Here is a 72,089-nt window from a genome sequence, read left to right as displayed (position 1 = left end):
GTTTTATGGAAATTAAGATTGCATCTAATCTAATTACTAATATCATATTGTCCCACATATCCAACATCCTTACCCCACAATAGACTATGTCCTCACCATTGTGTCATTTGAAGGTAGATGAAAGCTTGCTCGCTGATCAGGTTGTAACACACTAACCTGTCAGTATCTTCATATATTTATAGATTGAGATAAACCCTCTGATGATCAGTGGTAGTAATGACTGTGATTCACAGGGCTAAGATTGAAGATTGCCATATACTATAGTGACCTTTTTCTAAAAGCACAATTCCATCATTGCCCTTAAATTTCATGACTCATATAAAGAAAATGTTCTGGCAAATATGTGTTCTTCCCTTTCAACATCTGGCATCCCCATGGTAGGGTGCAACAATTTAAATTTTTTTAAAAAACTTTTAGAAAACCAAAGGATACAATTTCCATTCATGCAGTTCTCTGTGCGCACTGGAAATATCCTTAAGTGCATAAATGACAAAGAATTTCACATCCAATGCTTAATATAGCTGCAATCATCTGAAATAGGGAAAAAATAGTAGGAAAATGGAACCATGAATGACAGAACAGGTGAAGTAGCTAGTCAAGAGGAAGAAGGAAGCATACATTAGATTTAGAATCAGGAAACAGGAAAGGGTAATGAGAATTATATGGTAGCCAGGAAGGTACTTAAAAAAAGAGAGCTCAAAGGGGGCATGAGAAGTGGAATTAAGGAGAACCCCGAGGCGTATGTAAAGAACCAAAGGATAATGAGAATGAAGGGGCTGTTTAAGGATAAAGGAGGCAACATGTGCCTGGAAGCAGAGTAGGTTGAGGAGGTCCTAAATGAATACCTTGCTTCAGTATTCACAGAGAAAAGGACCTTGATCAGGGTGAGGTCATAATAGAACAGACCTGTGTGCTGGATGATGTTGAGATTAAGGAAGGGGAAGTGTTGGATCTTAAAACCATTAAGACTTATAAGTCCCCGAGGCTGAACACGATATACCCTAGGTTGCTGTGGGATGGAAGGAAAGAGATAGCTGGGGCATTGGTGAGTCCTCCTTGGCCACAGGGGAGGTGCCATTGGATGGAAGAATTGAAAATGTGGTCCCTTTATTTAAAAAGGAGTAATAGGGAGAATCCTGGGAATTCCAGTGAGTCTTACATCAGTCGTGTGCAACCTATAAGAGAAGATTTGTGAACATTTAGAGAAGTACAGTCTACTCAAGAATAGTCAGCATGGTCTAATGGAGTTTTTCTCAGGAGGTAACATAAGAAATTGTTGAACATAGATTGGTAAATGTGATCTATATGGATTTCAGTAAGACATTTGACAAGGTCCCACATGAGAGACTCATTCAGAAAGTTATGAGGCATGGATCCATGAAACTTTGGCTGAGTGAATTAAAAATTGTCTTGCATGTAGAAAGCAGAGAGTAGTAGTGGAAGAAAAATATTCAGCCTGCAGGTCAGTGATGGGTAGAGTTCTGCAGGGATCTGTTCTGGTACCCCTGCTCTCTGTGATTTTTATAAATGACCTGGATGAAGAAGTGGAAGGATGGGTCAGTAAGTTTGCGGATGATACGAAGGTTGGAGGAGTTGTGGATGGAGCTGAAAGTTGTTGAAGGATATAAACAGGATCCAAAGTTGGGCAGAAAAGCAGCAGATGGAGTTCTATCCAGATAAGTGTGAGGTGATGCATGTTGGAATGTCAAACCATAAGGCTGAGTACAGAGTGAATTGTTGGATACTTGAGAGTGTGGAGAAACAGAGGGACCTTGGGGTCCAAATCCATTCATCTCTCCAGGTAGCTACACAGGTTGATAGGATAGTTAAGGAGGCCTATGGGCTGCTGGACTTGTTCAAGAGTAGAGAGGTCATGTTGCAATTATATAAATCTCTGGTGAGACCACAATTAGAGTATTGTGTTCAATTCTGGTCACCTCATTATAGGAAGGATGTGGAAGTTATCGAAAGGGTGCAGAGGAGATTTACCAGGCTGTCACCTGGATTGGAAAATAAGTCTAATGAGGCAAGGTTAGCAGAGCTGGAACTTCTTTCTTTGAACTGGTCTACAACATTCTTGTAGTTGTTATGATATTGGCTGCCTACTTGAGGCAGCACCTCATGTAGCTGTATTGAATGGATAGGAGGCAAGAGTCTGTGATGGATGTGGTTATGTTTGTTACATTGTGCAGCCTTTTGTGCTCCTGGGCAGTCAAATTAATAAACCAGGCTGTGAAACAACCATTCAGTATTCTTTTCACACTGCACCTGTAGATGTTCAATAGAGTATTTGGCAGCATGCCCAATCCCCTCAGATTTCTTAGAAAGTAAAGGCATTGGTCTGCCTTCATCATGGTCTATCACATCTGTGATCTCCCAGTTCATTATCTGATTATAATTAGAATTAAATCCATACATCTACCCAAGAATCATTCAACTTCTACCCACTATTTCTGCTGTCTCCTATAATAGCAGATGCTTAAAGTTTTGTGGCAGTTGTTGACATGCTGTGCATTCAATAAGATATTATTAATGATCTCTCATAGGAGTGAAGCCCTATCCTGTTTTAACAAGTTCAAGAGGAGAAGATTGAAGAGGCTGCAAAACAGAAGCCTACTGATGTGTAGGAGAATTTTCCTAATTTTAACATGAGACCAATATATTCTCAATCCTATCAACAGCCTGCCATCATACTTATATTCATTTTAAACATTATTTCACCCGCTGTGACTTAAATTTTCCAGACAATTTGCTGATCTCCCATTCTTGCTACATAATTTCACTGCAATCATCTTTATATTGTAAATAACCACTGTTCTGTTCCAGTATGAAAATGTGTGAAATGTTCCTTTTAAAACTTGTGTGTGATTTTACCTCACCATATGAGTTTTAAAGCTCCATAAAGCCTTTCTGTAAAGCTGGACTAATTGGCTTCTTGACTGGTGCAAAGAGGATTTTATATATCTGGAAAGACTTTTCATATAGATACCAGATAAGACTTTTAATCAGCCTACAAATCTTCCCTTATTTTGCAGTGCTCTCCAAGGAGAGTGTAAAGGTATTAATATAACTACAATTTATAGAGTGTTGCCCATATTACAAACTGACAAGTTTCTAGTTTCTGGCCTCCTCACACACTCAGTATCCAAAGACAAAATGATTTAATGGAATATTACATTTATGTAAGAGAGAGATTTTGTGATATTTCACATCTGAATGACAGCAATTCAGCAGAAGAGAGCTTTCCGTTGCTCAAAGAGCTTGAACAACGTTAACATTGCTAAATAATGGCTAAGTTAAATATAGCTAAGAAAAAATATCAAAGGTACTTAACCCTCTGGTGGTGAGCATTCCTTGATCAGTAATCATTTGTAAAAATACTTTCTCAAGTAGCTGTGACATTTAGTCAAGTATATCACTCAGACTAGTATCATTACGTTTTCAGAGCCTTGCAACTGTCAATCTAATTGCTTCTATTTTTGAGATTTACTAGTATATTAGTGCAAAAAAAGAAATAATTAAAATAAATATGCTGAATTTTGACAGAAAAAAGCCAAAATTTCTAAATTTTTAGAAAAAGATGAGAAGTACATGTCTGCTGGGATTAAATTTGATTTTATTAATTTCCAATTTGGGGACGAGGTGGCTTATGTGGCAACTACTAAGTAGAAAACAAAAAAAGCAATTTCATGTAAAGCTATAAACAAAGTTGGATTGATGCTGTGCAATTTACACAGCACATCTGGAGAAAAATAATATGACCATCCTTAACAGTACAACATGAAAATAAGGCATAGAAACATAGAAGATCGGAGCAGGAGTAGGTCATTCGACCCTTCGAGCCTGCTCCGCCATTCAACGAGATCATGGCTGATCTTAAAGTTCAGTACCCCGTCCTCGCCTTCTCTCCGTAACCTTTAATACCCTTATACTGAAGAAATAGATCTAATTCCCTCTTACATAGATTTAATGAACCTGCCTCTACTGCCCTCTGTGGCAATGAATTCCACAGATTCACCACCCTCTGGATCAAGAAATTCCTCCTCATCTCGGTCCTAAATGGTTTGCCTATTATCCTCCAACCATGGCCCCGGGTTCTGGATTTTCCCATCCTTGGAAACATCCCATCTGCATCCATTCTGTCCAGTTCTGCCAGAATTTTATAGGTCTCTATGAGATCCCCTCTCAATCTTCTAAACTCCAGCGAGTACAATCCCAATTTGCGCAATCTTTCCTCCTAAGTCATTCCTGCCATTCCAGGTATCAGCCTGGTGAATCGCCTCTGCACTCCCTCCATTGCAAGAACATCCTTCCTTAGATAAGGTGACCAAAACTGCACACAATACTCCAGGTGGGGTCTCACCAAGGCCCTGTACAGCTGCAATAAGGTATCCTTGTTCCTATACTCAAACCCTCTTGATATGAAGGCCAACATACCATTTGCCTTTTTAACCGCCTGCTGTACCTGCATGCTCGCCTTCAGAGACTGATGTACAAGTACCCCTAGGTCTCTCTGCACTTCCCCATCTCTTAATCTATTGCCATTCAAAATAGTAATCTGCCCTCCAGTTTGTATTACCAAAGTGGATAACCTCACATTTATCCACATTGTAGTGCATTTGCCATGTATCTGCCCAGTCCCTCAATTTATCCAAATCACACTGGAGCTTCCTGACCCCCTCTTCCGTGCACACAACCCCTCCTAGCTTAGTGTCATCTGCAAATTTGGCAATAGGTTATAACAAGATATAGACAGGATGCAGAGTTGGGCAGAGAAGTGGCAGAATTCTTAACAGAGTAGAGGAACGGAGGGAACTTTGGGTCCAAATCCATCTATCCTTCAAGGATGCTGCACAAGTTGATAGGGTGGTGAAGAAGGTGTATGATCTACTGGGCTTCATTAGTTGAGGGATTCAGTTCAAGAGCCATGAGACAATATTGTGGTTCTTTCAAAATCTGGGCAGACTACACTCGGAATATGGCATTCAGTTCTTGTTGTCTCATCATGGGAAGGATATAAAAGCTTTAGAGAGGGTGCAGAGGAGATTTACCAAAATGTTGCTAGGATTGGAGAACATGATTTATGAAGCGCTCTTTGAAGTGACAAAAGATGGGAGATGACTTAATAGAGATATTTAAGATTTTGAGGGGCATTGATACTGAGGACAGCCAGCATCTTTTTCTTGGACCACAATAGTAAATACTGCTGGACATCTGTTTAAGAAGAGTGGAGGAAAAATTAGGGAAGATGTTGGAGGTAGGTTATTTTACATAGAGAGTGCTGGTTGCCTGGAATGCATTGATGGGTGAAGTGGTTGAATTGGTACAATTGGGACATTTAAAAGACTCTTGGACAAGCACATTGATGTAAGAAAATAGGCTTATGGGTGTGAGGTAGGGAAGGATTTGATTGTGGTGGAGTAGGTTTACATATGTTGGCACAACATCGTGGGCCAAAGTCCCTGAACTTTGCTGTAATTTTATATATTCTATTAAGCTATTTTAAAGTGTAGTTTAAGTCTACATGAAGAAGACAGGTTAATATATTTAGTATACCTGTGTTTTGAAACATTGAATGATCACAGCTGTTGGGTGAGATCATATCTGGATTATTGTGTGCAGTTCTGGACACTGAACTACAAGAGGGATATAATAGGTTGGAAGCTTGCAAGTGTGATTCACCAGGATGTGGCTGGGATTGGAATGGTTCAGTTATTGGGAGAGGTTCCATTGCCTGGGTCTTTATTCCCTAGACCAGTGATTCTCAACCTTTTTTTTCAGTCACATACCACCTTAACTAATCCCTTACTAACCACAGATTTCCACTATATAGTATTCTTTCTGTAGTTCTACACTGTGGAGTAGAAAGAGTGGAGAGGAGTTCACTTAACTAGTCACTTATTGTGAACACTCAATATCTCCTCACTTGTTAGGAAGGCACAACAGTGATTGCACTTCTGGGCAAGGCCACCATTATGTCAACTTTCTACAGGAGCTTTATCGAGAACTTCCTAGCCAGCTGCATCACAATAGGTGCTTTCAAATTACACTACCTGGTCGCAATTACTGGGTGGTGAGGGCAGGATTCAAATTGCAGCCAGACCTATCTGATAAAGCGCCAAGCAGGTGTGAGAGAAATTCCCTTTATTTCAAACATTGTCTTGAGGTTTTTAAATCCTTTGAGAGTGAAGGCATGACATCATTTTAACACAAGCTCTGGAGCTGAATGATCCTGGCAGAGCCCAAGTTGAAAGCCATGGAGGAGATAATTGGTGAGGAGGTGGTGTTTTGGCCAAGCAGTTCCTCAGAGCTGTGAATTATGGGAAGTTTGGTCAAGGTGAGATTAGACTAGTGGAAGATACAAATCTGTAGAACTAGTTGAGCCAGATATTCAGTTTGAGCTATGGGTTAGTGATACTATGGTAAGGATAGGTGCTACTGACTGCCAGCAGGTTCATGCATTAGTGGGAGATTATGGGTAAGGAAGACAGCCATTGCTCCCACACTCATGCATTGAGCCGTTGCTGCAAACTGGAATGGCAAGTCCCGACAGAAACCACCCTCCCCCACCCAGTTCACAGCAGTGGCACATCACGGGGGGTGGGGGTGAGCAACTGATGGAGGGTGGCGATTAACAGGGGGATGACTGAGGGGGGGGGTGGCAATTAATGGGGGAAGTGACTGATGGTGGGTGGTGATTGATGGGGGGGGACTCTGACAGGGGGGCTACTGACACCCGGTGGGGGGTGTGAGCAGCGACTGATGACTGATACATCCCATAAGTGCATGACGTGTCACTCACCGTGTCATTGAAGGGGTGGGAATCTCCCTTAAATACACTGGGATATTATCAAGACGTACTCTCTTAACTGCCATTTCTTCCCACTTGAATAATTGTACATGGAAGAGCTTAAATAGTCAATCATTGCTTTGCAATTTTGCAACCTTGGTGCACGCAAATTACTATCTATCTTTCTCAACTGCATTTATATTTCAAAAGCAATTTGGTGATAGTGAATGATTTAAAGTATTGTTAAAATATACAAAGCCATTTTTTAAATGCAAATTCTTTGTTTTCCTTTCAATGAAATCTATTGTTCATGCTTTAAATATTATTTTCATTCCTAGATCATATTATCACATTAGACAGATATTTCTCTATGTTATGACCAAGGCTTACTACATTGTAACACATTCAGTTTCTAACCAGAATTATTTTTAAGAAATAATTTTTAATCAACAAGCATGTATGGATTTGAATTACGTTTATATTAATTTGTGATATGACCGTATTTTTTTTGCTATATTGGAAGACTTTGTATGTAGGATTAATATGTTAATCTCACTAGAAATATATTAAAATTAAAGAAAAATGCGGTTAATTTTATTTATAATTATACACCCACTTGTTCAAGTAATATTGGGTAATTAATTCTTTAAAAAGTGGATGATATTTCTTTTGCAATTTATCTCATAAATATTGAAGCAGTGTAGCGGCAGTTCCTGAAAGAACACACACAACCAGACGGGTTGAGCTCAGTGAGAAGACTAGTTTATACTCCCAGCCTAGACCTGGCTGAGAACTGCACTGGAGGGTGCTGATGTCACCTGGGCGTCATGTGGTCCCCCAGCGCGTGTTTCTGAGCCCCATGCTGGGAAGAAGGGAAAACCCCCCGATGGCGCCATTTTGGCAGGCTGCCCCGCCGCGTAGTTTATAAGCTGGGCTGGTTCGCCTGTCTAGTGGTGAGACGCCACACAGCCGGCACCCCACACAGCCGGCACCCCCCACAACCGGCGCCAATGACCTTTTGCATCGGGCGGCCTCGCTTCTTGGGCTGGCCTGTCCACGGTAAACAGCTCCCACCTGCTGCCAATGTCCAGCGTGAACGTAGAGCCGGAACGCTGTACAACCCTGTATGACCACTCGTACGGTCGCTGCAGAAGTGCTGCTGTCGGGCCCTGCCGAACGAAAACGTACTCCGCGAAAAGCAGTTCGCCGGGAACATGAGACGGGCGGGTGCCATGCCTGGGTGGCATTGGGGGTTCAAACAAGTCCAAGTCCAAGCATGCCCTGAGGTGAGGAAGTAGTTCTTGCGTCAACCGCTGGGGATTGTGAGGTGCGTTGACGAACTCACCAGGTAGTGCCAGCGGTGCACCGTAGACCACCTCAGCAGATGATGCCTGCAGATCTTCCTTGGGAGTGGAGTGGATGCCCAGGAGCACCCAAGGCAGTTTGTCTGCCCAATCGGGACCGGTGAGGCGGGCCATGAGTGCCGACTTATATTAAATATTAAATATTAGCATTGAGCAATCCAATCTCTTTCATATACCTTTATATTTAAGAAGCCTTATTCCTCAAATTAAATCAAAGGAAGTTTTCTTGGCAGATAATAGCTCACTGAGTGGTTTGCATGGTTTTCAGCTTTTATTGCAATAGTCCTTGATTTGATTTACAATGTTCTGTTCATCTTATTTGACAGTACTGTCAAGTATAACTAATAATTTATGTTTAACTTCATCAGATTGTAGAAGAGTTTATAGACTCAAAGGTTGGTGCAATTTTAGTTGCCTATTTACAGTCAAAATTTTGACTCAGTCACTATAAACTAAAATCATGATCAGCATTTTTATCTTTCTAAGAGTAAACTATTTAAAATAAATGATATATATTCTACAACCAAAAGATGTGTACAACTTGCAATGAGTTCCAGTTAGGCTATACATTCCAGTTCACCTATTGTAGCAACATGTCTACGGTGGATGCCATCTCACTGACTCTATGCAAACCCCTGGAACATCTGGACAGTAAAGGTGCATTCATTAGGATGCTCTTTATAGACTACAGTTCAACATTTAACACCATCATCCCCTCAAATCTAATCAGCAAACTCCAAGACCTGGGACTCAACAGCCAACTGTATAATTAGATCATAGATTTCCTCACTTCCAGACCACAATCAGTGAGAATTGGTAAGAAATTCTCCTCCACAATCTCCATCAGTACTGGAGCTGTATTCTGAGCCCCCTGCTCTACTTCCTTTACAGCTAGGACTGTGTGACTCTGAACGACAATAACATCATCTACAAATTTGCCGATGATACCATAGTGGTAGGTCAGCATTACAGGAGGGAGATTCAAAACTTGGCTGAATTGTGCATCAACAACAACCTTGCACTCAATGTCACCAAAACTAAGGAGTTGATTGTTGACTTTAAGAAGAGAAAGCCAGAGATATACAATCCAGTGATTATTGGGGGATCAGAAGTGGAGAGGGTGAGCAAATTGAAGATCTTGGGAATTACTATCTCGGAAGATCTTTCCTGTACCCAACACACTAATGGCATCGTGAAGAAAGCATGCCTGTCCCTCTACTTTTTTCGGAGATTGGAGAGGTTTGGTTTGACATCAGAAACCCTGCCAAATTTATACAGATATGTGGTGGAAAATGTGCCGACTGGCTGCATCATGGTCTGGTATGGGGACACCAATACCCCTGAGTGTAAAGCCCTCCAAAAGGTAGTGGACTCAGCCCAGGATATCACAGGAAAATCCCTCCCAACTATTGTGAACATCTACTTGGAACTTTGCCATCGGAGAATAGAGGATCTACACCACCAGCACATGCTCTGTTCTTGCTGCCGCCATCAGGAAAGAGGTATAGGTGCCGCAAGACTCACACCACCAGGTTCAGGAACTGCTACTACCCCTCCACCATCAGACTCCTCAATAATAAACTCAATCAGGGACTCATTTAAGGACTTACTTTTGATCTTTATTGATTTTTATATTCTCTCTGTATTTGCACACTCAGTTTGTTTACATTGGTTATCTGTTCACAGTTCATTATTTGTTTACATGTATACACTGTGTACAGTTATTTATGCATTATGAATAAGTTTTAATTCTGCCTCTCCCACAGGAGAAAGAATCTCAAGGTTGTACGTGAAGACATGTATGTACTCTGACAATAAAGATGAAATCTGAAATCTGACTTAGCCACTCGATGACACTGGCATTTTTAACTCCAAGTTCCTGACAGAAACTTAATAATTGTTACCAAGGCAGGTCACATAAATCTCTATGTTTTCATATCAGCTGCAATCACTATCAGATCAATGAAGACACAAGAGGCTGCAGATGCTGGAATCTGGAGCCAGGATCAAACTGCTGGAGGAACTCCTTGGACCAGAGGGCATCTGTGGAGGCAGAGCTATGGTCAAAGCAGGGTCATTACCTGAAATGTCAACTATCCCTCTACCTCCACCAATGCTGTCTGATTCCATGAGTCCCTCCAGCAGTTTTTTTCATGTCATAAGTGGAATTCATGGAGCTGTTTCTGCAACCTGCTTCAGAAGCCTGCCATTGAGGATGCAAATAGGAAGTTAGTGGCAGCTACCTTGGAAAGTCTTAATGCAAAAAATATGGAGTTTGGTTTTATCATTGGTATGAGAGGGAATGACTACCAGGAAAAGATTTAGTAATGATAAGTGTGTAAATCAAGTATTTTAAGGGATTTTCCTCATTGGCATCCAGAACTGCTCATATTGGAGCTACTGATATTTTAAGGTATTTTAATCAACACTCTGTGCATGCCCGAACTTGGCTTGATGTTCGTGGCACCATAAAGAGTGAGCTGGTCAGTGGATTCACTTTAAACAAGATGCAACCATTAAAATACATTTTTCCTCAGAGCTGTTGAACAGTTTGCTGAGGGTTAAAATATTTAAAATCTATCGCTTTTACTACATAGCTGTCTTATCTATTTCTTTGTCTGGCAAAGAATCAGTTTGTCCTCTATTAGTCACTCACTGTGTCATTTTAAATTGCAGCAATAGTAATTAAAATAATTACGAAGAAACTAGGTGGGTAGTATCAACACGAGGAACAATAGGAGTTATTAGTATAGTGTTTCTGGAAAATAATGGCAGTTTGTAATTTGAGCTAGTAGCATTCCTATGACCTCGACGTGGTTCGATGGCTACAGTAGAAAAAAATGCAAGTTTTTCACCAAATCCTGGGAGCAGGAACTCAAACTTGGTGAATGATGTAGACACGCAGGAGACTGTGGATGTTGGAATCTGAAGCCAAACACAATACACTGAGGGAACTCAATGGGTCAGGCAGCATGGGTGGGAGGAAAAGAAGAGTCGATGTTTCGAGCCGAACTACTTGATCAGATGAAATGTGAACTTTTTCTGCCCAAAATTTATTGGCCTTCCAGGGGAAGGAGTGAAAGAAGATATCTTAAGCAATTGCTGCCAACTGACACATTTCAAGGTTTCAAGATTCTTTTATTGTCATGTTAAAAAAAAAGAAAATTAAATTTCCTTTAGTCTTCCGTAAGGCGGACAAACATTTGCCATCGGCAGATATTGCCCAGTGCCCCTTGCAGTCAGAGAAAGAGAAGCAAAAGAGAGCCCCCAAACTCATTGGGTGTTCACTGATTTGCCTCCGACCCTTCAGCAGCCTCTTCAACCACACAGCTTTCAAACCTCTGGCACGATCAGGAAGTCCTCAGCGCCTTTGGCACCCTCTTGCATCTCAATTCCTATACCTCGTACTCCTTCAACCATTCTCCATCAGCCCATGTGAGAGTCCCTTCGCTGCAGTCATCAACAGCTCACAGCCTGTGCGGGTCCCTTGTCTCAAGTCACCATCAGCTGGCAGAGCTTCTCGCTGGTCCGCCGCTGTGGTCACTTGCCTGAGGAGTCATCTCTTCTGCTTCTCCTTCTTAAATGGAGAATGGTCTCACTGTTTTCTGGTGCTCTGCTTCCCCGAAGTTTGCAACTCCTTGAGATTGCTCCCGAACATGGCCATAACCATCCTCGCCCCAACTCCATGGTTGCAGGATTTTATAATAAACCACAGTCAGCTCCTTTAACAAGATGTTTAAAGCCTGTGCAGAACCGTCGGTAGTGGGACTGAGCGGTTGGACCCCTTGGAGGAGTACTGTGTCTCTCTGCTCCCTGCTGGTCTGCATCAGCAGCTCCAGCAGTGCTGCCATTTTCTTTGGTGCAGGAATACAGACTGAGGCTTGAAATGAAGCAGGCTTTATTAAAGGTCTACACTCTAGGGTCCTACTGCTACTGGACTCTGAGAGTATGGATCCTGGAGCACAACCCTTCAATATTTCATGGGAGTATTGTTTAAGGAGGGAACATGAGTGGGGTTGACATATTGGAAAAGAATAAAGTGAACTGATGGTTCAATTAACATAGAGGAAGTTGTGAACAATTGTATTAATCATGTAATTATTATGAATAAAATATGTTTTTGAAAAAAATTCAGCGTGGAAAGAATGTTTGAAGACAATGATTTTTCATCAGTTCTGATAAAATGCTGTTGATTTGAAGTTTTCAACTGATCTTCCTCTCCTCTCTTCACAGATACACTTGCAGAGTATTTCCTGCATTTATTTTTCTAAACTTTGGTAGCAGCACGACCTGGTGAATTATTGAAGCTGCTTCAGTGCAAGCAGTTCATTCTTCCTTTTATACATTAGTAACTAAAATAACTGCATGACAATGTGAGTAGAAGGACTCCAACGCAAGGGCATGTGGATACTGGCATCTGAAGATTGATTCGGGCAGGAGACCAAAGTAAAAGGCAGAGGTAAGTCAATCCCCGAAGCTATGGGTGAATGGAAGCATCCAATGCCTTGATAAATAATCTGAGCTGGAGACTCAATGTGCATCTATTGGCTTTTCAGTCACTGAGTCTTTAGATATTCAGGCACTTTGGTTGAGATATCATAACAAAAAATACATTTTGAATCCTGAAACTGTAGTAGTAGAAGAGATAAAGTAAGGATAATCCCTGAGACTTAGGATAATACAGATAATTCCCTGGAATCAGAAGTATTGTTAATAAAGCAGGGAATCACTGAGATCATGAGGGCAATACCTAAAAGGTCCCTATGATCATTGGGGCTGGAGATAAGTTGGGAAGATAACTGGGATTTAGGGAAGTGGCAAAGATCTCCTGCATCCAGGGATGTATGGAAAATGCAGAATTGCATCCCCAGATTTAAGGGAGAAGGGGATAAGGCAGGAAGAATTTAGGTTCTCGATCAATCATGTATGGCGATGATGGCTGCAAGATGCCATATGGTACATTCTTCCTATCTTCTTGTTCTGTTAGTAGTTCTCTCAATTCATTTAGATACATTTCTGTTAATAGCCTCCTTGATCTTTTATAACAAAGTATTAAGCAGCAATATGTGGAGGTTCACAAAATTTCTAAAAGTTCAAAACTCCTGAAAACTTTGGGATCCCTTGCATGGACCTCAGAGCTATTATTTCTATCTCTCTCCCATGACTGCATGAAACTGAACCAAATTTGATTTCTAATGAAGTGGATTGGGATGTTTGGCTACATTAAAGCTTTATATAATTACAAAATCATTTTTTTGGGCACACTAACCACTGAATATAACCATTAAACAATGAGATGGTGAGCAGAGGTACACATCGATAGAAATGTGCTGCCACACAGCTCTAGTGATCTGGGTTTATTGTTGGCCTCCAGTGCAGTCTGTGTGGAGTTTGCTCACTTTCCAGATGCTCTGGTTTGCACTGATATCCTAAAGACAAGCAGGCTGGTAGGTTAATTTGCTATTGCAAAATTGTCCGTGGTGTAGATGAGAAACAGAATTGATGGGAATGAGGGGAGAATAGGTTATGGAGAATATTAGTGGGGGAATGGGATTGTTCTGAGAGCTGGCCCAGAGTGATGGGTTCAATGTCATAGGCAAATATGGAGAGCAGGACACCACCCACAATTTTCCAATCCTATCGGAATGCCTGCAGTAGTCCTGCAGCCATTACAGATGAAGGTTCAGGTTTACCTCAAGCAGTTCCATGATATTCCCAAAAGGATATAAATGTCACAGCTTTAAAAGCAACTAGATATTCTTTTCTTTTTCAAAGTCTGTTCATTTAGATGGAGGTCACAGAGCCAATGACTGTATTTTGTTGTTTTATATTAAATTCTTACAAAGAGTAAATAAAGCCAACTTAGATTTTCCTCAGAGAAAATCTGAAAATCAAATATTAAAGACTTGATGGGGTTACTATTTCCCTTCTGGTCTTCATTTCATTTACAGGTACTGATGTTCAATCCACGGATCATACATCAAGTTGAATCTTTTGCTTTGTGATGATGACCATTATAATTTTAAATAAAATAAGATTTTTTTTTTCTTTTCTTTGGCTTGGCTTCGCGGACGAAGATTTATGGAGGGGGTAAAAAGTCCACATCAGCTGCAGGCTCGTTTGTGGCTGACAAGTCCGATGCGGGACAGGCAGACACGATTGCAGCGGTTGCAGGGGAAAATTGGTTGGTTGGGGTTGGGTGTTGGGTTTTTCCTCCTTTGCCTTTTGTCAGTGAGGTGGGCTCTGCGGTCTTCTTCAAAGGAGGTTGCTGCCCGCCAAACTGTGAGGCGCCAAGATGCACGGTTTGAGGCGTTATCAGCCCACTGGCGGTGGTCAATGGGGCAGGCACCAAGAGATTTCTTTAGGCAGTCCTTGTACCTTTTCTTTGGTGCACCTCTGTCACGGTGGCCAGTGGAGAGCTCGCCATATAACACGATCTTGGGAAGGCGATGGTCCTCCATTCTGGAGACGTGACCCATCCAGCGCAGCTGGATCTTCAGCAGCGTGGACTCGATGCTGTCGACCTCTGCCATCTCGAGTACTTCGACGTTAGGGATGTAAGCGCTCCAATGGATGTTGAGGATGGAGCGGAGACAACGCTGGTGGAAGCGTTCTAGGAGCCAAATAAGATAGCACAACATGAAATGCCAATGCAGTATTTCATTTAAAAATAGATTATTAGTGGTATTAAATAATTCTGTGATATGAAATTATTCCAGATGAACACCACATATGTTTAGAGTAAGCAATAATAATGGAAACCGTATGTCACTAACTCACCAGGGGAAGAGGCTTAACTACAAGAAGTGACAATACTGACAGTTGAGTATAAAATCATAGAAAAATACACCACAAAGCAACTAATACAGAGAAATAATATTCCATACACTGGCTCACCACAGGTTTGGTGAAAACAATGAAAACCTTTAGTAAACAACTTGAACAGTCTTTGGATTTTCTTTGAGATCTATTGTTTTCTCCATCAAAAATACAATGCCACAGTTGGTGCAATGAAACTAAATCAATCCCTTAAGCTTTTACTGAATAGGTAATTATGTCACTCCTTGACCTTGTTAACACATTTACCTTAAGCAGTTAGAAACAGAGCTGAAGTAATCTTTTTGAACAAAATGGCTGGAAATCAACAGAAGTGCAGGAAAATAAAAGAAAGTTGAAACCGATCAAATGTTTTGCCTCTTAAATCACCCTATATAACATTATTTTAGAAATGCTTTATAGGCTTGCCTGAAACCTATCCTGTGCTACATTGTTCTGCAGTCTGTGAGAGATTTAGTTGAAATTAGCAGTGTTCAGAGTAGACATTGTGGGCCAAAGGACCTGTTCCTGTACTGTTCTGCTGGACTTCCTATGACAATCCTTTGCCATTAGGCCATTTAACCCATTAAAGAAGTGATGAAAGTCTTTAAAAAAAACTGAGCAAAACAAACTTCAATCAATCAACTTCAGAGCTCTGTGTTGCGTGAAATGACAAAATATTTAACCAATATTGGCCTGCACGCGCGCGCACACATAAATGCGCGCGCACACACACACACACACACACACACACACACACACACACACACACACACACACACACACACACACACACACACACACACACACACACACACACACACACACACACTTCCTTGAATAAAACTTATCATCAAAAAATAAAGATTCAACCTTAGCTGAAAACAGAAATTCTAATTAAATTAAAGGAGGCTTGCAGTGTTGCCAGAAAATAATTAGCCCAAGAAATCAAAATATTTAGGATTCAGCAAAGGATATCAAAGAACTTCATAAAGTGTCAGAAATAGAACATAAGTATTAAAGCAGACCATACCTTAAAACGGCTGAACCTGTAAAGTTAGAAAGATTATCAAAAGAGTTCCCATGCAGCAGGAACCACTCTGTCAGCCCCAAGGAAATTCTGGGCTGTTCCTGTTACGTGTGGGATTACGGGTAATGAAAATGGCCATTGAGCCAGCCGCCACCATCTGCTTCTCTCCCACTGGGTGCTCGGCACTGAGGTTCACCTTTCCATCAAAGGTAAGAAAGGGCACCCATCAGGATGGTGACAGCCACTCAACACCTTTAACATTGGCCATTCCGCTCTGGCCCAGGGAACGCCACTCGCTGCTTTCATTCAGCTAATGCTGACCTTTGAAGTAGGGAGAGGGTTTATTTTTAATTGAAGTGACTGTTGTGTTTTTTAAGGTGTAGATTATTTTCCAATATCTCAATATATCCAACACAACATTGGATATGACTATTCTAGGGTTCTATAGCAGTGAGCAGCGAGGACAGGTAGGGAAGGCAAAGTGGATGGCGTGGTGGCGGCAGTGAGGTATGGTTGCAGGTGAAGGGTTGAAGTAAATTTTAATGAGGGAATGCAATTTCAGTGCTTGGCATAGATGCTATTTTTCCTAGATACACCACTGATAGTGACTAATAATATTTACAAATTTTATATATTTCTCCATTGTTAAATCTGAATCACGATTCATAAGCTGCAATGTTGTTACACTTCAATGTAACAAATATTCTTTATGCAATAATGGAAGGAGAATTCTGGAATGAACAATCTTCTTTCTTTTTCAATCTTTTTATTAATCATATTATCAATAAACAATACATGAAGAGGAAAGGAATACATAATCAAGAAGGAAATAAAAATCACTATATAACTTCGTATGATATAACATATTACATTACACCACAATTAACAAATATGTTCTCATCTCCTCAGAGAAATCTTCAAAAAAAGAAAAAAATTATTATATTAAACACCCCACCTAATCTAAGAGAAAAAGAAAGAAAAAGAAGAATTTATTAATAAAATTTAATCATCTGGTCTTCACCAACAAAGAGAAAAGAAATAAAATTAAATGTAGACCAGAAGGGGAAATAATTTAATAAATAAATCATGTGGAAATAATTTATAAAAGGTCACCAAAGGTGACCCTTCAAATTTAACAGAAGTATCAAATGTACGACTCCTAACTTTCTCTAAACTGAAAAATGACATAATTTGAGAGCCCCATTGAGTCAAAGTAGGTGGATTAGAATCTTTCCATTTAAATAAAATAGCTCTTCTAGCCAATAATTTAGAAAAGGCTCTGTGTGGAAGTAGGAACTTGTCCCACTTCTGGAACTATAATTCCAAAAAGAGTTTAGGTTGCAAACTAATATCCAGTATAGCTGACAAAGTCTTAAAAATATCAATCCAATACCTCTCCAACATAGGGCAAGACCAAACCATATGAGTTAGAGAAGCCACTTCTGATATATATCTATCACAAATATATACGTTAAAAAAAAATTGAAGAGGTATTAACCAATCCAAAAATCTTCTCCCATGATTCCTCTGGGAAGAGGTAACTGAAGTTCCTTTTCCCAGGGTCTTTTTAATTTTGTCATTAGAATTTGATTGCAATCTCAATAGGCTATTATAAATGCTACCTATTAAACTCTTATGCGAAGGGTTCAAATGAAAAACAAAGTATCAATGAAATCCGATTGGTACAATGTTGGAAAGTTAGGTAGCAAAGTATTCTGAAAATGTCTAATTTTGAAGTATCAAAAAAATGTGACTTAGGTATATTTCATTTATTGGATAATTGTTCAATAGACTTTAAGCTACCATCTACAAACAAATCTGAACAAGAGATGATTCCTTTAACTTTCCAAAAGGAAAAGGCTTGATCAATTATAGACAGTTGAAAAAAGTAATTAAGAGGAAGGGTACTAGATAAAATAAACATTTTCAAGTCAAAGAACTTCCCAAATTGAAACCAAATCCGTCGTGTATGTTTAAGTATTGGGTGAAAGGTATGTCTACTAATCTTACAAAGTGTAAAAGGAAGAGCAGCTCCCAATAAAGAGGCTACTGAATACCTCTCCACAGAATTCAATTCCAAATCTACCCAATAAAAGTGTTCAAATTTATCAGATTAATAGATCCAGAAAATAATATAGCAGATGTTAACTGCCCAATAATAGAGTCTAAGATTAGGTAAAGCCATACCACCATCTTTCTTTAATTTATGCAAATCTGGCATTCTTTTTATTCCAAATATAAGAAGATCTTTTAGAGTCAATATTATCAAAAAAGGATTTTGAAATAAACCTGGAGCTGCTTGAAAGAAATGCAAAAATTTAGGTAAATTATCATCTTCATAGCATTAATATGACCTGTTAAAGATAAAGCCAATGGAGACCATTGAGAATTCTTGTTTCACATAATCTATCAAAGAAAGAAAGTTAAATTTATATAGATCTTTAAATGCTTTGGTAATTTTAACCCAAAGATAGGTAAAATGATCTTTAACCACTCTAAAAGATGTGTGATTATAAACAGGTATTTACTATCTTCTTCAGCATGATGCTGAAACAAGCCATGAAAGACCTCAACAATGAAGACAGTGTTTACATCCGGTAGCGCACGGATGGCAGTCTCTTCAATCTGAGGCGCTTGCAAGCTCACACCAAGACACAAGAGCAACTTGTCCGTGAACTACTCTTTGCAGATGATGCCGCTTTAGTTGCACATTCAGAGCCAGCTCTCCAGCGCATGACGTCCTGTTTTGCGGAAACTGCCAAAATGTTTGGCCTGGAAGTCAGCCTGAAGAAAACTGAGGTCCTCCATCAGCCAGCTCCCCACATCTCCATCGGGCACACAGAACTCAAAACGGTCAACCAGTTTACCTACCTCGGCTGCACCATTTCATCTGATGCAAGGATCGGCAAAGAGATAGACAACAGACTCGCCAAGGCAAATAGCACCTTTGGAAGACTACACAAAAGAGTCTGGAAAAATAACCACCTGAAGAAACACACAAAGAACAGCATGTACAGAGCCATTGTCATACCCACGCTCCTGTTCGGCTCCGAATCATGGGTCCTCTACTGGCATCACCTACGGCTCCTAGAACGCTTCCATCAGTGCTGTCTCCGCTCCATCCTCAACATTCATTGGAATGACTTCATCACCAGCATCGAAGTACTCGAGCTGGCAGAGTCCGCAAGCATCAAATCCATGCTGCTGAAGACCCAATTGCGCTGGGTGGGTCACGTCTCCAGAATGGAGGACCATTGCCTTCCCAAGATCATGTTCTATGGCGAGCTCTCCACTGGCCACTGAGACAGAGGTGCACCAAAGAAGAGGTACAAGGACTGCTTAAAGAAATCTCTTGGTGCCTGCCACATTGACCATTGCCAGTGGGCTGATATCGCCTCCAACCGTGCATCTTGGCGCATCACAGTTCGGCGGGTGGCAACCTCCTTTGAAGAAGACCACAGAGCCCACTTCACTGACAAAAGACAAAGGAGGAAAAACCCAACACCCAACCCCAACCAACCAATTTTCCCTTGCAACCGCTGCAACCGTGTCTGCCTGTCCCGCATCAGGCTTGTCAGTCACCAACGAGCCTGCAGCAGACGTGGACATACCCCTCCATAAATCTTCGTCCGCGAAGCCAAGCCAAAGATATGCATGTTTATTGGGAATAATTTGCTCCTATAAAGATTCCATTTATATACGGAGAAGCTACCAAATTGGTAAAGCAAAGACAACATTGGAGGAATAGATTTATCAGGATCTTAAATATATACTAAAAGATTATTTACATGTAAATGTACTTTGTGAATTCCATCTCCTCTATTAATTCCCCCAAATGTCACTGAAATCACGAAGTGCTATTCCTAGGGATTCCAAAGCTAAACAAAATAATAAAAGGCGAACTGGAATGCACAACCTCTTTGCAACTTATAAGAGATTCAGCTGGAGTAGATAGTAGATAATGGAATTTAAAGAGGATCTGAGGGGTAAGATTTTTATGCAGAGAGTGGTTGATATATGGAACATGCTGCCAGAGGGAGTGGTGGAATTAGAGAGTCGCCATATTTAAGATTTCAGACAGGCCTTTTAAGAAAACAAGGAAGAGAAGGATAATGTCCTTATGAGGAAATGGATGGGTGTAGATGGGTAAAAATGTGGGCATGGACATGGGGCTGAGAGCCCGTTCCTATGTTGTACACCTCCCCCACCCCCCTCCAGGATTCTAGGTCTTTAAATAGTGGCAAATCAGAGTCTGAGGCTGAGGTGAACAGAACCTTCAGGAGGGTGAATCCTTGGAAAGCATCCAGCTCAGACAGTGTACCTGGCCATGTCCTTAAAACCTGTGGCTGTAGTTTTTGCAGGCATCTTCAACCTTGTGCCACATTACATCAGCACCCAAAAAAAAGCGTGGTGATCTGCCTCAATGACTATTGGTCAGTTCTGCTGACATCTACCATGATGAAGTGTTTTGAGAGATTGGTTATTGGGCAAATCAACTCCTATCTCAGAAGACTTGGACGCACTTCAATTCAGCTATTATAACAATAGGTCAATGACAGGTGCCATCTCGTTGGCCCTGCATTGGTGATAAATCACTTGGACCACAAGAACATCTACTTCAGGCTGTTGTTCATTGACTACAATTTGACATTTAACACCAACATACCAGCAAAGCTCATGACCAACCTAAAGTCCATTCCTCTGCATCTGATTCTGTTACTTCCTCATCAACAGACCTCCAGTCAGTCAGATCGGAACCATCAACTCCTCCATGCTGACCATCAACACAGGCACCCTAAAGGCTTCATGCTTAGTCCCCGACTCTACTTATTGTCTACCTATGACTGTGAACCCATGATGGCTCCAACTCAATCTAAAATTTCACTGAATACTCCCTATTGTTGGCCAAATAACTGGAAATGATGTCAGAACACAGGCTGAAGATTGAAAATCTGATTGAATGGTATCTGAAAAACAATATTTCCCTCAAAATCTCCAAATCCAAGATTTTAGGAAGGAGAGGCTGGGGAACCAAGCATCTCTCTGCATTGATGAGAAGAAGCTGGAGAGGGTCAGGACCTTGCTGAGAGTCCATAATCGTGAAGAAGACACACTTAAGTCTTTAGATTCTCAGGAGTCTGAGGAAATTTGGCATGTCATCTGATTATCAAATTCCTGTAGGTACACTGTGGATAGCATCATAACCTGGGTTGGTAATTCAAGTAGCCAGGAATGCAGAAGGCTACAAAAGATAGCAAATGCAGCTATATCCATCACAGACTCTGACCTCCCATCCATTGCTGACATCTATGTCATAAAGGACCCCCAGTTCCCCTGATTACCTCTTCTCACATTTCAGCTGAAAGTACAGCAACTCCTGGTTCAAGAACTGTTTTATGCCAACACCTAAGAGAAGCTTGAACCTCCTCTTGGTTCACTAATTATTGACTGCTCTGACAGTGCAAAAGAACTGCACTATTGTAAATTCCCTTTTTTGCAGTATGATTGTCGTGAATATTTATATCTATCATGCATTTATTGTCTTTTAATTTAATTCAGCCAGTTTAGTATTATAGTTTTTATGTAATCTTGTATTTCTTCTATATGAAACAGGCTAAATTATTCCACAATATTTAGAGATCTATTTTATATTACATTTTTAAGTATGTATGCATGTGTGCTGTGTGAGAATTGTATTGCGTATGCACGTGTGCACGCCATGGACTGGAGTACTGCTGTTTCGTCTGATTGTGTATGTGCAGTCAGACCAGAATAAACTGGAACTTGAAGTGTCTGTTCAGCTGCAGCAAATATGAATTTAATTGTACAATGTATATAACAATAAATTGTTTACCATTAACATAATTTTTTCTACAATTAAATAGATGATGAGACTAAAATTGAGACATTGCATAGCATTAGTATTTTGCTAAGTTCTGGACTGGAATAGAGTGGTCTTGACTATAGATCTAGTAGCAGACAGGAGAAAGAGATGTTCCACAGGAATACAGCACAAACAACATTGATAATGGGCTTATAGGCACTATACTTAAATGCACCCGGCATCAGAAACAAAGTAGATGACCTGGTCGCTCAGATTCAACTAAAAAGGTATGACATTGTGGCCATTGCTGAAACATGGCTCAATGAGCCATGCGATTGGGAGCTCAATATCTTAGGATACACAGTCTATAGGAAAGATAGGCAGGAGGATAGAGGAGTGGGGGGGGGGGGGGTCTCTGATGATCAGTAATAACATTAAATCATTAGAAAGAAGGGACATAGGGACTAAAGCAGTAGAATCAGGATGTGTTGAATTAAGAAATTCCAAGGGCAAAAAGATTATATTGGCAGTTATTATACAGGCCCTCAAACACCAGCCAGGAAGTGGACTATGAGATACAGACAGAAATACAAAGGGAATGTTGCAAAGATAATATCAAAATAATTGTGGTGTGGCGGCGCACTCTCTCATGGCGAACTGGCCCCATGTGTAACGCCACGTGGCGGGGCAGCCATGGGAAAATGGCGCTGTCAGGGATTCTCCCTGCCTTAAGTCTCCTGCCCAGCGCGCACCTGGGGCAGCGATTATGATGTCACAATGCACGAGGTGACTGAGCTCATGCTGCCCTTAAAAGGGCACATGCTGAATTTGAATAAAAACCGTCATTAACGGCTTTCAATGTGGTGGCTGAACCTTTCTTGGCTGTGTCCAGCACTACATTGGTGACCCCATTGAGCCCGGATGCCTCTCTGGTCTCAAGAACATGGATTTGGTAGAGATCAATGCTGTTGCCATCAAACTGCCCCCCTTCTGGACCCATCGACCACGTACGTGGTTCAGGCAGGTGGAGGCGCAGTTTCAACTGAGGAACATTTCAGCAGACGCCACAATGTTCTACCACGTCGTGAGCACGCTGGACGAAGAAAGGGCAGCCTGGGTGGACAATCTAATACACAACCCACCGGTCGAGGGTAAATATTCTGCCCTCAAGAACCTGCTCCTTGGCACTTTCAGGCTCTCCCCTCAGCAGCATTCCTCCAGGCTCCTGCACCTCCATGGGCTTGGAGACCACACACCATCGGCCTTAATGGTCAAGATGCTGGCAATGGCGGAGGATCATAACCCTTGTTTCCTATTCTGTCAGATCTTCCTCGAGCAGATACCCGGGGACATCCAACTACTCCTGGAGGATGAGGACTTTGCGGATCCACGCCGAGTCGCAACCTGAGCGGACACCCTCTGGTGCACCAAGAGGGAGAATGAAGCAGCCCTCAGTCAGGTTTTGCGACCAAGAGCCAACCAGCCACAACAGTCCACCAAGCACAAGCTGGAGGAGCACCATTCCACCTGGTGCTTTTACCATCAGTGTTGGGAGCGCAAGCTCGTAAGTGCCAACAAACATGTGACTACCAGGGGAAATGACCTGGCCAGCCACCATTGATGGCTGCAACGGCTGGCCACGTGGACAGCCTTCTTCACGTTACCGACAAGTCCACTGGCCAACTTTTCCTGGTGGACACAAGAGCAGAGCTGAGTGTCCTGCCCCCCCCCCCATCGCCCTGGAGACGTGCACTCGATCTCATGGTCCCACCCTGCGGGCAGCCAACGTTTCCGCCATCAAGACCTTTGGTACCCGCAGGGCGCAGATCCAGATGGGGAAAGAGAAATTCTGCTGGAAGTTCGTGTTAGCCTCAGTGGGTACTGTGTTGTTAGGGGCCGACTTCCTGAGTCCACACGGACTGTTGGTCGACATGAAGGGCAAGAGGCTGGTCAATGTTTGCACCTTCCATTCGGTGGACCTGGGTGCCACGAACGCCTGCAGGCCCGAGATTGCCAATCTCGCCACTTCCAGGGATAAGTATTCGAACATACTCCATGAGTTCCCCGCCATCCTTCAACCACGATTCAGCGCCACCTTACCCCTGCATGGGGCATACCACCATATCTCCATGCAGGGCCTCCCGCTGCACATCAAGTCCAGACGACTTCTGCCTGAGAAGCTGCAGCTGGCAAAGGAGGAGTTTTCCCGGCAGCAGGAGTTGGGGATCGTCCATCGCTCGGACAGTGTCTGGGCATCCCCTCTCCACTTGGCCCCCAAATCCTCCAGGGGCTGGAGACCTTGCAGCAATTACCGGCGTTTGAACAACACGACCACACCGGACAAGTACCCGGTTACACACATTCAAGACTTCTAAGCCAATCTCCATGGTGTGCAAGTCTTCTCCAAGGTCGATCTGGTGCGGGGATATCATCAGATCTCGGTCCACCCCGAGGACATCGGCAAGATGGCTATCATCACCCCCTTTGTCTTCTTTGGATTCCTGCATATGCCTTTCGACCTCAAGAACACGGCCCAGACCTTTCAGCGCCTCATGTATGCAGTGAGTAGGGATTTGGACTTTGTGTTTATCTACCTGGATGATATCCTCATCGCCAGCTGTAACCGTGAAGAGCACAAGGACCACCTCCGTACCCTGTTTGCCTGACCTGTGGAGTTTGGCCTCACGATCAACATGGCCAAGTGCCAGTTCGGCAAGCAGATGCTGCCCCTTCCTGGGGCACACCATCTCTGCGGCAGGTGCTCCCCCAATGCCAGAGAAGGTCACGGCCATCCAGCAGTTTCCCAAACCAACCACCCTCAAGGGCCTGGAGGAGTTCTTGGGGATGGTGAATTTTTATCATCGGTTCATCCCCGGCACATTGATCACCACTAAGGAGAAAGTCCTGACCTGGTCGGAGGAGACAGAGACCGCTTTTGCCACAACAAAGGAGACCCTCGCCAACACAATCTATTGGTGCACCCACGCCGGAGGCACACACGGCGCTTTCGGTAGATGCCTCAGCCATGGCGGTAGGGGGTGTACTCGAGCAGAGGCTCAACAGATATTGCCGCCCACTGGCCTTCTTTAGCAAACAGCTGCGCCCGCCAGATCTCAAGTACTGTGCTTTCAACCGGGAGCTCCTGGCGCTGTACCTGGCCATCCGGCACTTTCGATACTTTCTGGAGGGAAGGCCTTCATGGTGTTCATGGACCACAACTCCCTCACACAGGCACTCGCGATGGCCAAAGATCCGTGGTCGGCTTACCAGCAACATCACCTCTCCTACGTGTCAGAGTTCAGCACCGATATCCGGCATAGGGAAGGCAAAGACAACGTTGTGGCAGATGCGCTCTCTCATCCAGTGATCAATACTCTCTCCCCCGGCCTTGACTACACACAGTTGGCACAGGCCCAGAAGCTGGACACAGAGACACAGGCTCTTTGGACCGCCATCTCTGGCTTTGAGCTCCAGGACATTCAGTTGCACAACAGCCTGGACATGCTGCCCCGCGACCGGCTCGCTGTGCCCGATAGTCCCACTACAGTGAAGGTCGAGGGTTTTCAGCTTAGTCTACGACCTTGCCCATCCCTTGGTGAAGACATCGGTGCGAATGGTGGCAGAGGGGTTTGTGTGGCATGGGCTCAAAAAGGTGGCAAAGATGGTGAGGAACTGCACCAGGTGCCAGGCCTCCAAGGTCCACTGGCATACGCAGGCCCCAATCCAGCAATTTGACTCAGCAGAGCGGAGATTTCAGCACATCCACGTTGATGTCATAGGCCTTCTGCTGGTGTCTAGAGAAGTGCATTATCTTCTCACAATAGTCAATTGGACCATGAGATAGCCAGAGGCCGTTCCCATCAAAGAGGCTTCCGCAGAGACGTGCGCCAGGAACCTAATCAGTCATTGGATCACTAGGTTCAGAGTCCCAGTGCACATCACCAGTGATGGGGTGCTCAGTTCACCTCTGCGTTCTGGGCTCAGCTGGCGAACCTCCTGGGGGTTAAACTCCACCATACTACAGCCTACCACCCACAAGCAAATAGTTTGGTGGAGAGGTTTCATCGTCATATGAAATCCGCCCTCATGGCTCGCCTCACTGGCCCAGGCTGGGCAGATAAACTGCCCTGGGTCCTCCTCGGCATCAGAACAGCATTCAAGGAGGACCTACAGGTGTCTTCTGTGGAACCAGTCTACGGCACGCTGCTCTTGCTGCTCGGCGTGTTCTTTGGCCTGGAGCCCAACGTCACATCCGAGCACATGAACCTTTTGGCAGATCTCCGTAAGAAACTATCCTCACTAGCCCCACCCACCTTCCTCGCATCTTGGTGTCTGGCTGATACATAGTCCCAAAGAGCTGGACTCAGTGGAATTCGTATTTATTCGGCGCAGCTCACATACGGCACCTTTACAATGCTCATTCGAAGGTTCATACAGGGTCCTCCAGCGGTCTGGCAGGACCTTCACTTTGGACATAGGGGGTAAAGACAAACTTTTCACTGTGGACCTTTTGAAGGCAGCGCACTTAGACCTATCACAGCCGGTGTAGACAACCATGCCCAAATGCCGGGGCTTCCCACCTAAGCGGTGGGACACGTAGCCGGTTCTGGGGAGGGTTGTGTGGCAGCGCACTCTCTTATGGCGAATCGGCCCCACATCTAACGCCACGTGGCAGGGCAGCTATGGGAAGATGGCGCTGTCAGGGTTTCTCCCTGCCTCAAGTCTCCTGCCCAGCGCACGCCTGGGGCAGCGATTACGATATCACAATGCACGAGGTGACTGAGCTCATGCTGCCTTTAAAAGGGTGCGTGCTGAATTTGAATAAAAACAGTCATTAACGACTTTCAATGTGGTGGCTGAGTCTTTCTTGGCTGTGTCCAGCACTACAGTGGGAGATTTTAACATGGCAGGAGATTGGAAAGGACAGGAATTTACTGGATCACAGGACAGTGAGTTTGTAGAAAACCTGAGAGATGGATTTTTTGAACAGCTTGTTGAGAAGCCCACCAGGGGATCCGCAGTTCTCGATTGGGTCATGTGCAATGAACCTGAGGTCATTAAGGAGTGACCACAGCATGATCGAATTCAATTTCAAATTTGAAAAGGAAAAAATGTTATCAGATGTATCAATTTTTCAGTGGAATAAAGGAAATTATGGTGGCAATGAGGAAAGAACTTGCTCAGATCGACTGGAAAAGCAATCTAGTCGTAGGAACAGAGCAGCATTGGAAGATACTTTACAAATAATAAAAAGCTTGCAGGTTAGATTTATTCCAAGGGAAAATAAATTAATCAAAGGAAAAATGGCATCAATATAGCTAACAAAAGAAGTTAAGGTCAAGATAAATGCTAAGGGGAGGGCATACAAGGAAGCTGAAACTAGTGGGAAATTAAAGGACTGGGATTCCTTTAGAAACTTACAGAAAGAAATAAAGAAAATCATAAGGAAAGAAAAGATGAGTTATGAAAGGAGATTGGCAAACAATGTGGAAAAAGATACTAAGAATTTTAAAAAATTATATAAAGAATAAAGGAGAGACATAGGACTGATAGAAACCGATGCTGGGGAAATTATAATGGGTTACAAAGATATGGCAGAAGAATAAAATCAATATTTTACATCTGTATTCACTGTGGAAGACATTAGTAATATCCCTGACAGACAAAGGCTTCAGGGAGTAGAGTTGGATACAGTTAAGATTACTAGAGAAATTGTGCTAGGTAAATTAAATGGATTAATGATAGATAAATCTCCTGGACCAGACGAAGTACATCTGTGGGTTTTGAAAGAGGTGGCTTTGGAAATTGTAGATCCATTGGTGGCAATCTTCCAGAAATCAATAGTCCCTGGCGTGTTTCCAGGAGATTGGAAGGTTGCAAATATGGTTCCATTGAATAAGAAAGGTGGGAAACAGAAAAAAGGAAACTATAGACCTATCAGTCTGACATCAATGGTTGTGAAGATATTAGAGTCAATCCTCAAGGATGAATTATGAAATACCTGGAAATGCATGACAGGATTGGTCCTAGTCAGCATGGTTTTTAAAGAGTAGATCATGCCTGACTAACTTCTTAGAGCTTTTTGAAGAAATCTCAGGTAGGATAGACAAAGGGGAGGCTGTGGATGTTGAATATTTGGATTTTCAAAAGGCTTTTGATAAGGTGCTGCATTAGGCTGATAAATAAGACGAAGGCCCATGGAATTACAGGGATGCTATTAGATTGGATAGAAAATTGGCTGATAGGCAGAAAGCAAAGGGTTGAAATTAAGGGATCCCCTTCAGGGTGACTGTATCAAGCGGTCTTCCGCAGGGGTCGGTGTTGGGGCCGCTGCTGTTTACAAGTTGGATTGTATAATGAATGGTTCTGTGGCCAAATTTGCAGATCACACTAAGATAGGTGGTGGAGCAGGAACTATTGAAGAAACTGTAAAGTTGCAGAAGGATATAGACAGATTGGGAGACTGGGCAAAAATACAATGTTGAGAAGTGTTCGGTTCTACATTTTGGCCTGTTTTGGCAACAGGCAGAGAACTATCTGAATGGGGAGAAAATTCAATCCTTGGAGGTGCAAAGACACCTGGGCGTCCTTGTGCAGAGTCATCTAAAAGTTAATACCTGTGTGGGATTGGTAGTGAGAAGGCTAATGCTATGCTAGCATTCATTTCAAGAGGTATAGTATATAAGATTAGAGAGGTGCTAATGAAACTCTATGGGGCACTGGTGAGACCCCATCTAGAGTACTGTGTACAGTTTTGGATCTCCTATCTTAGAAAAGATGTGATGTTGCTGGAGAGCGTGCAGAGTAGATTTACTAGGATGATTCCTGGAATGCAGTGGCTGGCATATGGGGAGCGTTTGACTGCTTTTGGGTTGTATTCATTGGAGTATATGAGAATGAGGGGTGGGATCTCATAGAGACATTTTGAATATTGAAAGGTTTTGACAGAGGGAATGCAGATAAGATATTTTCCTTGATGGATGAATCAAGGACAAGGGGTCATAGTCTTAAAATTAGTTATCCAATTAAAACAGAGAGGAGGAAGAACTTCTTTAGTCAGAGGGTCGTGGATCTGTGGAACTCACTGCCACACAAAGCAGTGGAGGCCAGATCACTGGGAGTATTTAAACAGGAAATGGACAAGTATCTCATTAGTAAGGGTACCAAGAGATATGGGGAAAAGGCTGGAAATTGGAACTAGATGTGAGCATAATTCAGCTTAGTGTAGAATCACGGAACAGACTTGATGGCCTTCGTGGTATGCTTCTGCTCCTTTAACTTGTAATCTTATGATCTTGTGAACTCCATCATGAGAATTTTGATTCAAGTAGTTATGTATTGGAAATCTACAATTTAGGGCCACAGTCTCCAAATAAGAGGTCACAGACTATCAGTCACCAATTTAGATTAATCCCATTGAGATGCTATGATCTCGGGAATTATCTCACCATGAGAGCTGTTATCAATATATTCAAGACACAGATCAACTGCCTACTAAATTAAGGACAGTGGGATAAAGCTTGAGGTTGAGGCTGAGGTTAAGGTTCCTTATTAAATAATACAGCAGGCTCCTCAAGCCAAAAGCCCTGCTCATGCATTAAAGATCTTGTATTATAAAAAACCCATAACCACTCATACAATAGCACAACTGCTGTCAAATCTCCGATTAAATTTGCTCTCCAATTAATCAAGATTTAGCTTCACACTTAGAAAGTGAAATTCATCATCCTGATATTTTGCCTTGATAGTTACTTCCTGTTTCCCCTGTTAATTCACGACATTCTGTCCTTTTGGCAATTTCCTGAAACTTGTTTCCTAGCAACATCAAACTGGGTAACACATATGACCACAAGATGAAAACCGCAATGTCTAGCTGCTCTGACATCTGTCTTTATAATTATAACACCACAAATGCACGAGTCCACACACTTGGTTATCAAACCTCGGATCTATGTCTGCAGGACTTTCTTGCAAAATAATCTGTCACATCTCTGTAGTTTGATTTGCGGACATGGTCTTATCCTCAGATAATTCCATTTTGGCCACCTTGACTCTGAGCTTGAAAAATTTTGTTACCTTTTTATTTTGAATAAAAATCCAACAGATTTCCTTCAAAATAATCAGTTGCTGCAGCCCTCTCCAAATTCATTACTAAAAATCACCTCTGTCCTCACCTCCTCATTAAGTAACCTATGAATCCTATCCATCCTATCCTATTCAGCTCCATTAGGACTGTATTCTTCAATGCCTTTTCTATATGAATTATGATTACATGTATGGAAAAATTTTAAATAAAATATTTTAAAAAAGAAAGGGATCGTAGGACAATCCACAAGACCATAAGAGTGGCAGAGAGGATCACTGGAGTCTCGGTTGACATGATCTACCGGGTTTGTTTGAGGGAAGGGATATCTAAAACTAGAGGGCATAGGTTTAAGGTGTGAGGGGAAATACTTCAAGGAGATCTGTGGGGAATAGTTTTCACACAGAGCATAGTAGATCTATGAACAAATTACCAGAAGAGATGCTCCCATTGTAAATGAAATTGTTTGGCTGTACCTAAAAAAAAGTGAAGTAAATTATGTCACTGTAGTTATTGAAATTGTATTCAATCATCTTCTGATACCTTTGTTCTCAAGAGTAGGCAAGCCTGGTGTACTTTGGGGAGATTCCACCATGTTTTTTATAGGGACAATTCTGTCAGGCTGCTCCAGAATGCCTGCCTGTCATGCTGAATCAAGAGATTTTATATCCACAGCCCCTGCCCTCATGACAGTCACTTTTTGGGTTGATGCAAAATCACCCAGAGGAAGCCTAGGGATTGCACAAGACGTCAGGATTGAAACCAGCTTGCTGGAGCTTTTGAGGCAGTGACTTTACCATTTCTTAATATTTACATGAAATATTTGTGTAAATAATTCAAAAATGATAAATCCTTAATGTGTCACTATATTAAAAAGAAAATATTATCAATACTAATGACAACAAATGCATTTCTGTCGAGCAAAAATATTATGCAGGATCATAGAAGCAATCAACTCTTGCTCTACAATAGGTTTCTGGTTAAAATGTTACCATATTGTAAACAGTTTCATGTCTTCAATATTTATTTTAGCCTTGTGACTCAGGACAATTTGCTCTGGCAGCTGGTAATTTATTGAAGTCTGCACCCTGCTGTGAACACTAATAATTATCTTTTTGCCAGGTCAGTCAGTGGTGTGGAGATGTTTGTTCAGTACACATAAGCCACATTCAGATGACATTTAGCTAAATAATTTGGCTCTGTATTGTTCTAAGAGCTCCTGTTAGCCTGTCATCTTGATACTTAACATTAGACGGTGAAGAGAAAAATGCATTATGCCACCTTCAATATGTGTTTCTGTACAGATGGATCTTGTGGAGCAGAGCAATATAACATCATAGGTGAAGAAGCACAGTCTGACTAAAATCATAGGTTGAATGGAACAGTATTGGATTGAACTAAAGAAGGCATTCCAATTATATTGTGAGAACAGTTTTGAAACCACTTCTGAAGCAATATGCATGATCTTGGTGAAAGTAAGAAAGGTGGTTTCGGTGGAAGAGGAATAGAGCCCAAATCAAAAGCAGTAATGTTTTTATTACATTGCTATTAGCTGTATTCATAGATGTAGCACAGTACAATCCTTCAGTCCACAATGTGTGCTGACCTTAACAAACCTACTCCACATCAAACAACTCTTACATGTTTCATAGCCCCAAACCATCCATATTTCTTGCATTTAGGTCCAGATCTATTAAATGTCCTTATTGTACCAACCTTCACTACCATCCAGACCAATGTGTTCCAGGCACCCACCACTCTCTGTGTAGGGGTAAAAAACATACCTCTGTCAACTCTCCCAAACTTTCCTCCATTCACTTTAAAAAGATATCCTTTAATATTAGCCATTGTTGCCCTGGAAAAAAGCTTCTGGTTGTTCACCCAATTAATCCAGAGTGGTATTACACTTTTATAGAGCTGCAACATTACCTTTCTTCTCTTAAACTCAATCCCCTGACAAATAAAGGCCAGGATACTATATGCCTTCTTAACCACCCTATCAACTTGCACAATAGCCAGGAGGATCTATGAACCTGGACCTCAAGATTCTTCTGTTCCTCCACACTGCCAAGATCCCTACCATTAACCATGTACTCTGTCTTCAAATTTAATCTTCAAAGTGCATATCTTTATACTTTTCTGGCTTGAACTCCATTTGCCACTTCTCTGCTCAACTCTGCAACCTGTCTATATCCCAGTATAACCTACAACACCTTCTATGCTATCTCCAGGACCACTAACCTATGTGTCATGGAACTATAGAAGATTACAGCACAGAAACAGGCCCTTCGGCCCTTTTAGTGTGTTCTGACCTATTATTCTGCCTAATCTCACTGACCTGCACAGTTCAAGGCCCTCCATGCCACTCCCATCCATGTACCTATCTAAATTCTTCTTAAATGTTAAAATTAAGCTCGCATTCACCACTTCAGCTGGCAGCTCATTCCACACTCCCAGTACTCTCTGTATGAAGAAGTTCCTTCTCATATTCTCCCTAAACACTTTCTTCTTTCACCCTTAACCCATGCCCTTTGGTTTGTATCTCACCTAACTTCAGTGGAAAAAGCCTGCCTACATATACCCTGTCTATATATACCCCTCATAATTTTAAATACCTCTATAAAATGTCCCCTCATTCTTTTATGCTCCAAGGAATAAAGTCATAACCTGTTTAACCATTCCCTGTAACTCAGTTCCTGAAGTTTGGGCAATATCTGAGTAAATCTTCTCTGTACTCTTTCTATTGATATCTTTCCCATAGTTAGATGACTAAAACTGTACACAATGCTCCACATTTGGCCTCACCAATGCAGTTTTACCATAACATCCCAACTCCTCAATGTTTTGATTTATGAAAGCCAATATGACAAAATCTCTCTTTACAACCCTATCTACCATGATGCTACTTACAGGGAATGATGTCTGTATTCCCAAATCACTCTGTTCTATGCCCTATCATTTACTGTGTATACCATCTGCAAACTTACTAACCCAACCCTCTACTTCTTCATTTAAGTCATCGATAAAAATCACAAAGAGAAGGGGTCTCAGAACAGATCCGTGCAGAACACAACTAGCCACTGACCTTTAGACAGAATATACTCCCCTACCACCAACTGCCTTCCACATCCATATAGCCAAGTTTCTATGGATCCCATGCCTCATTCCTTTCTGGATGAGCCTGCCATAATGAATCTTATCTAGCACCTTTCTAAAATCCATATGCGCCATATCCATCACCCTCCCTCATCAATTTTTTTTGTCACCTCCACGAAAAACTCAATTTGGCTCTTGAGGCATGACCTAGCCCTCACAAAGCCATGCTGACTTTCCCTGAGAAATCCACGCTTCTCCAAAATCTCATAACACTTGCCCCTAAGAATCCTCTTCAATAGTTTGGCCACCACCACTGATCCAAGACTCATTGGTCTATGATTCCTAGCACTTGATCAAGGGAATGACATTTGCTATTCTCTAACTCTCTTATGGCCAGGAAGATACTAAAATCATTCCACCACAAAGGTTTATAACTTATGTGACAGATCATGTTATATTTTATATTATGAATAGATATGTTTTTGGGAGATAAATTGTGGCAGGTTTTTTTTAGTGTAGGTCACATACAAACACTTCAAAACAGATCTCATTTAAAAAGCCAGACAGTTCAGGCTCTGAATGTTTTTGCACAAATTTGAAGGATGTCTATAAGGACTTCACAAGTAGGTGTTAATTGGACATGGTATGGAGTAATGGATTATTGTTTTGGAAAGCAACTGATGAACAAACTCAGAAGATTAGATCAGGAGTTGCGGTCTGTCTGAGTGCAGTTGGCTGTTGGTTTTCTCCGTGAGAGAGAGAGAGAGAATTCAGTTCTACAGTTCAGCAGCAGCAGATGGGACTGGAACAGCACAAGCTGGCAAGCAAGTGGAAAACACCATTTTGAAGACGGATTGTGAGTTCTTCATTCAGCCTGGTCAAAGCAAAGCCCTTGTGGTCCATACAAGAGGAGAGGACTGGCTGAATAATGTTTCACTTGAAATAAGGGAAATAAAAAGGAACTCTGTGGTAACCTGAAAGAAAGAGGTTATCATCTGGAAAACCCTAATGGGGCAAGTTTCTTCGGCAAGGCACTGAAGTGGCTGATCAGAAGGAATCAATGAGCAACAAGTCTCTCTCTGAAAACGACAAGAACCTTCCTGAGCAGAGCCTGGTAAAAATTCATAAATGTTAAATTCTGTGCACAGTATAAGAGTTGCCTAATACCAGTGAACTTGGAGGAGTGAGAAGTGAGATTGGACTGAGAATCAAAGAACTTTTCTGAACTTACACAGACATTAGTAGGGAGTTAAGTTAGGTTAAGTTAATAGTAATAAGTTAAAGTTTAATCCTGTTTTCATGTTTAAAGATAATTAAAAACAACTTTTGTTTAAGTAACGATTTGTCTTGGTGAATTTCTATTGCTGCTGGGTTTTGGGGTCCTCTGGGTGCATGACATTTCATCAAAATGCATATTTATTTTTGTACAGAGCTGCTTCTCTGCTTACTTTGATTACAGTATGATTCAACAAATGTTGGAGTTTTTACTGTGAAGTGAATACTATAGAAATTTGTGATAAAATTAGTAACTTTTCAGTTAATTGGAAACCCCAGTGACTCAAAATGACACCGTAATTGGTTCAAATGATGTAATTGTACAGATGAACAAGTAATTATTCATTTGATATAAGATGCAGGCATGGCTCAGTGTAATTGTTCATTTATGTTAAGGTTTCCAGCAGTGAGAAATCTGTCTGACAACATGAGTGGAACCTCATCATTGCCACTGTACACATATGGAGTGGCTTATGAAAGGAATAACATGCATTCATATGAACTTTTATCTCCTCAGGAGATTTCAAAGCACATCATTGCCAATTATCTAAGTAGATTGTAGACCAGAGAAAGATCACAAAAATAAGGAGGGAAGAATTCACAAAATGATTGAAACCCAAGGATAAACATTTGAATTGAGGCATTTGAGGAATATCTTTTTCCTCTGTTAAGGTTTTCTATTTTTCTAAATTACCAATGATCCAATAATCAGTTTGAAATCAATCATCATACTCATTTATAGGAATATTACTTATTTATTCTGTGCTATGTAATCCATTTTTCTCTAACACTTTCAGTCTTTAGACTGCAAAGGAAGCTTTGGGATCATATGTCAGGGTGATCCCTGGGGCCGACTGGACACTGCCCAGGGGTATCGGGTGCACTTCCCTTTATGATATGAAAGAATCTTCAGAATATTTTTGTTTATTCTAGTGAAACATTATAATCTATATAAATAATTGTTTTATACTGACATCTGTACATTTGCTTAAATATACTGTATATTCCTCTTGTATCTAGATGCCCTTAAGAAACAGTGACAGAAACAAAAAATGGGCTATGTATTTTTGAAAATGTTTCATCTGTTGCACCAGAGCAGCGTCAGAAGAAATCTAATTGGGAGGCACTAGGGTAACTGGGGTGGGAAAACTAACAGCTGTTCAAGAAAGTCAACGGCGGGGGGGAGGGGGGAACACGTGCCATTCCTGCCATGGACCTCCTCCGCCTGTTGCGCCGTTACACCTCCCCCTTCTTCCGGCATTTCAGACAAATGCGTGTGCTTATAGTGCATAGAGATGAAGCCACGTGATTCATTTTGGTGACACTCCCTCTGATGGCTTCACCCAGTGTGGTCCGCAACCCACTAGTAGCACTATTGGTGTTGGTGGGGGGGGGGCACCATTAACTCAGTTAGGGGGGGATTTGGGCTGCAAATGCCCCCACCCCCATGACGCCAAGCCAATGTTGCAAGTCAATATACTTACTTTGCCAAAAGAAATAGAAATAAATAGAAATAGTACAGTTGCCCTCCATAATGTTTGAGGCAATTACATTTTTTCTTTATTTGTCCTGTGCTCCACAGTTTCAAATTTGTAACCAAACACTTCACATGTAAAGTGCACATTCCAGATTTTATTAAAGGGGATTTGACATAATCAATTCTCGCCTCTCTCATTTCAAATCCAATGAACACCTTGTATTGGTCTGGAATCCATCCCCACCCAGCATCGACTATATTTTGAGATTTCCTATTTTTTGCTCATACTGCTTATTCCTTGAAGAATAGCTGAGGTCTGAAACATCGGCTATCGATTGTAGTCTCCTATGGACCAGCTGAAAGACCAGCTGAGTTCTTCCAGCACTTCAATTTGTTTTTATTACGATCACAGTGTTTGCAGACTTCCCTGTTTCACTCCTGCAGGTATACCTCTCCATTGTTTCTCTTCTTGCAAGATACAATTTTGAGGCTTCAGCCAAGAAAGAGGAAGGCTACTCTGATGACCACATGAAAGATGACGCTGCTAGCATTTGGCCATGAAAATCTGTGAAGGAGGAAGGGTTGGGTGGCATAATAGGGGGAAGTGGGATTGTTTTGGGATCTTCCTATTTGTCTTCTTATTTTATGACTGCTGTCACATAGTGTGATTTCCCCACCAGCCTCTATTACTCTGGCAGATAGTAGATTGCTACAGTTTAGGAAAACTCTTTTCAGGTTAAGATTATTTATTGTTAATGTATTGGACATGTTTGCTTTCTCTGTGCTCAAGGCCCACATGACATCATTTAATTTATGTTGCAAGGAAGAAAATGAAGTGACCTGGAGCAGGAACAAATTCATGCTCAATAAAAATTCCTCACTTCTCTCTGGAGTTGTGGATGGAGTGGATGAAAGTCAGTGGCTTTCAAATTTTCTGCTAACCTAACAAAATGATTATCCACAAGAGAGATGATCACTGAGGTTGTGCATCAGTTTGCCAGTGAGCTACACCCCACAAACAAAATACTCTGAAAGCTTCAATAGAAATAGACAACACCAGAAATATTGAATGGGTTAAGGGACATGGCAAAACAAAGAATTCCTGGAGGTCCGAGATCATCTGTGGGTAGAAATGGTCAGCAACATTTTGGGTGTGGACCCTTTATCATGACTCAAGGTAGCAGTGCTGGTGAGGAAAAGAGAGTTAAGATGGGAATTGAAACAGGTTTTGATTGAAGGGAAGGAAAAGGGATAGGGGTGTAGGGAACAAAGAGAAGATCAGAGATAGGATAGAGAGGAGGAGGAACTGAATGAAGTGAGTGGTGATGATGGCTGAAGGAGAGTTTCTGGAGGAGGTATCAATAGTTGGAAACAAATGAAATTTGAAATACAAGGAGAGGAGAACGAGAAAGGAAATCATCCTGATAATGTGAAATTCAAGGCTGCAATGGCAGACTGTGTGAAATTAAGATCAGTATTGATTCCAGCAAACTCATCTGCTAAGAAGGAAGAGTGGGTGCTTTTTCTGGTATTCACATTAAGCTTTGTTGGAATAAAGTAAGAGAGAGAAAGAAGAGCAGTCATCAAATCTTTGTTTCTTCTTTATAAAAGAGACCACCAGATAAGAATACAATGCAGCTCACTAAAATGAAAGCAGTACAAATAACACTTTGCTTGGACTCCCAGAGGGCAGAAAGGAAGAGGTGAAAGGTACTGGAAGTCTGGAAATAAGCATTATTCTCCAAGTTCTCCCACCCAGTGTTTTCTGTTCTTGTTCACTCTGGAGCTACCTGTCAATTATCTATCTAGCATGGATCTGATGTATACCACACCTCTCTCTGGTGATGGATGGGCAGGGAGAAGAATCAGGATGGCTGACAGTAGTGGTCAAAGAGAGGGGAGAGTGTGAAACTCAAGTGTGCAGGACAGGAGCAGAATAAGGCTATTGACTTGCACAAATGCTTAGAGATAGGCTTACATGGAGACACAAGACACCATAGATGCTAATATCTAGAGCAAAAAAACAAACTGCTGGATGATCATAGTGGGTCAGACATTTTCTGACCTAATTTATTAAAGCACTGCTTGCATTGACATGACTCACTGCTCTTAACTCACCGGACAGACCATTTTCATTCTCTCCTTTGTGAAAGCAACAGATGCTTTCCTGAGTTGCTGAGGAGGAGTGTATCCCCGCAGCTTCTTACTTCCCTCATCAATATGTCATTGAATTCACTGATGAGCATTCTTTCTTTTACTCCTACAAATGTCATCAATTGACTGCCTTTTTAAGTACTCAAGCTTAATTGCTATAATGCACATTAGTTCCATGCCCACAGCTATACAACTCCAAACCTTGAAAAAAAATCATAATGAGGTGGACAGGATTAAATGCAGCACTTGAGCTGTGAAAATCCTTCCAGGATATTCACAGTTCATCATGCCCCCATAATCACCCCACCCCACTCCCTAAGGTACCATGGTTAGTATTAAGCTTCTATCAATGACAAAAGCAAACTGCTTAAAGAACTTTATGGGTTGAACAGTGTGGTGCGATCAATGACCCCTTGCAGACACGAAGCAAGAGTCAAAGGCTTTATTGATCAGAAGACCCAGACAAGCCTCTACATGGTGCTGGCTCACGTCCAAGGCAGGTATAAGGGAGGAGACCAGGGCTCTCAGCCTTTATTAGGGGATCTTATGGGGAGGAGCTACAGGTACAGAAGGTGGGCCAGCCTACCCAGCCCAGTGAGGACATGCCCGCAGTACCGTGTTCCACCACATTACCCCTCCTTTTTTGAATGAAGTCCGGGGGGTTGATATGGGGCGATGTCCATCAGTACAGATCTTGTAGTCCATACAATTCAAAGGTTCAGCTGCTCCAGCGGTTTTATTCGGCGCTGAGATCTCTGAAGTACTGCTGGCTGTATTGTTCGTTCCATTGGAATCGTGGCTTGTTCTTCCCTCTGCTGGGTGTTGAAGGGCTGAACAGTGTCTGTGTCTACCAGGTCCATAGGGGGTGGGGAATTTGTTTGTAACAGTGAGGGAGGGGAGCACACTCCAATGGGGGGAGTCCGTGTGGGAGGTGGGATCATACGTCAGGGTGATCCCTGGGGCCGACTGGACACTGCCCAGGGGCATCGGGTGCACTTCCCTTGCTGGGACCCTCGTTCGCACCAGGTCCCAGATAGACGTATCATTCTGTTTATCAGGGTACCTTAACAGCATATACTGGGGGTTTGCATGCAGAAGGTACACTTCCTCAACCAGTGGGTCCACCTTGTGCATTCTATCATGCTTCTGGAGAAGTTTTGACCCCGGGATCATCAGCCAGATCAGCAGCGTGGTTCCTGATGCCGACCTCCTCAGGAAGAAGGACTGTTTTTCATGGGTTGTTGTGTTAGTTGCAATGCAAAGTAGTGACTTGGAGGCTTCTGGAAGGACATCTTGCCACTGGGATATGAGCATCCCTTTCGACTTGAGGCCCAAAAGGACTGCCCACCAGATTGTACCCTTCTCCCTCTCCTCCTGCCCATTCCTGTGGGGATTGTAGCTGGTGGTTCTGCTCATAGCTATTCCCCTGGAAAGGAGGTATTACCGCAACTCTTTACTCATGAAGGCAGATCACCGGTTGCTATGAACATAACTGGAGTACTCGAACAGAGTGAATACTGTACGAGTGCTTTAATGACCATGGATGTGGTCATGTCGGGGAAGGGGATGGCAAAAGGGAAACGCGAGTACTCGTCCACGATGCTCACAAAGTAGATGCTACGATTTGTGGATGGGAGTGGCCCCTTGAAGTCTATGCTGAGATGTTTGAAGGGGCAAGTGGCCTTGATGAGTTGGGGTCTCTCTGGTCTGTAAAATTACAGCTTGCATTCCTCACAGACCGGGCAATTGTGAATCAGCTCCCTGACTTTCTCCACTGAGGTTATGGGCCCTCACAAAATGGTAGAGCCTTGTGACTCTGGGATGGCAGAGGCTATTGTGAAGGGCATGGAGGTGATTAACTTTCTCCCTGGCGCAGGTTCCCTGGGCAAGGCATCGGGTGGCTCATTGAGCTTGCCCAGCCAGTTCAAGATCTCATGATTGTAGGTGGATAGCTCAATTCTCCACCTCATGAACTTGTCATTTTTGATTTTACCCTGCTGTTTATTGTTAAACATAAAAGCGATGGCTCTCTGGTCCGCCAGCAAGGTGAATAGTCTGCAGCCAAGTACTGCTTCCATTGGCGTATGGCCTCCACTATAGCTTGTGGCTCCTGCATTCAGGGCCTTGGAGGGTGTGGGAAAAAGATGCTACTGGTCTGCCTGCTTGGTTCAGTATGGCGACTAAAGCGAAATTGGAGGATCACTTTCCACTTGGAATGGGATGGATTCATCAAGGGCATGCATTCCTGCCTTGGCAATCTTGTCTTTGATGCCCTAGAAAGCCTTACGTGGGGGAAAGGTCATGGTTTTCATTAGGGGTTGGAACTTGTCTGCATAATTGGGGATCCATTGGACATAATACGAGATGAGCACCAGGCACCTTTTTAAAGCCTTGGGGTTCTGTGGCAGAGGTAATTCTAGAAGGGGCCGCATGTGCTCAGGGTCAGGGGCGATGACACTATGCTTAACCACATACTCTGGGATTGCCAGCTGCTTGGTGCTAAATATGCACTTTTTCTTATTATATGTGAGATTGAGGGCCTTTGCGGTGGCCAGGGATCTCTGCAGGTTCTTGTCGTGTTCCTTCTGGTCATGGCCACAGATGGTGACATTGTCTAGATATGGATACGTAGACTTTGGTTCATTGTCATCCACCATGTGGTCCATTTCCCTTTGGAACACCGACACCCCATTTGTATTGGATGCCTGGGAGATCGTGAAGATGGCTGCCCCCATGGATCACACATGGTGGAATCCGGAAGTGAAGCCGGATGTGACGTCCCTTCGTGTCTTCGCGCCCTTGGCCTGGAAATTTGGTTCTCAGCAACTGGAAATGATGATGGAAGTGGGTCGGCCCAAGATTGCGACACAGGTCATGGTCCGCACATGGCACTGCTAGAGAGGGGCTTCATGCTATGGGTCATGCTATGGGTCAGGTAGTACTTTCGTGGGTACTTTGCTTTAGTGTGCTCGCTGATGGCAGTGGCAGTCAGGGGCCCTGAGTCCCAAGATGGCATCACCTGTTTTCCTTACCTGGTGACCCAAAGAGTAGACCTTCACGTTCGTTTCAGCAGTCTCCATCGCTTGGGCCATCTGCACCACTTCCTGTAGGGACCAGTCGCCTTTCTCCAAGAGTCATTCCTGTATTTGATGGGAGCTGAATCCAGTAACTAACCTGTCATGGATGAGCTCCTCCTCTTTATATTAGCTTATCTTACCTCTCCATTCTCAGTCCTGATGTAGGGTTGCCATCTGAAACATGGACAATTCCTTTCCTTCAGCAGATGTTGCTCGACCTATTAATTCTCTGGCAGTTTGTATTTTGGTCCAAATTCTACCATCTGCAGCCTCTTATGTCTTCTATTAATGCTGGTTCCTTTGTGCTTAGAACATGTAGCAAGATTCTCTCATCAAAAGTTGAAATGGTAAATGCATGCTCTAAATGGGAGTATTAAAAATTGAAGAGTGCAAAGAAAATAAACAAAAGTAACTTAAAATGTTGGCAATATATAAAATTTCTCCTGTTTCTTTGGGATGTTTCCTACTGCGCTGAGTCAAGTACAGAAATAGAAAGGGAAAGGGCCTACCAGAGCTAGAAGATTGTAAATGTTCCACTCCTGCATGACAGAATTGGAATGGGTAGACTCGATAACTACACAGTCATCAGCTTAATGTTAGTAGTGAAGAAATTTGTTGAGAGATTTGCGGAGTGAAATGTGGTAATGGGCCCTTTGGTATACACAGGGTACTTCTGGGCTTGTGTCCACCTTGTGGTTCTGATTTGCCGTTCAATGTACTATTTAGGGCCTTTATTTTAGGGGAACTTGCACCATATTGACCTCTGCGTGACCATTGCTGTGTGCTCCTGAACCAATATTTCCCAGTATTGCACCAGAAGGAGTTGCTTGCTAAGCAAATCCAAGTTGCCCTTCGTCCTCCTGGCTAGTCTCCAACAATTTATGATCATCTTATCATCCCAAATTTGGAGAATTGTGTGCACTTTTGGACGCCTACTTACAAGAAAGATATCGATAAAATTGGTGTGCAGAGAAAATTTGCAAGGATGTTGATGAGCCTTGAGGAGCTCAGTTATACAAAATGGTTGAATACAGTTGGACTTTATTCCCTGGAGTGATGGAGAATAAGGGGAGGTTTGATAGAGGTACACAAAATTATGATAGGGTAAATGCAAGTAGGCTTTTTCCACTGAGATTTGGTCGGACAAGAATGAGAGGACATGGATTAAGGGTAGAAGGTGAAATATTTAAACATTTGGTGGAATTTTTAAACTCAGAACGTGGTGAGAGAGTGGAATAAGCTGCCAGCAAAAGTGATGGATATGGGTTTGATTTCAACATTTAAGAGAAAATTAGATAGATACACGGATTAGAGAGGTATGGAAGGTTATGATTTGGGCACAGGTCAATTGAACTAGGCAGGAAGTTTGTTTGGCATGGACTAGATGGGCTGAAAGGCCTTTTCCCATGCTGTAGTGTTTAAGGTTCTATGAATATTTGCTTGAAAAAAAATCACACCTAATTCTGTAAGACCAAGGGACATTAATTGGGTTTGCATCTAAACTAGGTAATTTAATCTTTAAATGCCACAATTATTAAAACCTTCCAAACAAGTACTGTAATTTCACTGTGCATAATATTTTCTTTACCCACTTACTTAGATGAAAACAATATAAAATTGTTTGAATTACAATGGTTTAACTTTAAATGATTCTCCCATGCTTACATTTTTTTGCTCTGTGCGCTATTAAAATTTAATTACATGAATAATTCATGCAAGAAGCACTTACACTTTTGGAAATGATGAAGAACAATTTGAGTATAATTCTATAATTTCTTGATATGTGGCTCTATACATTATCAATGACAAATTAAGTTCTGCATGTCCATGACTAAATTAGGTTTTTCATAGCTAATTGCAACATTTCTACTGTATAATTTTCTGCTGATTGCAGCCTGATTATTTTTAAAGACATTTCTAAATGTAGCAGGGACTTGAATAAATGAAGTAGAAAATGAAAAAAACTGCAAACTTTACAAATCTGAAATAAATAAGAAAATGTTGGAAGCACTCAGCAGGTCAAGCAAAAGGGAAGCAGAGTAAAAGATCTTTTATCATTCTTTGGTAATTCATTAATCTTTGCCACATTTTCCAACCATTTCTGTCATTCATTTTCTCCTGATCCCCATTGTGTTTAACATTGCATAAGTACCTGAAATTCAGCTAAAATCTACTGCATGAGATTTTAACTGTTTAACAATGATATAATCTAAAGAAGTGTCATAAAATAAAATGTCCGTGAGTGCCATCGATAGACTAGCAATATTTAAAATGGAAAACTGAAAATTTGCATGTAAGTTAAGTTTAGCATGAGAATGTACATTCTTTGTCTTTCTTAACCACCAAAACTAAACTCTCCAAAGCCTAAAGGCTATTGAAAAATTATGAGATTTTTGTTTTTGATTCATTTTTGAGAAAATAAATATTTGCGTGGACTTGATGTAAGTACTTTTGGTCTACCTGAGTTCCATTGTGCGTTTTCGATGCTTCTGGTAGAATAAGAAATGCTTTCCTTATTAGTTTACTTTTGGCCAATGTTTGAAGACAGACCATTATTTCTCAGACCATGGCATCTTTATCAACCCATTTGACACAGAGCAAAACTACACCTTCAGTTTTTAAACTACCATTATATTGGACAAATATGGAGACTACAACATGTAACATTGGTTTGGGAATTGTAAAGGGAAACAAAATTATTGTGGGGGATAAATGAATAATGGCTCATGGAGCAGCTATTGAAACATTAAATTAAACATTAAAACATAGTCGTTAGTGCAACGCTATTACAGCACCAGTCACCTGGATTCAAATCTGGCACTGTCTGTAAGGAGTTTGTATGATCTCCCCTTGCCTGTGTGAGTTTTCATCAGGTGCTCAGGTATCCTCTTCAAAAATATATGGGGTTTCAAGGTGAATTGTGTGTTTGGGCAGCCTGGGCTCATGGGCTGGAGGGCCTGTGACTGTTCTAATGTCTATAATACATTAATTGGAGTGACTTCATCACCAACATCGAAGTACTTGAGCTGGCAGAGTCCGCAAGCATCGAATCCATGCTGCTGAAGATCCAACTGCGCTGGGTGGGTCACGTCTCCAGAATGGAGGACCATCGCCTTCCCAAGATCGTGTTATATGGCGAGCTCTCCACTGGCCACCGAGACAAAGGTGCACCAAAGAAGAGGTACAAGGACTGCTTAAAGAAATCTCTTGGTGCCTGCCACATTGACCACCACCAGTGGGCTGATATTGCCTCCAACCGTGCATCTTGGCACCTCACAGTTCGGCGGGCAGCAACCTCCTTTGAAGAAAACCACAGAGCCCACCTCATTGACAAAAGACAAAGGAGGAAAAACCCAACACCCAACCCCAACCAACCAATTTTCCCTTGCAACCGCTGCAACTGTGCCTGCCTGTCCCGCATCGGACTTGTCAGTCACCAACGAGCCTGCAGCAGACGTGGACATACCCCTCCATAAATAAATCTTCATCCGCAAAGCCAAGCCAAAGAAAAAAGAAATACATTAATGGGAGGTGTTACATTTGTGCTAACTTCAATTTTCATTAAACTGTGGTGAAACACTATTATGTATGCAAATGATATGACCTTGTATGTTTGACCCTCCTCTCATTGGCCGCCTCATGACTCCTCCCGTTTATACCCCATAAAGGCTGTCATGCCATAAACCTGCCCCCAGTTCGAGCTCCGGTCAGTGTCAGCCAGCAACACAACGGATGCTGCCTATCTCTTGCTAATAAAGGCCTTCAGTTCCAGTAACTTCAGTCTTTGCGTAATTGATTGTGCATCAATTTTATTAGCAAGACTTTGTTTCTTCAGAGCATGGACAAATACTTGAAGCTGGACCATCTAGAGATTGACCCAAGAGAACCTGAAGCAACCAACAAATTTGCACTCTGGCACCACTGTTTCAAAAGATTCCTCACAGCCTCTGAAGCTGCAATCCAGGACGACGAAGGCAAGTTCCATCTGCTATTTTCCTACAGCAGACACCGAGTCTGCTGGATGGTCATGAACTGTCAGACCTACTGAGAAACCATGGACCAGTACAAGGTACATGTAAATGAAATCTATGCATGGCATGTATTCCACTCACACAGGCAGTGACCTGGGGTAACATTCAATGACTTTGTCAGGGCCCTGCAGGAGCTTGCAAGGGACTGCAACTGCCAGGATATGAGTGCTTTAAAGTATACTCAGCTGCTGATCAGAGACGCCTATGTAGCAGGCGTCTGCTCTGATTACATGAGGCAGAAGCTACTCAAGCAGAAAAGACTGAACCTACCTCAAACAATCAAACTGGCAAACACCCTGGAAGTAACCATCTACAATGCAGAATCATTCTCCAGCGAACACGTGGCTTCCTCGTGGGAGACATCGGCATTGCCATCTTGGGAGACGGGATCATAAATCCCTCCCGACCTGAGCTGACCTCCGCAGCAGCGCTACTTCTGCAGACTGGGCAAGCATCCGATGAAATGCTGCCCTGCCAAGGACACTGTCTGCTTCAACTGCAGGACGAAGAGAAACTTCATGAAAGTGTATATGTCTGAACAAGCCCCAAAGCCCAGCAGTGCTGCGTGTGAACAGGGGCTGCCATCTTTAATGCAATCACTTCCGCCGTCACTTCTAGGGACCTGGAACATCGGTGCGTGCGTGCCACAAAGATCACTGACCGCGATGACGCCACTTCCGTCTTCCCCTATTCCCTTCTGGTGAACGATGACCAGGCCGCATGTGCACCATGAGGGAGGCCTTATCAGACCGCTGGCAGCCAATGGAACTCCTCAGATGACAAGCTGATGCTGGCATCGGTAACCCTGGATCAATGCAGGCCCACCAATTTTCCAGAGCCATGATGAACTTCCAGGTAAACGGCCGCCCCACTAACTGCCTATTCAACTGTGGGAGCACAGTGAGCTTCATTCACCTGAACACTGTTTTGCACCACTCCCTCAGGGTACAGCCCAAGAGGCAAAACTTCTCCCTTGCCTCCCAAACCAAATCGGCCAAACTTTGTGGCAGTTCTACTGTGACATTGACTATTCGAAGCACAGTATACTGTGACGCCAAGCTCCTAGTACTGCCACAACTTTGCACACTCATCTTATTGGGGTTAGACTTCCAGTGCAACTTAAAGAGTGTCACCTTGGAGTGTGATGGGTCCTACCCTCCCCTCACGGTCTGTAATGATCCCCACTCCCCCTCCATTTGCTAATCTCACCCCAGACTCTAAACCCATCGCCACAAAAGTAGGTGAGATAGTGCCAGAGACAGGGCATTTATTAAATCAAAGGTGAGACGTCTCCTCACCAAAGTGGTTGATAGAGCAGAGTACGAGCCACTGAAGAGCCCAAGTCATGGTAGTGAAAAGTGGAGAGAAACACTGGATGGTCATAGACTATTCCCAGACCATCAACAGGTTCACCCGGCTTGTCGCATGCCCCCTGACATGGTGAATCAGATCACACAATACAGGGTGTTCTTGACCAAATACCTTAAGTCTACCTATCACCAGCTCCCCATCTGCCCTGAGGACCAACAGCACACTGCTTTTGAAGTGAATGGTCGACTGTACCACTTTCTGAGAGTCCCTTTTGAAGTCACAAATAGGATGTACATTTTTCAAAGGGAGATAGATCGGATGATGGACAAACACAGGTTGTGTGCCTCTTTCCCATACCTTGACAACGTCACTATCTGTGGCCATGACCAGCAGGACCATGACAAGTATCTCCAAAAATTCCTCCACACCACAAAATCCCTCAATCCGACATACAACACAGGGAAACATGTCTTCAGCACACATTGCCTGGCTATACTAGGTTACATTGGGGAGAATGGAGCCCTCAGCCCCGACCCTGACCAAGTACCCCTGTTAGAATGTCCATCCCCCCATCCCACCCCCACCCTCTACTGCCTCAAGACCCTGAAAAGGTGTCTGGGATTTTTTTCTCCTATTACATTCAGTGAGTTCCCAGCTATGCCGAGAAGGCTCTTCCCCTCATCAGGGCCACTGTTTTCCCCCTGTCGGCAGAAGCCTGTGAGGCATTCCACCAAGTCAAAGCCGACATTGCAAAGGCCACGATGCACGAAGTGGACGAATCCATCCCATTTCAGGTGGAGAGCGATGCATCGGACTTTGCTTTAGCCGCCACACTTAACCAGGCGGGCAGGTCAGTGGCGTTTTTTACATGCATTCTCCTAGGCCCTGAGATCCAGCACTTCTCCATTGAGAAAGAGGCCCAGGCTATCATCAAAGCCGTACAGCACTGGAGGCATTACCTCGCCAGTAAGCATTTCTCCCTGCTGACTGACCAACGGGCAGTTGCCTTCATGTTCAGCAATCAGCAGTGGGGTAAAATCAAAAATGGCAAAATCCTGAGGAGGAGAATTGAGCTCTTCACCTAGAATTATGGCATACTGTACCGGCCCGGAAAGCTTAACGAGCCTCCTGATGCCCTGTCTCGAGGGACATGTGCCAATGCGCAGATGGACCAGTTGCAGGCACTGCATGACAGTCTCTACCACCCCAGGATCACCCATTTTTTTCACTTCGTCAAGGCCTGTAATCTCCCCTACTCCATCGAGGACATCAGGGTGCTGACCAAAATTTGCCAAGTCTGTGCGGAGTATAAACCATGCTTCTACCAGCCCGACTGGTTACACCTGATCAAGGCCACTCGTCCCTTTGAACATCTTAGTATGGACTTACAAGGACCCCTAGCTGCCACAAACCGCAATGTGTACTTCATCACCATCATTGATGAGTATTCACTGTTCCCCTTTGCTACCGTCATAAAGGCTCTGAACAACCCGCTCACATTTTTTTGGATACCCCTGCTATGTCCACAGTGATGGGGATTCGTCCTTCATGAGCGATGAGCTAAATAAATATTTGGTGCCCAAGGGCATCGCCTCTAGCCAGACTACCAGCTATAACCCCAAAAGGAATGGCTAGGTGGAGTGGGAGAATGGCACAGCCTGGAAGTCCAAGGGCCTCCCTGTCCTCCATTGGCAAGAAGTCCTCCCAGAGGCCCTCCACACTACCCAGTCCCTCCTGAGTACAGCCACCAATGAGACACCTCACGAGAGACTCTTCACATTCCCCCGGAGATTGGTCTCAGGAACTATCTTATCCACCTGGCTGACTTTCTCTGGGCCCATCCTACTTCACAAGCACGTGAGGACCCATAAGTCTGACTCTCTGGTTGAGAGGGTCCAACTGCTCCACACTAACCTACATTACACCTAAGTGGCATTCCCAGACCGACGCAAGGACATGGTAACCATCTGGGACCTATCACACATGGGAGCATCTGGACACCCCTCCCTTCAACCAGCCGACAGGTATGCCACCTTCCCCCCAGCTCTCCATGACCTCAGATCCCTCTCTCCACTTCAGCAACCCACTAGCTGACACACACATGCCCCCCCCCCCACTCAACCAAGCACCCCGGCCAGGCCAACCGAGATGGTGCAGCTACAGCCAACAGAGATCACCACAGACCCCTGGACAGGGGCAACCCAGTCACAATGCCAAAGGAGACCACCAGATAGACTGAACTTATGAGGGCACCTGACTGTCCCCTTGGGACTTTTTTTTTAAAGAGGGGTGAATGTGGTAAAACTACTATTGTATATATAAATGATATGACCTTTTATGTTCGACCCTGGTCTCACTGGCTGGCTTGTGACTCCTCCCCTTTATCCCCCATAAAGGCTGTCATTTCACAACCCTGCCCCCAGTTTGAGTCTGGGTCAGTGTGAGCCAGCAAAACAAGGGACGCTGTCCATCTCTTGCTAATAAAAGCCTTCAGTTCTATTAACTTCAGTCTTTGCGTAACTGATCGTGCATCACAAATTTTACTAGTCTTCCAACGAAGTATGAAAGCAGATGAATTGAAATCCTGTATTAAAGTATCATGTGTTTTGGAAAGATTGAAGCCAGAAAGCTTAGAAGACAACTTGCACAATATAAATTGATTGACAGGTTAAAGAGACTATTGAATTTTTAAGTTCTCTCTCACCAATTGGTATCGCATAATCTTGAACTGAATGAAGAAGCTCTAATTATGCTACTCAGGAATTTGGATCCATCAATACTTTGCGACAGCATATTTTTATTATTTCAAAAATTACTATTACATCTAATTGATGCTACACTACCCTAAACCTAATGACTGGTAATGCTGTCAGGGTAATTGTTTTCACTCTTCGAAAACCAATTATCTTCTCTGTTTCACTCTTAAAATTAAAACAACTTTTGTTTCCTGCTAGACTATGCATATTAATAAGGTGCAATCACAAAAAATTGTTGGCCTTAACATATGAAGAGCATTTGATGGCTCTGAACCTATACTCTCTGGAGATTAGAAGGGTGATGGGCATCTCATCAAAACTCCGAAAATTAAAAGAGCTGGCTGGGCACAGCATCAGAATGAAAGTATGTCCCATTAGAATGGAGAAGAGTAGAAATTTCTTCAGTCAGAAGATTATGAATCTGGAATTCATTGCCCCAGATAGCTGTGGAGGCCATTATATTTAAAGCAGGGTTAGTTAGGGCATGGTTCTTAACCTTTCTCTTTCCACTCACACTCCACCTCAAGTAATCCCTTACTAACCACAGAGCTCCTGTGGCAAAGTGGTGGTGGTGTCTGAGTGGAAAAATAAAAGTTGAGAATCACTGAGTTAGAGCATCAAAGATTTGTGGAAGAAGGCAGAAGAATGGGATTAAAAGGAAAAAAAAAATCAGCCATTATATGAATGGCGGCACACCACCAATGGCCTAATTCCGGTCTTAAATTTTATGGTCTTAATCTCTCATTTGCTCCAGAATTGGATGTAAAAATATTTTTTCACATAGGATTCAAAAGAAAGAAATATAGTGTACTCTGAGACACTTCAGCATTGAAATCAAGTAAATTTACACATTGTCCATAGATACATACCTACTGTATAAAATATAATTTTTGTATACATACTTACTTTCAGTGTGTAAGTTTATAGTGGTGACTAGTTTTAATTTTAATCCCCAAATGATATTATTTATGGAAAATATGTTTAAATTATATTCAATTTCATTTAAAAGGAGTGTTGTAAAATGTGATTGGATGGAAATAATTCCAAGCATCACAATTGACAGTATATTAACTTAAACAACTCTGGGCATATAAGTAGACATTTAAGAATAAATCAATCATTGTTGCACAGGGCACTTACTTATTTGATGAAGAATGTAAAATACTTGATTTAATTTAGGTTATTAGACATCTGTGAACATAAAAGAAAGTATTATTATTGTTCCAAAGAGCTATTGAATGTCATAAGAACTAGATGCTATTTTTAATGATCCTTTCATATTTAAATTAGATTGTACATTGTTTACTATTGACTTTGTTTCTGTAAATTAATCATCTACTGATTTTGGGTATAAGATTTATTTTTACTTTTCCAAGACAAATTGTTTGGATGCATTACATTCCCTAGTTAACTATACTCTCCATTCTAAGAAAAAAATGTGCTGAGTGATGTAGTTTTCATTTTTATATTTTTCATCCTGATCCACCTTAGCAATAACTTGTATGTATGTCACATGCCTAGTATTGTAAAATAACCCCAGGGATTTCATAGGACATTATTCCCCTTTCGTCCACTATCTGTTTTCAAGTCTTTTCATTCACTGGATCATATTCCACCATTTCTTTCTCATTAAACACAAGGTACATTTCCCTAACATTCCTATTTCCATTATTTTTAAATTTAAGTGTAGACATACAGCACGGTAACAGGCCATTTCAGCCTATGAGCACCTGCTGCCAAATTTACACCCAATTAACCTACAATTCTGGTACATTTCAAATAGTGGGATGAAACTGGAGACTCTGGAGAAAACCCACAGAGACATGGGGAAAACATACCAAATACTTACAGACAGCATGGGATTCAAACCCCAGTCCTGATCACTGGTGCTCTAACAGCATTGCGCTAACCGCTACACTAACCGTACCACACAATTCAGTTCACTATTACACCTCCTTTCCTTCCTATGACAAACTCCCATGTAGACATTGGTGATGAAATGACTGCATTCCTGCCACATCCCTTCATCCCCCTTCATGAGAATACTGTTTGTTCATAGTACATCCTCTTCACTGATTTACACTATGGTTACACCAGGGCCCAGCTCACAAGCTTCCTGTCACGTTTCACTGTATATCTTCACTTCTGATTCTGACCAGTGAAGTTCAACTAAATTCCAAAAAAAAATCAACTCATCTTTGAAGCAAGGCCATTTATACCTTTCCCTCCTCAAGATCTCTTGGCGGTATTAGATCGTAACTGCCAGCCCTATTCTTAGAAGCACATTTGATTTTAGCAGATTTGCTGTTATTAAATTTTTCTTGCCATCCCACAGGTCTCCTTATGCACTTTTTCTATAACCTATCTTTCCTTGCATCTACATTTGTTTCAGTCACCTCATCTGCAATTTCCTCCAGTATTTCAGATTGCCGCAGGTCATATACAGTATGATAGCTTGCCTCTGCAATGTTTATGCCCTGCTGATAGATTTTAATCTATGACAAGCAACTTGTTTAGTTTGTCAGCTCCATTCCTTGCAATGTATGAGTGTGATTGGCAGTGAATTTGAAGGACTGCCTAAAGAAATCTCTTGGTGCCTGCCACAATAACCACCGCCAGTGGGCTGATCTCGCCTCAAACCGTGCATCTTGGCGCCTCACAGTTCGGCGGGCAGCAACCTCCTTTGAAGAAGACCGCAGAGCCCACCTCACTGACAAAAGACAAAGGAGGAAAAACCCAACACCCAACCCCAACCAACCAATTTTCCCCTGCAACCGCTGCAACCGTGTCTGCCTGTCCCGCATCGGACTTGTCAGCCACAAACGAGCCTGCAGCTGACGTGGACATTTACCCCCTCCATAAATCTTCGTCTGCGAAGCAAAGCCAAAGAGAAGAAGATGTTAATTGTAAGTACTGATCCACGCCAAGAAAATAAGTGAACCAAATTTTGCAATCCTTTTAAAGAATTATTCTTCTAACCACCACCAAAGTGTGCCCCCCACCCCCCCTCATGGCTTTCATACCATTTAGGCTAAATTGGTTGCCAAGTTAAGCCATAAGTGAGACATGGTAATAGAGAGCCAATGTAAGTCAATAGGCACAGGTAGGATGGGTGAACAGGATTTGGCGAGGCTGGGGTACAGGCAGTCACATTTATGATAATGGAGCAATGAGAATGATTCTCATATTTGATAAGTAGAAATGACGATTTAGCATCCATTGCTATTTCTGAAACTATTCTATTCAGCAAAGATTTATGTAGTTGGATATATGCAATGAATGACACCCAGGAGTTATGGGAAAACCGCTCATTGTGGAATAATGATTTGTTATTGCTGCTGTGGAATTTTATGGAATCAAATGTGATGCGTTTTTGCCTCTTTCCATGTCAGGAAAGATATATTTGGATGCAAATGTGACTGAAACCTGTGAAATTTCATTAGGTGTCTAAAAGAACACAGAAGCACATTAGATGAAAGCTTCATGGAAGAAAAATCACAGTAAGTGGACACATTAAGCACTAATCTTTAACTTTCCAGAGAGAGAGAGAGAGAGAGAGAGAGAGAGAGAGAGATCCTTTTCCTTAGGAAATTAGGTTAAGTATTTGCATGATGCAAAGTTTTGATATAATTACAACCTACAAATAAAATTGTAGGTCATTAGTACAAAATAATTAATGCTTAGGGTCTTGGGGTGATGTTCTCAATGTCAAACAAGAGAAAAACAACAGTTCCCAACTACAGGTCCCATAGAATGGAAGCAGCTGCTCCATCAAGTTTCAAATCTGGAACACTCTGATTTGTTTTAGGATCTGGAAATCCACATCCCTTCAGGAGCTTTCCTTGCGATTTCTCCAGTGGAAGAGTAACATATTCAGGCAGGGTCCAGATATGACATGGCATTCTTTCACAGAAATTTCCACAAGCTTTCTTCCTGTCCCAAAGAAAAACAGCATATCAAATGCATTTGTGGTTAGGAAAAGGTTGGTTAATAGCAGCCTGCTGATGTTCCACCATACCTGATGCCAAAATCTCCATGCTGTGAATTTAAACAGGGATCAGTGTTAATTCTGCAATGCAGTTTTGTTGGCATGGCAATATTCATCATTTGTCCTAACACATGTTTTCACTGATTGTGACCTTTTTCCTTTTGCTTATATTGAACTGTATGATTCACACATAGTAGAACATGTTGTATGACTTACTGAACAACAAAAGAAATTGTATTCCCTTCATTTATATGATATAAATTATGCCAAGATTATATAAAATCTTTTTACAATGTGAGCTTCAAATCAAAACCTTGTGCAGAATGAACCCTGCCTACTTTGCCTGGGGTCAGTGCCTACAGGAAGGATGAAAATGTTCTGTGGACCAAAGGCCAATTTGGCACCTTGACCCATTTTGCATGAAGTAGCCAAAAAAATCACATCCAGTTTCAAGGGGGGGGGAATTCACTGGCATTAACCCCCAAATGAGTTATTGTGCCCCCCACCCACCCGCAGCACTAGTGTTGCTAGCTTTGCTAGCATCCACGCGGTATTAGCATGAGTGTTTATCTGTTACGTTGGAGAGAGGGGAAAATGTGATGGCAATGCATGGAGGAAGGTTATGGCATGCCCCCCGAGTGAAGTCATTTTGTGCCCCCCCCCACCCCACAGTTACTCTAAATCCCCCTGATTAGACTTGTTCTGATGCCGACTCTGAGTGAAATGGACACTAATTAAATATTTTCTGACTGGTGATATCTGCTGTTCAATTAAGAACTTTATAGTGTTACTTTTCTCACACAAGACTGGAAGACTCTGATAGAGGATTCTATTATGGGGTTAGGAGGGGTCAGATAGCTGTTCCTATGGACACAAAATATACACTACTTTGATATGTTGTCTCCTGGAATAGGGTCAAGGGATACTCTTCATCCAAAGAGTGGTGAGTACCTGGAATACACTGGTTGAGAAAATGGTTGAAGCTGACAGCACTTACAAAGCCTCCAAGAGAACACTTGAATAGCTTAAGCACAGCAGCTATGAACCAAGTGCAGGGAGATGAGATTAATGCTGAAAGGTGCCCACTGGTCAGCGTAGACATGTAGAGCAAAATGGCCTGTTGCATGTTAAACGATTCTTTGATTGTTTTCAATAAATGTTTCCCAAGAGCAGACTCGTAGGTATGCTGGTGATGAAGACTCACATGCAAATAAGATGAACCACTTCCGAATCTGTCAACAGCACTTGACTAAGTATTTAATTCTGAGGTCCTCATGTACTGACTAGAATAAATTGACTAATGAGCAAGGACTGTCAGAAAAGTGGATGATAGAGATAAAACATCTTAATAGACATTTTCCAAAGGAACCAAAGAAGCTGATGAGGGGGAAACTGAAATCTATTTGTGACCATGATGGAGATAGATTTTGTATAATTTCAAGGAGACTGGGGACAAGTTTCAAGATCACTGAATAGAATATATGTTTTATCTAAGAATTAGGTTGACGATAATATAGAAGTAAATAGGTATACTGATATCATATAGAGGAAGGTTCATTAAACCAAGAAAATGAATGTTAGGGAGTAGCTTCACTGACAAGTTGAGCTTAAATCAGTATGATGGTAAAGGTAGAAAAAAAATGAAAAATTTATTGTTTTTTTATAAACCTGTGTAGAGCTCGTCGAAAGAACCAAAGACTTGTTGATCCAAACCAAGGCTTTTATTAACAAAAGACAGGAGCTCTTCACAGGTGGCCGACCAGTCCGGAATGATCCGACCTGGCTAGGGACACAACCCTTTAAGGCCAGACAATAGGCGTGGCTTAGCTCTCAGCCAATCGCTGTAAGCACAGTCTAGATACAGTAACTATATACACTATGTACATTGGTGATAGATCTATACTATCACATTCACCCCTTCTTGGAGAACTGACCCTGGAAAAAAAACAAAAAACGAGGGAGAGAATGAAAGGAAGGGGTAGGTCAAGGACTATAGCGGTCAGGGGGTCTGACCATCCGGCGTGACCGCCGTGGTGCAGGGATTGGGGTCGCTGGAGTGGTGTTGCCAGCGGGCTCATTGGGTGCGACTGCTCCGTCACTCAATTCCCCAGTCGTGTTGTCGGCAGAGTGGCCCGGGTCTTTGGGGTGCTGTTGGTCCTTCTGTTGCGGCACGGGGCCTGGGGAATAAAGAGTTGGGGAAGGTTGGGTTGGGGGGTTTGCTGGGTCTACCACGTCCTGAGCTAGGTCTCGCACCGAAACAGTGTCCTCCCGCCCGTCTGGGAACTCAACGTAGGCGTAATGTGGGTTCGCGTGGAGTAGAGTCACTCGGTCGACCAAGGGGTCGTTCTTTGAGTGCTGGACGTGGCGTCGCAAAAGGACAGGGCCAGGAACGGTGAGCCATGCCAGTACAGTGGTTCCTGATTCGGATTTCCTCGGGAAAAGGAACATCCTTTCGTGGGGGGTGGCATTTGTTGCAGTACATAGGAGGGAGCGAATGGAGTGTAAGGCACTAGTGAGAACCTCCTGCCAGTGAGAGGTGGGGAGACATTTAGACTGGAAAGCCAGTGTAACCGCTCTCCATATGGTGGCATTCTCCCTCTCGACCTGGCCGTTACCGCGTGGGTTATAGCTCGTGGTCCTGCTTGAAGCGATACCACACTTCAGAAGGTACTGTTGCAGCTCTGCGCTCATGAATGAGGACCCCCTATCACTGTGGATGGAATTGGGGTATCTGAAGATGGCGAAAGTACTGTGAAGGGCCTGTATCTCTGAGGTGGCAGTGGTGTCTGGGTAGGGCACAGCGTACGGGAAGTGGGAGTACTCGTCGATGGCCGTAAGGATGTAGGTATTACGGTTGGTCGATGGTAGGGGCCCCTTAAAGTCTACGCTAAGACACTCGAAGGGGCGGGTGGCTTTGATAACGTGGGAGTTATCCGGACGGAAGAAGTGGGACTTGTATTCAGCGCACACCAAACCGGCTCGGGTCATGGAGCGGATCTCCTCGACTCTGTAGGGTAGGTTGCGTGCCTTCACAAAGTGGGCAAACCTAGTGACCCCTGGATGACAGAGCACCTCATGGAGTTTCTGTAGCCTGTCCATCTGTATGCTGGCGCACGTCCCCCTGGAGAGCGTGTCAGGCGGGTCGTTGAGCTTACCAGGCCGGTACAGGATGTCATAGTTAAAGGTGGAGAGTTCAATTCTCCATCTGGCGATTTTGTCGTTTTTTATCTTACCACGCTGGGTGTTGCTGAACATGAAGGAGACCACGCATTGATCAGTCAACAGTGCAAAGCGCCTCCCAGCGAGGTAATGTCTCCAACGACGCACCGCTTCAACTATGGCCTGGGCCTCCTTTTCGATCGAGGAGTGTCTACTCTCTGGACCCTGGAGGGTTCTGGAGAAAAAGGCTACAGGCCGAACGGCCTGGTTCAAGGTGGCTGCCAGGGCGAAGTCGGATGCATCGCTCTCGACTTGAAACGGGACAGACTCATCGATCACATGCAGCGTCGCAGCAGCGATGTCAGATTTGATACGATCGAAAGCCGCTCTGGCTTCGGTCGAGAGGGGAAAGGAGGTGGTCTTGATAAAAGGACGCGCCTTCTCGGCGTAGTGTGGAACCCATTGGGCGTAATACGAGAAAAGGCCCAGGCAGCGTTTGAGCGCTTTCTGGGTATGGGGGGGGGGGTAAGTCCATTAGGGGACGCATGTGGTCAGGATCTGGCATGACTATCCCGTTCTCCACCACGCAACCTAGAATAGCGAGACGTGTGGTCCGGAAGACACACTTGTCCAAATTGTAAGTCAGGTTCAGCCGACGGGCAGTTTGAAGAAATTTATCTAGGTTGGTGTCGTGGTCCTGCGTGTCGTGGCCGCAGATGGTGATATTGTCCAGATACGGGAAGGTAGCGGTTAGCCAGTTCTGGTCCACCATCTGGTCCATTTCCCGCTGGAAGACCGCGACACCATTCATGACCCCGAATGGTACCCTGAGAAATTGATATAGCCGCCCATTCGCTTCAAAGGCCGTAAATGGTCGGTCCTCACAGCGGATCGGGAGCTGGTGGTAGGCCGAACGTAGGTCAATGGTGGAGAATATGCGGTATTGGGCGATCTGGTTCACCACATCCGTGATGCGTGGCAGGGGGTACGCATCCAGGAGCGTGAAGTGGTTAATGGTCTGGCTATAGACGACCACCATCCGTAGTTTTTCCCCGTTCTTGACAACCACCACCTGGGGTCTCCAGGGGCTTGAACTGGGTTTGATGATGCCCTCATCCAGCAATCTACGCACCTCACTCCTAATGAATTGCCTGTTTTCGTAACTATATTGCTGACTTTTGGTGGCCACAGGCTTCCAGCCAGGGGTGAGGTTTGCGAAGAGTGCTGGCGGGGCAATCCGGAGTGTGGAAAGGCCGCAGGATTAGCCCCGGGGCACGGAGGCGGGTTGCTCGGGTGCTTCGGGGGTGGGGTGATGGCAGACCGAGAAGGGGGCGTGGGGTCCCCCAAAGTGAAGGGACACCGTTCGAAACTGACACTGAAAGTCTAATCCCAGCAACACTGGGGCGCACAATTGGGGAAGGACGATGCAATACCCCTTTATCCCGGTTGAGTGCGACCTCGTCGCTAATGAGATCATCTGGGTAGTGGGGATAATGTCAAGTCCCCAACGGAGGACCAGATCTGGCTGGATAAAACTGTCAGTTGACCCAGAGTCAAATAAGCAATTGGTGTAGTGTCCATGCACTTTAATCAGTTCCATTGCTCTGGTGAGGGGATGAGAGCATTGCTGGTTTAGTGTTATTGAAGCAGTTGACAGGGGAGTTTTGCGCGATGACGTCACGCAACGGGATGACGTCACGCAATGGGATGACGTAGTCAACGCTGGAGGAGCAGGTTGGAGGACTTCCCGGAAGTGCTGTTGTGGCGGCGTCGGCGGATGAAAGGTAAGTAGTGGGGTTTGTAGTTGCTTGCGGTTGGCGGTGGGTAGGTCGTCGGTCGCGGCGGTCGGGCCCCGGTGGTCGTCGGCGATGGACGCTAGGGTGAGTACCTGGTTGGCCGCGGGGGTGGCTGTGGCGGCGGCAGCAGCAGCGGTAGCGTCGGCCCCGGTGGTGTCTGTGGCGGCGGCAGCCACAGTGGTAGCGTCGGCGGATGCAGCCGCAGTGGTAGCCACAGTCAGGACGGAGGCCGGGTCGAGTGTTCCGCACGGGGGCGAGAGGAGGACCAACACCATGGTTGCGAGGGTGGGCTGCCCCTTCCGGGTTCGGCATCTCTGTGACGTCAGGCGTTGCTGTGCAGGGGAGCCCTCGCTCTCATTGGACGAGAGCTCTGGGGAAGAAGAGTTTGAATGGGATAGTGGCGATTGGGCTTCACACGAGGCACTGTGTTTGCTGGCGGCCATTTTAGATCTACAGACTGCAGCAAAGTGGCCCTTTTTAAGGCACTTCTGGCACCTGGCTTTTCTTGCTGGGCACTGGGACCTGCTGTGCTTGTTCCTCCCGCAGAAATAACATTTCAGGTTCGCACGGGGCAGGGTAGCAGCAGCAGCCGACAGGCTGTCAGTATCTCGGGGGGTGGTAGGGTAGAAGGGCACTCTACTCACATCAGAACGAGGGGTCCAGTCCCTAGAGAACTCGGTGGACTTTAAGGCTGCATCCTCCATTGTGATTGTAATCCGGGCCATGTCCTCTAGTTTTTCTACCCCTTGCTCGAGCAAGCGCAGCCTCACTTCGTTCGATCAGAGCCCGGCCACATAGGCATCCCAGACGAGATCGTTTGTGATCTCGGCAGCAGTTTTGTCCACACAGTTACAGTCCTTGCCCAACGCCTTTAATACTTGTAAATATGCCCTGATGGACTCGCCGGGCTGTTGCTTCCTCGACGCAAGCACGAGCCGGGCATGAACTCTGTTCACCGGTTGATTATACAGTTTTTTCAGTATCTTTATGGCTGCGGTGTAATTGGTCTCATCCTGGATGTTCTCGTAGACTCTCAAGGACACCATAGACAGCAATGCTGTTAGACGCTGGTTATCCTCCTCCACCTCAATGAATCTCAGGAAGTTTTCAAAGTTCAGCAGCCAGAACTTAAAGGCTTTGAAGGCTGTAGCTGACTGTGGGTCGATATCAAGTTTTTCTGGCCGAGTTAAACGCTCCATCCCTTTCAAAAAAATTTTTTTTGCTAATAAAATTGTAGAGCTCGTCGAAAGAACCAAAGACTTGTTGATCCAAACCAAGGCTTTTATTAACAAAAGACAGGAGCTCTTCACAGGTGGCCGACCAGTCCGGAATGATCCGACCTGGCTAGGGACACAACCCTTTAAGGCCCAGACAATAGGCGTGGCTTAGCTCTCAGCCAATCGCTGTAAGCACAGTCTAGATACAGTAACTATATACACTATGCACATTGGTGATAGATCTGTACTATCACAACCTGCTGCAATATACATGCATTAGGTTGAAGTAGAATTTAAACAGCACATTATTTACTCTGTGGCACCCCGCTGCCGCAGCAAGCAAGCCCGCACTCCGGGTGGCGAGCGCAACATAAAGCCAGCAGACTGCGCAGCAGCACTGGTCCTAGCAAGCAAACTGGCGGACGAACAACTAAAGCAGCCTAAAGGGCCACAGTACAGCCAACAGACTGGGATAGCGCACGGGGAAGAAGGTATCATGCAAGAGTTTACCCACCATAGGAAAACCAGCCTTTGTCATTTGTAATGCAGAATGTGACGTCAGTAATTGGGGCAAACAGCGGGAACTCGAACAATATAAAAGTCGGGCTTGAGCCCCAATAAAGCAGAGTTTAACCTGACCACACTTGTGAGTGTCATTCTTTTATGTAGCGCGCGGCTACAATTGGTGACCTCGATAACAATGAGCGAGCCAGCAGCAGTGCACGCAGTCACCCTCAAGCTGCCGACCTTCTGGACGAATCACCCATGTGTATAGTTTGATCAAGCTGAGGCACAGTTTCAGATCCGGCAGATCATGGCAGAGTCCACCCGATACTACCACATGGTGAGTGCCCTGGACCAGGACACAGCGAGCCGGGTGGCCAACTTTATCCAAGAGCCTCCGACCAATGGAGCTTATACCTCCTTCAAAGAGCTACTCATCAAGACCTTTGGGCTCTCACAGCGTGAGAGAGGAGCACTTCTACTCTATCTGGATGGGCTAGGGGACAGGCCCCCTTTGGTGCTCCTTGTCAAACATGAGCCCTGCATCAGGTTCGAACAGGCTTTCCTTGAACAGCTACCTGAGGACATCCAGCTGTTACTAGCAGAAGCCAACTTCAGCGACCCCTGGAAAGGCACTGCACAAGCGGATGTCCTACGGAAGCAGAAGAGAGAGTGCTGGCATCCATGGGTCTTGCCGCAAGACCCTGAAACCAGACCAAGGTAGACCCACCTAAGCAGCAGAAACCCTGCAGAAGGAGCGACCCTAACAGACAGTGGTGCTTCTATCACAAGCGATAGGGTTCCGGAGCCCACCACTGCAGGCCTCCCTACACGTTTCAGGGAAATGCCACAGGTTCAACCCCTTGGCCGTCCGGATAATGCAGTCATTGTTCGTCCGGATGGCGGACAAAACAAAGGATGCTACATGGGACGAGGAGTCAGCAGAGGCCTTTGAGAAGGCCAAGGAAGCCCTGGCAGGTTCTGGTCTCCTAGCACACCACAGGGAAGATACTCCAGCAGCCCTGATGGTGGATGCTTCAGGAATGGCGATCGGCAGAGTCCTGGAGCAACAGATTGAAGGAAGTTGGCGACCGCTGGCTTTTTTCAGCAAACATCTGCGTGCCCCAGAGCTAAAGTACAGCGCTTTCAACAGGGAACTACTGGTGCTGTACTTAGCCATCCGCCACTTCAGGTACTTCCTTGAGGGCAGGACTTTCACGGCCTTCATGAATCACAAAACCCTGATTTTTGCCCTGGCCAAGATTTCAGACCCCTGACCAACTTGCCAACAGTGCCACCTCTTACATTTCCAAGTACACCACAGATGTGAGGCATGTCTCAGGAAAAGACAATGTGGTGGCCGACGCACTGTCCTGTCAGAGTATCCACTTGCTGTTGTAAGGAGTGTACTTCGTGGCATTAGCAGAGGTGCAGCAGGAGGACAAGGAGATGACCCAGTACAGAACAGCGATATTTGGACTACAAATTCGGGACATCCTAGTGGGCATAGGTAATCTCACCCTCCTGTGTGATGTAGCCACTGGACAGATCAGACCCATTCTCCCAGTGGCTTGGAGATTTCAACTCCATCCACAGACTGGCTCACCCATCCATCAGGACCACAGTCCGGCTGGTGACAGTACGTACGTGTGGCATGGTTTACGGAAGCAGGTTATCAAGTGGGCGAAGGCAGGCATGTAATGCCAAATGTCCAAGATAGAGAGGCATACCAAGACCACACCACAGCACTTAGCAAAGGTTTGACCATGTCCACATGGACATAATGGGACCCTTTCTAGTATCTCAGGGTTTCGGCTATTTGTTCATGATGGTTGATTGTTTCACCAGATGGCTGGAGGTAGTCTCCCTGGCAGACACTTCCATGACGTCACGCACCAGGGCCCTCATCTCATCCTGGGTGCCATGGTTTGGACTACCTTCACGCATCAAGTATGACAGGGGAGCCCTGTTCACCTTTAGCTTGTGGTCCGATCTTGCCAGCCTATGGAGCGCTCAGCTGCATCATACAATGTCCTACCACACGCAGTCAAATGGGCTGGTAGAGCGCTTCCACAGGCACCTCAAGGCTGCGCTCATGGCCAGACTCCATGGACCCAACTGGGCAGATGAGCTATAGTGAATGTCTGCCAAGCTGCCTGTCTCCTCTCTGGCAAGTCTTGCTGTACTAACATTGGCTGTGCATTATCTCTACTGTTAACGACACTCCCCTTGGATATAACTGTATATGCACCTATTGTCTTTCATTATTGTACATGAGTTTCTGCTAATAAAAGCCATGATTATTGTTTGACCACATCATCTTTGTCTACTTCATCAACTGGCACTTCATGAGCTACCATGAGCTACTACTGGGGATCAACACCTTGTCAGCCGAACTCATTTATGGAGCTCCACTGGTTGTCCCAGCAGAATTCATATGATCCCCCAGTGGACAACAAGAAGACACACCAGCCCTTCTCCTCAGACTGAAGGAAAGAGTTGGCAATTTGCCCCCAACTCCCGCATGGCACCGTGATGCCCAATGTATTCCAAGGACCTGCAGGACTGTGAGTATGTCTTTATTTGCAGGGGCCTGCATCGCTCTCCACTACAAAGACGAAAGAAGGTCCTTTCCAGGTCATATGCAACAACGGAGATTCATTCAAGTTGGAGGTCGGAGGCAAGACTGAGATTTTCACCACGGACAGGTTGAAGCTGGCACACCTGGACCTGGTGGACCTGGTGAAAATACCAGCATTATGCAAAAGAGGCAGGCCACCAAAACCTACAGATACTCTGCCTCCGGGCACCACAGACAATTCTGCTGGTTCTGGGGCAGGAGGTCATGTGGCAGCCCAACGCTGCAGCGAGCATGCCGGTGCTCTGGTGAGCGCAACGTAAAGCCAGCAGACCACGCAGTGGCACTGGCCCCAGCAAGTGAACCGGCAGACAAACAGTTAAATCAGCCTAAAGGGCCAGCGACAGGATAAGCTCCCAGATGATCCCAGCAAAGACATGCATAAACTGTCTTCCTCCTTCACTAGGCATCATCATTGCAAAATGATGCCATCAGTAGAATGCTCTGAAGTATATAATCTGGGAGGTGTTGTGAAAACTTTATAAACCCATGACACCCACAAACCAGATAAACAGAAACATTGAAATATCCTAATTCCCATGCCACTCAAGTGTAGCCCTGATTTAAATCCGAAATGTGATTTAGTTTGTAAGTCAAATCCATGCTATTCTCCAACAAAGCTGCTTCTGGGAGTACTATATAACCAGAATGAATTGAAAGGCTCATCATCCATCCTCACAGTAACTTCTTACCACCCATGTCATCCATGTGGCCAGAATTAATTTTAAGAAAATTAGTTCACAAAATTGGTACCTGGTCAGGTGGCAGACCTCTCAGTGGGGGAGCATTTTGGTGAGAGTGACTTCATCTCCCTGACTTTAGCATGGCTATGGATAAGGATAAAGAGCAGACAAAATGGGAAACTGTTTAATTGGGGAAGGGTTCATTATGATGGGATGACACAGGATCTAGCGAGAGTAAATTTGAAACAGGGTTAAAGCACAGAACTAATGTGGAGGAAGTTTGTGAACCACTTATGTTGGGTTCAGGATAGGTTTGTCCCACTGGGACAGGGAAAAGATGATAGGAAAAGGGAACTGTGGTTTATAAAGCAGGTGAGACAAGAGGAAGAAGGAAGCAGACATTCGATATGGGAAGCAGGAAACAGGAAGGGTTCATGAGAAGTATATGGTAGCCAGGAAGGAGCTTTAGAAAGGACTTGTGAGAGCTTGAAGGGGGCATGAGAAGGCTTTGGCATGTAGGATTAAGGAGAAACCCAAGGTGTTCTATTCGTATGTGACAAACAGAAAATGATGAGAATGAAGGTCAGACTACTAAAGGATAAAGGAGGCAACATGTGCCTGCAGGAGGAGGAGGTTGGGGAGCTCCTAAATAAATATTTTGCCTGTGTATTCACAAGACAAAAAGGACCTAGATCAGGGTGAAGTCAGAATAGATCAGACTTGTCTGCTGGACAATGCAGAGATTAATGAAGAGAAAGTGTTGGATCTTCCTACAAACATCGATTGATAAGTCTCTGAGGCTGGTTATGATATACCCCAGGTTGCTGTGGGAAGTGAGGAAAGAGTTAGCTGGAGCAGTAACTTTGATCTTTGAGTCCTCTTTTGCCTTAGAGGAGGAGCCAGAGGATTGAAGAATGGCAAATGTAGTCCCCTTGTTCAAAAATAGGTAATATAGAGAATCCTGGTAATCATAGATCAGTGAGTTCTACGTCAGTCATGTGCAAATTATTGGAGAGGATTCTTAAGGATAGGATCTTTGCTTACTCTGGATAGTCAACATGGCTTTGTGAAGGAAAGGTTGTGCTTCATGAACCTAATTGAGTTTTTTGAGGAGGTAACAAAACAGTTGATGAGGGTAGGGTGGTAGATGTGGTCTATATGGATATTTGACAAAGTCCCACATGAGACACACATTCAGAAAGTCATGAGGCATGGGATCCATGGAACTTTGGCTGTATGGATAAAAAATTGGTTTGCATGTAGAAAGGAGAGAGTAGTAGTGGAAGGAAAGTATACTGCTTGGAGGTTGGTGACTAGTGGAGTGCCACAAGGATCTGTTCTGGAACCCTTGCTCTTTGTGATTTTTATAAATGACCTGGATGAAGAGATGGAAGGATGGGTCAGTAAGTTTGCAGTTGAAATTAAGGTTGGAAGAGTTGTGGATGGAGCTGAAGGTTGTTGAAGGTTGCAAGAGGATATATGCAGAGTTGGGACAAGTGGCAGATGGAGTTCAATCCAGATAAGTGTGAGGTGATGCATTTTGGAGGGACAAACCAAAAGGCTGAGTACAGGGTTAATGGTCGGTTTCTTAAGAATGTGGATGAACAGAGGTACCTTGTGTTCTAAATCCATACATCCCTCAAGGTTGCTGCACAGGTTGATAGGGTAGCTAAGAAGGCCTATGGGATGCTGGGCTTCATTAAAAGAGAAATTGAGTTCAAGAGTAGAGTGATCGTGTTGCAACTCTACAAATCTCTGCTGAGACCATGCTTTATTGTGTTTAGTTCTGGTCACCTCATTATAGGAAGGATGTAGAAGATATGGAGAGGGTTCAGAGTAGATTTACCAGGATGTTGCCTGAATTGGAAAGTAAGTCTTATAAGGCAAGGGACTTTTCTCTTTGGAGCGTAGAAGGATGAGAGTAGACTTAATACAGGTCTACAAAATTATGGCAGGCATAGATAGGGTGGACAGCCAGCTCGTGTGTCCCAGGGCAGGAATAGCAAACACTAGAGGACATGGGTACAAAGCGAAGAGAGAAAAGTTTAGGGGAAAATCAGGGGTAAGTTTTTTTATGCAGAGTGGGTGCCTGGAATTCCATGCCAGGGATGGCTATGGAGGCTAAAAGATTGGGGGCAATTAAGAATCTTAGGCAGCCACATGGATGAAATAAAAATAGAGGGTTATGGGGCAGAGAGGGTTTAGTACTTATTTAAAGGAATATATGGGACAGCACATCATTGAGAGCCAAAGGGCCAAATGTTGTGAACATACTGTTCCTTTGGATTTCTCTTTGCATATCATAAGTGAAAACCAGCTTGAGGATGTGTTTACATGTACTAGAGTGCTCAGATTTATTTTACTTAGTGTTTTAATGAGTTACATAAAAAGTCAGGAAAGCAATTGGATACTTTAATTTAGATTAGTAAGGAAAATAGGTGTTACGCAACTGAATGCACTCAGAGACAAGTGAGGAGTACAGATATGCTTTTAATACTTTACAATCAATGGCCAGTAGACACAATAGTCCTCAGGTGAATCTGAGGTAAAGTGGGAAAACCAGGGTTTATATTGGAGTAGGTGAGAGTGGAGCCAAGGGAGGAGTCAGCCATCAGGACAATACATAGACAGTGAATTTCAGTTCACTGCATTCACCCCTCCCTTCAGAATTGAGCCTCTGGGTGAAAAACAGAGACCATTCATTTAAAAAAAACTAATAGTTTATAAATATTTTCAAGTTAAGTCTGTTAAAGGTTCTGGTAAATCTGGTGAGCATCCCAGTACTGGAGGACTTTGGGCTTCCCGAACTTCCTGGACCCCCTGTGGTACAGGTTCAGTGGGTCTCAAGGGCTTCAGCTCAGGCCATGGGGTGAATTGGTCCACTTTCCGAACTATGTCCTCCGGAACCCTGAGTGGGGTACTCAGTAGTTCCTGGCACACTTGAGGCATCAGATCCTCAGTTCTGGCAGGTGCCAGGTCTCTGATCGAGACAGTGTCCTCTCTGCCATCAAGGTATGCCACGTAGGCATATGTTGGGTTGGTGTATAGCAGATGCACCCTCTCGATCAGGGGATCTGTCTTGCTCCTCCTCACGTTCTTTCTCAGCAGGACTGGCCCTGGTGCGAACAGCCATGCCAAAAGAGTAGTCCCAGTGGTGGATTTCCTCTGGAACATAAACATAAGCTCATGAGGAGTTGTGTTGATTACCGTGGAGAGGAATGACCTTATGGAGTGGAGCGCCGTGGGTAGAACTTCTTGCCAGCATGAGTTTGGAAGGCCTTTGGACCAGAGAGCCAATTTCACAGCCTTCCATACCGTCGTGTTCTCTTTTTCAACTTGTTCGTACCTCATGGATTGTAGCTGGTCGTCCTGCTTGAGGCGATGCTCTTTACGAGCAGGTACTGGCATAGCTTTTCACTCATAAATGATGAGCTGGTTGCTATGGATATAGCTGGGATACCCAAACAGGGCAAAATGGGTGGGGGATGGCAAGTGAAAAACTTTGTGGAAGGGAGGGGACCCTTGAAATCGACACTGAGTCATTTGAAGGTGGGGATGCCTTTTTCAGGTATGCTTTGTCAGGGCGGTAGAAGTGTGGCTTGCACTCCACACAGATCTGGCAGGACCTGGTCATTTTCCTGATGTCCTTAATGGAGTAGGGCAGATTGCATGCCTTGATGAAATGAGCAATGTGGGTGATGGCTGGGTGGCAAAGTTCATCGTGCAGTAACCATATCTGGTCAATGTGTGCAGAGGCACAACCTCCACTTGACAGGGCTTCTGGAGGTTCATTGAGAGTACCTGGCCTGTATGCTACGTCGTAATTATACGTAGAGAGTTCGATCCTCCACCTAGTGATCATATCATTCTTTATTTTGCCCCTTATTGCATTATTAAACATAAATGTCACTGATCGCTGGTCAGTAAGTAATGTATATTTTCTGGCGGCCAGGTATGTCTCCAGTGCCTAATAGCCTCTACAATGGCTTGAGCGTCTTTCTCTACAGATGGGTTCTGAAGCTCGTGGCCTTTTAGGGTGCAGGAGCAAAAGGCAACTGGCCTGTCCACCTGGTTAAGGGTAGCAGCCTGAGCTATGTCAGAGGTATCACTCTCCTGCTGGAAGGGTGCATTCTCATCCACCGTATGCATGGTGGCCTTTGCAATGTAGCTCAAAATGTAGTCAAAAGCTGCTTGCGCTTCGGCCAACAATGGGAAAAAGGTGGACTTTAAGAAGGGGCAGACCTTATCTGTGTAGTGAGGGACCCACTTGGTGTAGTAGGAGAAGAAGCCCAAGCACCTCCTTAAGGCATTCATGGTCTTTGGGATCATGAGGTCTAACAGGAGGCACATTCAATCGGGGTCAGGGACAATGATGCTATTCTCCACAACATAGTCCAGGATTGCCAGACACTTCGTCCAGAACATGCACTTACTGGAGTTGTATGTGAGGTTCAGGGCCTTGGTGTCATGGTCTTTCAGAGTGTCCATAAATGGTGATGTTGTCAAGAAAAGGGAAAGTGGCCTTAAACCTATACTCATCGACCATTTTGTCAATCTATCTCTGGAAGACCAAGACCCCATTGGTGATGCCAAAAGGGACCCTCTGGAACTGATAGAGCCATCCATCTGCCTCAAATGCTGTGTAGGGGCCATCCTTGGAATGGATTGGTAACTGATGCTATGCATTTTTCAGGTCAATGGTTGAATAGACACAATACACAAATTTTGTTTACCATGTCCAAATTCGAGGGAGGGTGTATGCATCCAGGGGTGTGAAACAATTAATTTTTTGGCTATAGTCAATCACTAGCCTGGACTTTTCTTCCCCTTTTACGACTACCACCTGGGCTCTCCATGGGCTGTTGTTAGGCTCAATGATGTTTTCTTTGAGCAGCCGCTGTTTCTTGGCTCTAATAAATTTCCGATCCCCTACACTGTATCGGTTGCTCTTTGTAGCTATTGGTTTGCAATGGGAGCCAGGTACAGAAACAGTTGGGGAGGTGGATCAATATTCAGGGTGGAGAGACCGCATGTGGCGTCCAGCTTTTGGGACCTTCTGTTCCATACTATGATTGGAGGGAGTGGGCCAGAGTATTTTATGGTCACGCTTTTAAGGTGACACAGGAAGTCCAGGCCCAGCAACACAGGAGCACACAAATCCTCAGTACATAAATCAGAACTTACAAAATCCACCCCCCTCCCTTTTACAGTCAGATGTACTATACAATACCCTTGGATCATTGCAGAGTGCACATGTGAAGCTAGAAAATACAATAGTCCATTGCGTACACTCTTAAGTTGTACCGCAGAGCCGTCACAGAGTTTATAAATCTCTCAGAGGAGCCAGTGTCTACTAAGCAATCAGTCAAATGTCTATATACCTTCACCTCCATTGTTAAGTTATTCATTTGGTGAGGTATTGCCTGATCCAGGACGACCGACGCCAGTGCTCCGGAAACCCCATCGCTCTCCATGCTGATGTCATCTCTCTTGGCCTGCAGGCAGACAAGATGGCATTGACCACGAGGCACAGCAAGATGGCCGCCCTCCATCTTAATCCAACAAAGGACTAGGTGGTGCCGACCTCGAAATGAGGTGAGATGGCCACCTTGGCTTCCCGCAATGCTTTACTTCCAGTGGTGAGTCCCACCATGAGGATCAGCAACCCTAACCCTCTTTCAATTCCCTTTAGCCTGGGAGATCTTCACCCACTGTCCTCACTTGCCGTATCCTGAGCACACGGAGATCTTCGTGGGGCGTCAGTTACAGGGGTGTTGTGCCTGTCCACTGAAGTAGCATCTCCGGTCATGTGTGGCTGCAGCGGTTACACTTTGTATGATTAAGATGGAGGGCAGCCATCTTGCTGGGCCTGCTCGAACTCTTTCACCAGCTCCAGGGTGCTGGCCAAGTGTTTCTTCCCCAACCTCATGTACCTCGACCTCACTCCTGCCATGAGGGTGTCCTGGATTTGTTTCTCCACTCTCTCCTGGATGGTGGCTGCTTTGTAGAGGCATTTTCTGGTCAGGGCCCACAGTTCAAGAACATAGTTGTACAGCAATTCACCCGGACGCTGCCAACATTGAGAGAGTCAGTTCCTCACCAGCTCATCATTCTGGGGCCTCATGTAGCAGGCCTTGAAACCTTCTATGGCCAACTCGTAGGTAGCACAGTCTCTGATGATAACATACCCTTTGGGGCCGACTCGAGAGAGAAGTGCAGATCTCTGGAGACTATCAGAGTTGAAGATGTCTTGTGTGGCTGTCAGGTAGGACTGGAAACACTCCACCCAGAAGGCGAATTCCTCCAGGGCCTCAGGGGACAGAGGGTTGACCTGGAGCATACCTGGCTTCAACAGGGCTTCTATCCTGCTTCAAAGCTATTAAAATTATAATATGACTGATTGCAGTCAGAGTCAAGTGAGGAGTATAATCAATGGCCTCAGGTGAATGTGAGGTAAGGTGGGAAAACCAGGGTTTATATTAGGGTAGATGAGGAGCTAAGGGAGGAGCCAGCCATCTGAACAATTCACAGACAGTGAATTCCAGTTCACTGCAATATTAAAGCCACAGCAAATAAAGATGAGGTGGTAAACAAATTTACAGTGTCTCTGAAAAAATTAATAATTTGCAACAATTTAGCATCTTACATTATGTATAAAGTCTGTTCAATTACTGAATTACAATAAGAAACTTGCACAACTTTAAGGCATACCTAATGTTAGCAAAAGGAAAATAAGTTTTATAAATATGGTCAAGCTTGTTGCTAGTAGCAGCTGAATAAGTGACAAAATTTGTGAAGAAATTGCAAAGAGGATCATTGAAGTAGATGCAAAGTATTTGTCATGTTATACACTTACAGGAAAGATGATGAGTCATAGCATGAAATGGAGCACGGTGAAATATTTTGAAAGGTGGTTCAGACTGCATAATGTGTGATAGGCATGAGACTGAAAAGATGTGCTTTTCCAACTTTTGCTCAAGCATCCTATATGACAGGATTCTTTCAGGTAAATTAATGGTATGTAACCAATAATAAAGCAAAGCTGAGTGCTCATCCATGATAAGTTTGTTGATGGCGAGGCCTCAGTAACAAATCAACAACATTGTGGACTAAAATGTGGGGAGGAGTGTTGGTAGACCAGCCATCTGTAAAGTCGACAATCAAAATTGAAACCAGTGAGTGGGTTGGTGTAAAGGAAGCTGGAGAGATGAGGTCACAGACAGTAATGGTACAATGAAGGGGAAGAGGAGAGAAAACAGTATGAATACTCCAGGACAATAGTGTGGTTCCTGCTCACAGTGAAGTACCTCAATAAGCCTTTGATAGAATGTCAAGAGTGGCATATCCGAGGACAATTCAGAACCTACAAAGAGGAAGAACATCTAAGAAGGTAGTGAATGAGAAGCAACAAATTAATTTGCAAACCTTGCTTAGAAAATCAGCAGAAAGGTATGGGTTGGAAAGAATCTGCAACTATCCTAAATTTAGTCATTGATTATAGAATTACGGCAGATATAACAAGAGAGGAGGCCATTCATCCCATTGTGCAAGTGCTGGATATTCTGTTGGGGTTCTCCAATCAATTTTTTTTGCTTCTCCTTGTTTATCTTTTTGTACTTCCTTTTAATTTCTTATCAATTAAAATTTAGTTTAGACAATAACTTTAAATAATTATCAGCGATTAAGCAATGCAAGTTTTTCCTGCTCTGAAAACTTATTTACTAACATTCTTGTCAAAATTAAAAATTAAAAACTAGAAATAATCCTATTGGACATAGAAATAGAAAAATAGCTCATATTTTAGGTCAAATATGTTTGGGGAAAAGGATTCAAGAACAACAATGGTAAAAATTGTGCTTTGATAATATGACATAATTTATTAATGTCAGATATAGATTTATACAATGCGATTGTATGAACACCACAAAAATTACACGGTTTAAATTCTGAAATTTAGGTGTGGTTTAGAGGTTGGAACATTTATACATTCAACCTAGCTTTCCATCTGGTTTGACTTGACAGAAATCTTGACAAAAATTATAGAAGTGGATTTTCCAATCGAACCAGAACTGTATTTATTGATCAATCTTATGGTTATTGGCACAAAACTATCAAAATATCAAATACATCAGTAGCAGTAGCCAGGAGATGTACAGCTGTCACGCGAAAGTCTGACTCCCCTCTACTTATTACTCACTGGGATAGGGAAATTCCCTCCAGAAAAGATAACAAACTTAGAAAGAAATATGACGTGTTTGTTAAAATATGTCAACCTTATCTGAATCATAGTGGCTTAAGGATATAATTAACTTCCATGTAAGTTTATTATATTCTTGGGGTGGAGGGGGTGGTGGAGGTGAGATTTGGGTATTCATATGAGACTTTGTAATTTTAAAATACTATTTATATGATGTATGTAATAATATTCTATATATGAGTTTTGGAAAAATTAAAATAAAATAATCAAAAAAAATTCAGAAATGTCTTTTTTCACACGACCGATCACCGGGAAATAATAATTTATACCTTCTGAAAGAAAATGAAATGGAAGCTGGGAGCAGGCAAATATGACATAAAGGAACAGAAAGAAAGGAGTATAATTGGATAAAAGAAAGGAAGAAAAAATAATATGGTAATAAGACAAGAAAAGATACAAGAGATATTCAAGTAAAAACACAATAATAACAGTTCAGCTATTGCCAGTACAGGTAGACCCCGAATTACGATGGGATTGGGTTCTGTGACTTACATCGTAAGATGAAATTATTGTAAGTCGGGGTCTACTTGCACATATAGATTTGTGTGCTGCTCCTGTCAGGAGGATGTCATGCCCGCTCTTGCCGGGAGCCCAAGATGGCGCCTGGTAACTAGAGGGAGCAGCATCGCTTTGCAACCTACGTTGTGATTTGGCATGTATGAGCATATTGCCATCACTCTCTCTCTCTCTCTCTCTCTTCAATCTTTCTCTCTCTTCCCAGCAATGGTAATCTGCATATGTGTTCCAAATCATCTTTAAAAAA

The sequence above is a fragment of the Narcine bancroftii genome, chromosome 2, assembly GCF_036971445.1.
Source record: "Narcine bancroftii isolate sNarBan1 chromosome 2, sNarBan1.hap1, whole genome shotgun sequence".
NCBI lineage: Eukaryota > Metazoa > Chordata > Chondrichthyes > Torpediniformes > Narcinidae > Narcine > Narcine bancroftii.
Note: the sequence above shows the minus strand (reverse complement) of the source record.